Here is a 69,907-nt window from a genome sequence, read left to right on the forward strand (position 1 = left end):
CACTCAGGATTCCTTTGCTTCCTGGAAAGACCCAGAAATGGGGCAGATGAGACCATCTGCACCTCCATCTTCATGTGCAGTGCCTTGCCATCACAGGCAAACCTGGCCCAGAGTCCCACTCATCCGTGAATTCTGGTGTCTAAACTTGATGGGACGTTTTCCCCACCACTGCTCTAGAAATGGTGTTTTCTGTGCCTGGGGTTTCTACCTTTCAGGAAACTCCAAAGCCTCACATAGGCCCCCCTCTTTGAAAGACAGGCACTGTGCTAATTTCTACAGGCAGACCGAGCAGTGTCTACCTTTCCATACCCTGCTCCTCCAGTGCTGGATGGCACCTTCCTTCCCAGCAGGGACAGCCGAGTGGCACTGGGTCCTGCAGTTCCCTCTCTGCCACACAACCTGGCAGTAACCCTGGGGCAGTTGCTGTCTGCTTGACCGTGCCAGGCTGAGGATGGGGCAGGGACAAGTCCCACTCAGCTGTCCCTGTTTGCACGGCAGAAACCTCAAAGAGAGGGACAGGGTGACGCTGCACCGGAGCTCCGGCTGGCTCTACGGTGGTCTTTGCACTCCGGCGCAGGCGAACGCCAGGAGTGGCGAATCCCTGGGGAGTAGGCTTTTCCCTCAGTGAAACCTCCAGAGTCTTGGGCCACCCCAAGCTCTTTTTTCCCTGCCTCCAATGGGGATCTGCAGTCCCTGCCCAGCAGTGCTCGTTGTGGATTCTCAAGACAGAGGTGATGCTCCAATGCACCTGGCGCAGGTCAGCCTTGGCTCCAAGGAGGCTCCGATGCTCCGAGCTGTCGCGGATGCGGCGGCGAACCCGAGCGGTGCCATTGCTTCGCTGGGAGCCTGAGCGGTGCCCATCGCGCTGCCTCTCCGGACAGGCCGTGCTCTCACCGCCGCCGGGGCTGCGAGCAGCTGCTTTCCACGTGCCTCCGGCTCCGGACCCATCCCCGCAGCAGCGCTCTCCCAAAACGCGCTGACCCGCGCCCATTCTCAGCCCAGCTGCGGGACTCCCCGATCCGGGGATTCCCCGCTTGCCAAGGCGGTTCTCCCCTCCCTCCACGGCCGTCTTCCCTCTCCCAAGGATGCCCTCTCACTCCGGCTCTTCTCCCTCTGCCCTGGACTCTTCCCCTTCTCTCAGGGCTCTCCCCCCGTTCCCGGGATCCTCTCTCTCGGACTCTCCCTCTCTCCCGTGCTCTCGCTCTGCTCTCGGGCTCTTCCCCCTGCCAGGGTCTCTCTTCTGTCGAGCTCTACCCCGTCTCCCTGGGTCTCCCCCTCTATCCCGAGAGCTTCTCCTTCTCTCGGGATCTCCCGCTCTTTCCTCTTCCAGGATTCCTCCCCTCTGCCAGCATCTTTCCCCTCTGCTGGTCACTTCTCCCTCTGCCAAGGTCTCTCTCCCCTCTCCCGGGATGTCGCCCGTTCCTGGACCCCCTGGCTGCGGTGGTGCCGTGCTCGGAGCGCAGCGGGGCCGGGCCGGGGCCGCCGGGGCCGCGTCAGCTCCGAGCCGCGGGAGGAGCCGCGACACCGCCCCGGCAGCGGCCCCGCGCAGGCGGAGCGGCCCCGGCTGAGCCACGGGCTCTGCCTGGGCAGGGGCTGCGGGCTGTTGGAGCTCCTCCAGGCTCACTCCGGGCAAAAAGAGCTCCGACCAGTGCTCACTTCGGACCTTCAAGGCTGTCGGATGCCTTGCAGTGAAGCTGGAGAGCCCAGGATATTATGGTCATTTCTTGTCCTCAGCTCAGCTGGAAAATGGTTCCAAGCGTGAGTTCAAGGGATGTGTGTGCATCCAACGGTGTGTGTCTGCATCCGTGTCTGTGTCCGTGTCTGTGTCTGTGTCTGTGTCTCTGTCTGTGTCTGCATCCGTGTCTGTGTCTGTGTCCGTGTCTGTCTCTGCCTCTGTGTCCCTGGGTGCTGGAGCTTCATGTGTTCACCCTGTGTAAGAGATGAAGATTCTCTCATCTGTCTCACAACTGTCTCAGGGACAGAGACTGAGACCCTGAATGTCACAAGGCACTTGGTTTAGGGGTTTGGGCCTAGCTGAGGTGGATGTTTGCTAAGTGATTGTTTGCAGGTGGTTGCACGGTACACTGCCCTCGTTCCTGCTGGTGTACAAAGGCTTGCAAGATGTGGTTTGCTCTCTACCCTACCCCTGCCCCCTGCACAATGGAATTCATCACAATGATCATCAGTCTCCTCTGGTTTTGGCCCTATGCCCCTTGCTTTGTAATATCTATAAAATTACACCCCAAACTTACCTTCCTTTGAGATCTCCCCAATGGACAGAAGACCCTGTGTTGATGGACGGCTGAGTGGACCTCGACGTTGGTAGCTATAATCCCCTTACTCTCTTTTCCTTCTGCTTTGCTTTCTCCTCTTTCCCCTCTATCAGATATTAGTGCTGATAAGCACTCAATAAAGTGTGTTTCACTTTTTAAGTCCCAGGTTTCCTGATAATCTTTAGTACTCTAAAATCAAATCAAAGAACCACATCATGAATCCCACCTTGGGGATCGTGACACCCTGGCAGCAAATTCTTGGATATCATGAGTGTGATAAATGGAAATGATTCATGCCAACTAAATTGTTACTATTTAGAAAGTTATTGTTAGTAGCAATCAAGGGAATTAGTGTTACAAGGCAGATGTATCCCTTTACAGGTGTTACATGTTAAAATTAAGGTACAGGATGTAGTTTTGAGCTAAGTAATGTCCCAAGACAAAATTGACCTTGAGATGGACAAGGTTGGAATGCCTTTAGGCATGAAGCCTGAAATTATGAAACGTAAGACTAATTAGTGGAACATAATGCTTACTTCCATAACACAACGCTGAGTGTGCACACGCAACCTGTAAGGCCATCCAGAGGACAATGAGGATGAGTGTAAGCCTTCATCCAAAAGCCCCCCAAAAGAAGACTGAAGAACCCTAGCAACAAGTGAGGCATGCGCTGTGAAGAATAGTGATGGAAAATTAGAGAATCGGAAATAGGATGAGATTGGCGGGAAACATTAAGGGATATGTATAAGCATACAGTATATAAGTTTAGTTTGAATTGCTTTGTTTTGTACGTGAGGTAGGGCGGGAAGCCCTCTCCATACCCCGGTCGGTTTTGCTTATGCTTTAATCATACTTAAGTACTGGCAAGCTATATTCATATATGTGTCTATATATATATATATATATATATATATATATATATATGTGTGTGTGTGTGTGTGTGTGTGTGTGTGTGTGTATATATGTACACACACACACATATATATATGTCTATATATGTATGTGTATATATATATGTATGTGTGTGTATATGTACATCTATATATACATGAATATATTTATTAAATTGTATTCTTTTACTAAATGGTAGTCCTTTTATACCAAATTGCTATTCAAGTCACTAAATTATATTCTTTTATTAAATTGTATTCTTGTATTCAATCCCACTAAACTGTATCTTTTTTTTGTTCTTGTTGTTATGAAATTGCTGTTAACTCAGTAGACCTAAATTGACTAAATTTCAATTTCATTTGTAACAGTGAGTATGAGCCTGGATTTACCCAGGCTTTTAAGTGAAGAAACCTTGGGTCTATTTCTCTATGGAGTTCCTAGGAAGCAAAGCTACATTTTCAGTGGTGGTTCGATTGTATTTTGATTAGTCTCTGATGGACTTGTGGGTTTATTTGCTGCTGGAGTTGAAAGGAGTTGATCAATAGTTTACTCATGTAAGCATGAATTAACTATTAAGAGTCAGCAAATATTAATCACAAGCCTAAGAAGCAGGATGCACCTTAGCCTTGTCAACATAAACAGAATGCACCTTAAGAAGAGAAGAGAAGAGGAGCAGAACCTGTTGAAACTGGCACAGAAACTGCTGATGAAGGACTGTTCATGCTTCAGAAAGAAAGGTGAAAAGTGCAAAGTGAGGGAGACTGCCAGCTTTCATCGGAATGACCCCTGTGGAAGACTCGCAGCCTTCCTCAGAGCAATCACCACAGGACACTGCATGGGTGAGTCAGCTATGCTAGTGATATGAATGACTTTCAAGAAGTAACTTGCATAACCAGTCCTATCCCAAGGAATGTAATGAACATGCATGAAATTGAACGATAAACTGTGCTGTGTAAAGTGCTGAGTGTGTGTGTTAGGAGGAGCGACCCCCATGTACCCGGCGCCGAATAAAGCCAATCCCTACCTCACTGAGTCAGTGTCTGAGGTGACTCTTAGCTCAGCATTGGAGCAAATCAGAGCAGTTGCTGAATAGGAATCATTCTGAGTAGCGTGCTATAAAAAAATAATACTGAGAGGGTGAGCATCTTTTGTTCCCGAACAGCAGTTTGGGTTTCCAAAATGTTGTTTGGATAAATTAATTCTATGCTTTGCAGTTTAGTTTTGTTTTGTTTTGAGACTTTTCTTTCCCAATGGTTTATGAATAGCTAGCATAGAGTTTTGAATAGGAGACTGTCATTGTGCTGCTTTAAAATAGAAAAGATTCCATGAAATAATGGAAGCTGGAGTTTTTCTTGTAGTAGCATAAAAATGGATTTAGTGATGTAGTGTTGTAGTGCATCTAGAAATCTTGGTACCTCCCAAGGGTAAAACTCACCTTTGGTTTGTGTAATGTTAGTTCCTACCTGAAAACCTTCTTTCCCTCCCTCCCCTTCCCATTGGCTGTGACCTCCCTGCATCCCCTAATCGCCCCTGCCCCCTGGTATAAGAGATAAGACCCAGAGCATTTCGCTCTCTCTCTTGCCCCGGATGGACGACAGACAATAAACCCGGGATTATTCCAGCAAGTTTGAGCCTCCTGTGTCTAGATACTTTGAGTCCGTGTTGTATCCACTCCAGGACCCCCTCCGCCGCCTGTGCCCAGAGACGAGCAGGCTCCACAGGGGGTGGGACAGAGGGGTCCCATCGGGGAGCTGGATAGCAACAGAGTGGCGCCCGACCGTTGGGGCTGAACAAGCCCACGTTAAAGGCTTATCGGAGCCAGGGTGAGCCGTTCTTTGGAGACTTTAGATGCAGTTAAAAAAATACAGCAAAAAAAGTTTCCGAATAGGAGTCGAAAATCCTCCAGCACCAGAGGACCGATTCCAGGGCAACAAGTATCTTTCCACCGCCAGAAAACAACAGAAAAGGTAAGATTGAACTCCGACACTGGGCTGGGAGGGCTGGAGAGTGAAACAGACCCCGGGGGACTGTGTTCCGTGTAACTCCTTCCCAGCGGCAGCAGCCCCGAGCGTGTGGGGTTCCCCCAGCTGTGGGCAGAGATGGAGAGGGGGTGGGAGAGGGAATTCTCCCTGCTGCTTGTACAGTGTGAGTTTAATTGTAATCCTTTTGGTGCAACCTTGTTTTCTGTGGTAGGGAAAATAGATTGTGTGCAGAGCTGCTGTGACCTCCAAAATGGGATCCCGGCTATGCACACAAGAAAGGAGTCATACACAACAAATACAGAATTTTTTAAAAACCACAAATGTAAAAATTTTAAAACATAAGATAAAACAGTTTGTATCATATTTGACTCAGCAAAGTAAACAGATCGAATTGTTAAAATTAGATTCAGTAACTGCCTGGGATGAAATTGGAAATTTATTAACCTTAAAAATAGAAGGAGGAGACAAATCGGCCCTGAAATTCCTCCCAGTTTTTCTTTTAATTCGAAAAGAATTAGTTAACAGAGAAATAAAAACGGAAGACAAACAAGCACCTAACTTTCCTAACTTTTCCCCCAAAACCTCTGTTCCCCCAATAGAAAAGATACCTGAGACAAACAATACAAGTTCTAATCCGGTGTGTCTCTCTTAGTCACCTAGTCCTGCCTCACAAGCCATCAAGGCTCCCTCCCTATACCCTGTCAGTGTTACAGAAAATGTATCTTGCTTTGCCCACATGGCTGAGAGCCAAGATGGCGCCGGGGCCACGTGCTACCCGGCCAGACAACTTGAGGTGAGTAAAATTGCCATTAACTCTTGCCACTCTCAGTGGGGTGCAGTGTCAAGCTGTTTCCTGTGTGGAAAGGATAAGTTGGGGAAGGTTTGGCTGGGCCTCCAAGGCTCCGAGCTGAGATGAGAACCGAGGTGGGTTAGGCCTGGAAAGGCCCTTCCTTGCTGCAGTGCAGCTGCCCAGGGCCAGCTGCAGCAGTGGTGCTGCATCCCGTATTGGGATTTGCAGTGCAGGAGGGGAGGGAGAAGTGTGTGTGTGTATGTGTGTGTGTGGTATAAAGCAGTGGGAATTGCTCTCAGCTTCTGTCAGAGCTGTGATGTTGGCAAGGGCAGTCAGGCCTCCTGCAGCCCTTGGGCTCTGGGGCAGCTGCGGCCTTTGGAGCAGGCGCGGCAGGGCCCTGGCTCATATTGGATACAGCCAGGGATGTTCCGTGGGGAGGCTGAGGGCAAGGTGGGCCCTGCAGGGGAGCAGCTGAGGGAGGCCTGTGGTAGGGCTCTTGCTAGGGGATGTCCCTGGGCAAAAGCCAGTAATCCAGGCTATTGCTTCTCCGCTACCTCCCAGAATGCTGAAAGGCCTCTGCAGTTCTCTTTTCAAAACCATGCAGCACACCAGTCAGGTGCAGCTGGCCTGGGGTGCATCAATCGTATATGTTGTCTGTCTTGGTACTGAATTTCAAGTTGTTAAAGATTTCCTGCTTGTAAATATTAATCTCAGATGCTTTGAAGGATTCATTCCCATGAGGAAAGAGTTCTTGTCATCCAAAAAGAAGCCGGTCTTCAGGGCCAGAGGAGCAGAAGTACTGGTGTGGCAGTGTTGAAGTGATATCTATTATTCTCATTGCCACTTCATCTTGGATTTGTGTCATGAGTTTGATAGAACTGCATTTGTGTTGATTTGAGGGGGAAGGGAATGAAGAAGGCTTTACTCCCGTCAGTGGCTTCAAGCATTAATGAGCTTTGTCCTCCTTAAGAGGTGATATGGTTTGGGGTTTAGCTGTGGTTTCAGACCAGTCTGCAGTTTGTTCCTGTGCTTGTAATACAAGTGCCTCTTTTCAATGGTCAGTGATGTAACTGCTGCTCACTAGAAAAATGAAATTTTATCCTTATCTCTGCTTTGCCGTTAGACAGACAAAAATGAAGCTCAAAAGTCCAACTCTGCACCCAACTCAATAGAAATGCAGTCCCTGCCAAAATAGTAGTACAGATGAATTTTCAAAAAGAAATGTAAATGAAAAAGTTTTCCTACCCAGAAAGAAGATAAAATTAGGCAATGTTTCTCCTCTCCCTGAAGATGCTGTGTTTGTTAGTCCTTTGACATTGGAAATCAGTGCTGATATTTCCTAAATGTGATCCACTTGCTAATGAAGAGAACCTCTGCAATACAAAACAGTAGTTACTAGGTGTCATAGAAATGTGGCAGATTTTTAGAGTTACCTGACTTCATTCTCTTGAAGCACATCAGCTTGTATGTAGAATCATTGAGTCCCAGAGTGACTGACTGAGAGTTTGGGGGTCTGTATTTGACATTCACCACATGCTTGGTGTAACAGTACAAGTGTGCTTTCTGGAATAGAAACATATCAGAATATTCTCTTAGAGTACACTCCTAGAAAAATAGTCTGATTTTTCCATTAGAAAATACGTAGCCATAGTCTCCTTGGACCAACGCCAGCGCTACAAGGATGACTTCAATGCAGAGTATGAGGAATACCAAAATTTATATACTCGGATTGACAAGATCAGAGAGCACTTCACTCAGCTTCAGGAACAATGGAAGTCTGTGACCGCAGGCTCTGAAGCCCATCAGGTAGAGAAGGATAAAGCCATGAAGACTGTGCTTCATCAGAGCAGTCCTTTGGAGCTGCTCAGTGAGATGCAGGGAAACTGAGGAATTGGCATATATGCTCAGACACTGCTTGGGCTGGGTCAGATTTTTGGCAAGACCCTGCCCATAAAACCCTGTTTGAGCTGTCTGAGAACAATCCGTAGGGTGAGAGGTGTCCCAAGCAGAGTCTTAGAGCATGTGCTCCTTCTGGTGCCTGTTGAGAGGCTCAATTGCAGATCTTGGGTGATACTGGGAGTTGGGGATTTGTTGTTGCAAACCTCCCAGAAGAGTGGTGGCTCACAGAGAAGAAAATCTCGGAAGTCAAATGGAGTGCAATTGTAGTGCTTTAGTAAAGTTTGCATTTTATGGTGGTAGTGAAACATTCTTTGTGTGTTTTTTCTTGAAGATGCTGCTTCATCGAATCCTGGCAGATTATCAGCAGATACAACAGGTATGTTTGACACCAGATCTGCAGAGCGTGGTTACTGCTGAGTCTGGCTCAAGGCCTTTTTAAAGCAAAGCACATCTTGTAAACTCTGCAGAAGTCTTTGCCTGCCCTATTTTTTTTTATTTTTTTATTTCTCCTTCATAGGGTAGCCCCAGCTACTTTGAAATGAAGAACAGGTGCCTGTACCTCCACAACAAGCTGTCACATATTCATCAGAGCCTCATATCTGAATTTGACAAGCATTAAGTGGAGTCCTGGCACCAGGGAACTGCTTCAGCCAGAAATATCTATGAACTCTGGATTTTTTATTACAACTAGAAGATTAGGTTTTTAGGATTATTTTCATTAGTATTGAACAGTAGGTAGCATTGAGCAATAGATGACTTTCTAAAAATGTAGAACTGGTTCAAAGAAGTTGAGTAAGTTAATGGATTTCAAAGATGATATTATTGAACTTTAAGAATAAAGAAATTTCCCTTGTGACAACTCCTTCTCTCATTGTTGCTTGTATCATATTGAAGTGGCTTTTTTCTTCTGGCCAATTATTTTCTTCAAGACGTATGTTTGTCTAGTGAAATAAATTTATCAGGAAAAGGTTGAAGCCCAGTACCTCTACTATGAAGTTGCCCACATTTTAAGAAAATATTAGAGAAAATGGAAATTCTTTATGATACATATAGGGGTGTTTTCCAACCCTTCTCCTTAATGCACACTCTTTGCCTTAAGTGGTCCAAAGAGTAGGAGTTTGGACAACCCCCTCCCCCAGTCAGCTTGTTTGGGAGGGTTACAGAGGAATGTGTTATGGGCTGCTCTAAGCTGTCAGCTGAAGCAGCTGCTAGGACTGCCTGGAGATCATGGCCTCATCTTGTCAGTGAGCCAAGGAATATCCAGATCTTTTGCAAGTGTTCTATAAAACACATGGAGAAGTGTTGGAGGCAAGGCTCATCAACAGATTTTAAAGAGAAAGTGGCTTGAAATGTCTTTATGGAGACTCTGTCTGTTCTACAGTTTTTTCCAAAATAATCTGTCACAACCAGTCTTTCTAGGGAGACACAGATGTTGATTCCTGCACAGACCTAAAGGGATTTTGAAGTCTTGTCTTTTACCTAAGTCTCTTGCCATTAATTTCTTCAGCTGAAAGGGTAGAGGTGTGTCCAGCAATGCCATAACCTTCTTCTGGGGAAGGATATGAAATTGACTGAGGAAGGACAATATCTGGCAACAATTCAAAGGGGCTGTGAATGCCCCTTTCTTTCTTGGAGACTATTTTACCAATTCCTCGATTGTCTGCATGCCTACAATGTTTAGCCCCCTGTATGTGAGACATCTTGGGGTGTTTTGTGATTGAACACCTGATCCATTGTTGCCCTTCTGTTCTTTTTCAAGTGAAATTCAAGAACATGTCACCTCCTATAAATCCTGACGTCTCACTATATTGGGGACAGTGAGGTAGTAACGACATGGTGTCTCTTGTGATTTGAACAGGAGAGCAAGGTTTATTACTGCAGATCTTGTTTTATAGACAAGTATGCAAAGGTCCAGAAAAGTAAAATTCTTATTGGTCAGTAAACTAAGACATTACCATCATTGGTCAGTGGTCTACACCACCCCTTGACCTTCTCTTGCAGTAAAACAAGAAACTGAAAACACCTGCAAGGCTGTCTTCTATTTCTAATGATTATTTGGATTCCTCCTTATGATTTCCCAGGCTACTTTCTCATTCAAGCCTGAGAAAGTTATGTGACTTGCTTTTCTACAGACACTGGGTTCCCTGCTTGCCGCTTGCATTTAGCATCCACAGCCTGAGACTTGGGTCTTGCTTTGTCTGGGCCAGGGGCTGCTCCTACAACTCGTCAGTGCAGCAGCACAAGGAATGGGGAGCACGTGGGGAGCACGGGGTGAATTCTGCTGGGGTGCCTTCCCTTGGGCACTTGGGGACTGCTGCTGGTGGACGGAGCATGCAAGAGTGCTGCTGTTGAGAGTGTGGGCTGAGACAGAGGTTTTAGAGGCACATCCTTATTCTGGGTCACATTTCACTCTTGCTGTCAATTGCTTTTAGGATGTGTAATGTCCACATACTCCTTAGACCTGTGTGTTTCTGGCTGTCATTTCTGTCCACATCCCTATAAAACCAAAGGAGAAATAAAAAAACACTCTATGCCAAACAGGAAAAAAATAAAACCTCAACAGCTTTATATGGAAAAAGAGCTTCTGAATATTACAATTAGAAAGACACCAATTCAGTAAATTACAGTTGCTTTATATACCTGTTAAAAATGATTGTATGAGCTTGGGAGGTTTGGTGTAGCTTGGATTTAAGTCTGCAAGTTCATAGCTGGGGAACAAAGCAGGAATATCCCTGAAGAGCAGAAGGCTGCTGGAAACTGCTGGGAGTGGGGCAGGGCACAGTGTCCTTGGCAGAGGAATGTGTTGGGGGGTTGGCACCCTGCTGGCTTTCCCAGAAGCCTGTCACTACTCCTCTGTCCCATGCCTGCTCACAGTGGGGAGAAGCCCTGGTGCAAACCAGATCTGAGCATCCCAGCTTGCAGTGTTTGTGAAGCTGCACCTGTGCATGGGGTGGTCCCCACCTGCTGCAGGTGAGAAGATTTTGTTGTTGGAAAGAGCAGAACTCATCAGGTTAATGAATAAAAAGTCTTTAGAATGTCTTTTTATATGAACAAGTATCCTTGGTCTTCAGAAAGAAGGGACTGTCCTGGCTCAGGCTTGTCGAGCTAATATCTTAACTGAATGTGGCTGAACATATAAAAGAATGTAGGTAGTTGTTGATTGCGCATTTTGAGTCTATAGCCAGCCCCCAAATCTTTATCCTTTTGAGGAAAGAAGAGTGAGAATTGAATGTCTTCAGCTGGGAGTTCCCAGGGGAATCTCCAGGTAAGGTGGAAAATCTTTCAGGTTACAAACCTTAAAACACAGTCTTCACCCTGACAGCCACAAAAGTCAGAATCAGGGCTGGCTTTCCTCTGACCCAGTCTGCCTCCCTGACACAAAAAGAACTTGGCCAGCTGCCTGCACAAGATGAAGACTGATAGAGTGATATTCTTGTTGGGCTCAGCCATTGTGTTCAGCTGTCCTTGAAGGAGAGGCTGGGAGCAGAGCAGAAGTGAGAAAAGGGGTGGATGTCAGTACTGGAGGCTTGGGGGATTTTCCCCACCACTTGACCTCAACCTCCTCTTCCTTTCCAAATGTGACAGCCACATATACAGGCTTAGAATGGCTTCGAGATTTCATAAGATACATGCTTTCAAAATAGCCATTTTTGTCCTAATAACACTGAATGCAAAACACATGCAGTAAAAACATTCTGTGAGTACATCACATGACTGGAAAGTCAGACCTGGAGAGGAAGAATAACTTCAAACCTTTTAAAAATATAACTTTAAGCAGCATTCAGCCTTCCACCTCAAACCACTCTCTATACTTGGGTGAAGTGCTGCTGCCTTAGGTGTTGGACTTTTCTGTCTTCAGCCTGAGGCTCTGGAGCATACATGGATTGGCTGCTCTCTGTGTCTTCATACTGACACCACTTTTTGCAGTGACTTCTAAGAGACACTATGGCCTTACAAGGACAGCAAATCCTGTGTTACTTGCTCTCCAGCAGCAGAGTTTCCCCTAATACCACTGCAGTGAAATGGGCACAAACCATCCCTGGCAATCCTCGATGGTTACAACCATGCCACATGCAACCCATGCCACAACCCTGGAAACAAGACACCATCTCCAGCCAAGTCAGTGCCAATCCTCTGCATGAAATCATATGATTCACCCATCCATCCCTTCCCACAGGAAATTTCTTGCAGTTCTATGCTTGCCACAAGATGACAAAAACTTCACCAGACAAGCTTTTAGGAAAAAGATCAGCAGGCTCCCACAGGTTTACAGTGGTGTCAGGGAGGATGGGAGAAGAGTCTTAATGGTGTCCTTGTGCCTCTTGTTTTCAGAACCACTGGCAAAGTCTGACAGGACTGCAGGGAGGCTACATGGCCTTACCTATAAAAAGGTACCCCCACAGAGCCTGGGTGGAGAGCTCACAATACCCTGGACACCCTTGGCTGGATCAATGCTGGTCCCAGCCCTGGTGATCCTCTCCCATGGGATCTCTGCTTCCTTTTTCTCTTTCTTCCCTCTTTCTTCAATGCCTCATAAAGCAAAGCCTTCCTCCCAAATCCTCCCTGCATTGCCTGAACACACTCTGGCTTTTGGGACACATTGCAGCTTCCAGCACTGCTCAGTGCTGCTGTTGTGGCTCAGTGGGTGCTCAGTTGAGGAGCTGAGTGTGCAAGGTGAGGCTGGGGCTCTGAGCAACCTGGTCTAGTGGAAGCTGTTCCTGACCATGGCAGGAGTGTTGGGACAAGATGATCTTTAAGTGCCTTGCAACCCAAGCCATGGCTCTACCCAAGGCAGTATGGTTCTATGATTCTAAGAAGCTACAAAAAGTATCTCCAGTGTAAATCTCAAGTGTGCTGCTATATATCCATAAGTAATCACATGAGACTGATTAGAGAATTTTTTTTTTTAAATTTTAATCAAAATTTTACATATTCAATCAAAAAAATGCATCATTTAGTCAAGGTACAGTAGAAGAAAAACATACAAGTGTTTCAGAACATGCCTAGTAAAACAGTTATTCTGTTTTCTAACTTTCTATTTTCTTTTCTAACTTTTCTAACTTTTTTCTAACTTTTCATTTTCTATTTTATGGTTCTATCTTTAGTTTTTTTCTTCCTCTTAAAGGAAACACGCCATGGCTTCAGGACAATAACAATGGTTTTCTGACTATCATGTTGTCATGAGGTGACTTTACCTTTAAGGTGGTTGTGAGAGCTAAGGAAGTTGAAGTTGCTGGGGACTGAAAGGAGTGTCTTCTCCTGACCAATTATTGGTCATTACTGGGAATTGGCAGCAATTTTAACCATTGAAAAGGGAGATCAACTTGTGAACCCTACCTTAAGATGTAAAGTCAGGGCACTTTGGTACTTTTTGTTTTCCTGGCTGTGAAAGGTAACAGAGCTCCGGCCTCCCGTTCCCTGCCCAGGCCATGTGGCCGGGCGGGGACGGTGCCGGGCCCAGCGGCTCCCGGCCGGGAGATGGGGCCTGTGGAAGGCTTTCCCCGGTCTCTGGCCAGGCCGGGCCGATCTCTGGCTCGGCTGCAGGTTTTACTGTGACTAAATTTACTAGAGACTGCCGAGTGAAGAAAGAAAGAGGCTCTGAACCTGCAGCGAGCTAAAGCGGCGACTACACTTTCCGGAACAGCCATGAAGAATCTTCCATCGCAGACAGCTCCAGCTCCTGCACCGGCAGAGGTCACAGAACCATCTACAAAGCTTGGGCAAGATTTTAACTCTTTCATTACCTAGATGAGACTTGCAGATTAATTTTTTTTATCCAGAGAAGGAAAAAGAGAGTGGTCAACATGAAAAGAGACTTTATAAACTGCCAGTGACAAGAAAGAAAAGAAGCTTCAGGAAAGGTAGAGAATTAAGAAGATGCTTTAATTAAGATGAAATATTTTTCTGTTAAAGCTATGGAGATGGACAATAAGGTCCTGAAAGAACTCCTTTAATTCATGACAGTATATCGGGAGGAATAGAGTGTTCAAAGTGAAAATTTCGAGTAAAAAGTAGAGTGATTGTGATATAGTGAAGTGCTGGAAACAGTGAAGCGAAAATTTGAAGCCTTGGGGGGCAATGAGAAAAACTGTTTTCTGGTGAAGCTCACAGAAACAGATGAAGAAGACTTTTGCTTTTGAATACCTCATCCTTAAAATGCCATCCCTAGACTCAGGGGTGAAGTGCTGCTGCCTTAGGTGTTTGACTTCTCTGTCTTCAGCCTGAAGCTTCTGGAGCAGACCTGGATTGGCTGCTCTCTGTGTCTTCATACTGACACCACTTTTTGCAGTGACTTCTAAGAGACACTATGGCCTTACAAGGACAGCAAATCCTGTGTTACTTGCTCTCCAGCAGAGAGTGATGCTGGATACACACCTCAGAGTGATGTGAAATGGGAGAAGTGAGCTCTGATACTACCTGCTCTGGGCAGCTGACAACAGGGCAATGGAGAACTATAATAAAAAATAGTTTTCTTGTGAGAAACTCCATAAATTAACGGAAAGAAACTTCTGTTTCTCTACAAAGACTGGTGAAAAGACTGTAGCAGGAATTAAGACTGTTTTAACCACCAAAGTTCCAAAGTTTTTGTCTCTGTTGTCATGTGAACAAGGGAATAGTAGATAGGGGATAAAAAAAGTTTTTCTGGAAATTTATTCTGGTGTTCTTATTATTGGAGTTTGTTAATAAACTTTCTTTATTCCTTTTAAGTTTTATGCCTGTTTTGCTCTTGTTCTAATCCATATCTCACAGTAAAAAAATAAGTATTTTTTTTTAGTTACTGGTTTAAAACCATGACACTACCTGCCCCTCCCACCGAGTACCGTGCTTCACCTCCTTCTTCTGCTCAGTGGGTTTCTGGGAATCCAGGAGTTGGTATGTATTATTTGCTACTGCAACTAATGGAATAAATTTTCTTTGCAACCCCCACTGTGTCTTGGCTTCTTTTCTACATTTGTCTCCTTCTGAAGCTATGACAATGACTACCAGAGAGCTTCAGGACCACCCTATTTCCATTTCAATATATTCTGAGACAGGATTTAAATATGTCAAATAATCTGGGGAAATGTTTAGCCTGTGAGTTTCAGCAAAGTACCGAAGATGTCTTAGTTCCATGGATACAAGCTAGTAGGTGAGATTGCTACATGTGCACAATTTAGGGAAGGGATTCTCCACACACTCTGCACTGAAATAGAGTACTGTCTCCTTTCGAACCTTGAGCTGGCTGAGGGGAATGGGCCCTCTTTGGTCACTTTCATTTTGGCCATTTCTCTTGAGCAGGTAAGAAAGATCAAAACAAAATCTTTTCCAGCTCTTTCCCTCTAGTTTACCTTTCGGGGGGCCAAAGCTCTGTGTTGCAGGTGGCCCAAGTGTGTGCAGAGCAATGCAGCCTCCACAAAATCCATCAGTTTCCTCACAGGTCATCATCATTTCTTCCCAGGTGTGTCCAGATCTGGCAGGAGAAAGAGCCCACAGCACAGTGGGCACCGTTCCCTGCCCAGCCAGAGCTCTCTGGCACTGAGCAGCAGCAGCAGCGCCAGCACTTTTCAACCTGCTCCTGCCTTGGCTTCACCTGGGGGACAGAAGCCTCTGAAAATCAGCACTGCCACTCATGTTCCCAGCTTGGAGCAGCTGCTGCTCCTCATGTTTCTCACCCTTTGCCATTCAGCTTTCCTACCCTTTTCTTCCCTCCTGTAGTGGCCTGGGATCTGGCCAGTGGTGTGGCCGTTCTTCCCTGGAGGGAGGAGACCCCTTAGGCTGCAGATGGTTGCCCTCTCCTTGGAGAGAGACCCTGGCTGGCCGCCTTTACAGGTGTGCTGAGGTCAAAAAGCCACCCCCAGCATGCCTCCAGTTTTACGTACATTCTGTGTTTCTCACTGGTTATTCCCTTTGACCCACCCTTTTCCACAGCGGATAGAAATTAAGTTCTCTCTGACCCTAGCAGCTTTTGAACTGGGATTTCTTGGAGGAGAAAGCTGAATTCAAACCTCCTGAGAGATCAGAGCTACAAAGCTCTGTCTCTTTTCTTCTGTATTTGCCTTAAGAGCTGTTTTCACTCCAGCAGCCCTTTTGAGGGCTAAAGAGCTGAAAGCCCAGAAGCAGCTGCTGAGGTGCCTGAGCCCTGAAGTTCTCACCACCCCACCGTCACACACAGCTGACTTCTCCTTCCCATTTATCTCCTTTCCTCACTCACATTTCTCACACTTATGACCTCCCATTTTCTGCCTTTTTCCCCTCACATTTCTTCACCCACTGCTTCCTGTCAGTGACTCTTTCTCTTCAGGAGTTGATGGGTTTCTCTTGTTTTTTTCCTGCAATTCCCTACTCAAAATATCGGGTGCTAGAGCAGCAGCCCAAGAAGCCTCTGCCTGTGCATCTGCTGAACACAAAAGCTCTGCTCAGCCTAAAGAATCTCATAAAGAAGAACCTAAGCCACAATGGATTTCCTGCTGCAGTTTGATGGGTTATTTTCATTCCTACATAGTCTTCATAGTGTTCTAAATAAATAGGTACCCTGAGGGATAGATATCACAGGTGAGCACCCATTGCACAGTCTGCTTTCAGTTAAATCCCATCTCCATCTTCATCACCTCACACTCACTATGAGTCCTGCATGGAAGACCCAGGCTCTGATGCCTCATTGTGCTTTTGGTACTATTTCTTTAAGCAAATGAGATATTCTATTTTAAAACATTCAAACCCTGGAGTTTCTTTCTATTTTCACCTGAGACTACTGCCTGCCAAGGTCACAAACTGCCTGGTACGTGTTTGTGCGCACAGACCACAGATGCTACCCTGTGTCCGTGCCCCGGGTGTCTGTCAATGTCCATTGAAACAGATGGCTGGAAGGGGGGCTCTGACTGCCCTGCGATGTTCTGGGGCTGGGCTGGTAGAGGCTGCAGAACGCTCTGAGAGGCACGGCCTCATCTCTGGCCGCCATCTTGTGCGTGGCACAGCCTCATCTCTGGCCGCCATCTTGTGCGTGGCACAGCCTCAGCTCTGGCCACCATCTTGTGTGTGGCTGCCTCAGCCCCAGCCGCCATCTTGTGCATTGTGGCAGCTCTGAGGGCTGTGCGAGGGACGCTCTTCCGCAGAGCTGTTTTGTGTCCTTTCCTTTCTAGGGATGGCATTTGGAAATTCTGCTTCTGTCCTGGGTTACCCTGTTTCGGCCTTCTCAATACACAACTCGCTCTCTTACTCTTATTATGATTAGAAGATCCTAAGAAGAAAATGAAAATCATACTGGGATTATGATGCATTAAAAGTAGTCAAGAAAACAGTACTCCATAGTGCAGGGCCTGTAGAGCAAGGATTTGTTTATTCAACACCATGAGTGAGGGGAATAGCTCTGCCATTTGTCCATTCAAAAAGCACAGTGCAAACTTTTAAACATTTTTAACTTATTGGGCACATTCTACTTTCCTGACCTTCATATTTTCTAATTCCTTGATTATGGAAGCCCTTGTAGCAGGGCTCTGCACAAGGTGGTCGTCAGCCTCCTGGTGGTCGTTGTGGATGAAGGCCAGAAGTGTTCCTCAGGCTTGAACGTTTTTGTCTCTGTTTCTGCACATGCTCTATGAGATTGTCTGCTCAAATACCCAGGGGTTAGCTTTTTGCAGGGGTTGGCTTGTTGTGCTAAAGTTGCTGATTTCTAAGAAGTGCTTGATTCCCATACCCTGTTACAAAGTAACTACTTTTCTCAGAGCTACAGCTTTTCCCCCTAGCTCAAGCACTATCTCTTTGCCTCAGTATCCAAAAGAAGAAAGGGAGGAGGGGGAAAAGTGGGCAGGGTGATAGTGCAACATTATCTTGTTGCCCAGGGATCAATTCCTAGGTCAACTAAGCAGTATTCTCGTCCATCTAGTAAGTGTGGGGGTACCATAGGGACAATGCCATTGCATGGATTTGGAGTGTTGGGGTGTTGGCACCAAAGTCCTGCTCTTGAGGGAAGTGCAGGGACACAGGGGCTGTCAGAGGACAATGAGACACGGGAGACATGAGGCCATAATGTGCCGAGCAAGATCCTGCCCAGGATGGCAGCAAAGGCATTTCCTCCCCATGGTCTTGGCATTGCAGGAAATCCCAAAAGGGGCTGAGGAGTCCCATGGGTAACGAGGAGGGATGACCAACATCACTGTGGCTGCCAGCATTCCCCAATCACTGGCCATTCCATGGACACTGGGGACTCTGAGGATGTGTGGATATGCTGGTTTTACATTAATTAATACTCAGTGAGGAGGGAAGAAGCCAGCTAGAAAAATGATTTTTCTGAGAGAAGCTGCTAAGAGCTTCCTCTGTGCCTAGTAAAAAACCAATAGCTGTCTAGTTCTGAGAAGTGACAACCTATTAAATCATTTAGAAGCTGGCTCTGCCTCTGTGAATACTACATTTTAAAATACAGGCAAGCCCTCTCTTGTTTCCAGCCTTGAAAGGTAACTGGGCTCTGGCTGGGCCTGCCCCGCTCCACCGCAGCCTTCGAGGCCTGGAGGGGCCGGGCCAGGCCCCAACAGGAGCCAGGTGGGGGACGGGAGGCTGCAGGGCCCCGGCCAGAGCTAAGTCAATTCACAGCTACTAACATCTTACTAACACCAAGCCCTGGCCTCAGCCCTGGCCCTGTCTGCTCGTGCCGAGCCAGAGTCCGCTGGGCCCTGGGAGTAGCTGCTGGCCAAGCCATGCCTCTTCCAGCATGACCCCCCACAAGCGGCTGCCATCAGTGGGAAGGGGAAGTCATCAGTCTGCAGCTGAAATGAAAAACAGCAGGAGACAAAGACCAGCCACACAGCAAGAACAGCCATGACCATTGTGATCAGGTCCCTGAGGTCTTAGCACAACCACAACACAGCCTCAAATCCATCACCGTAACTATTGCAACCACTACCCAGCAAAAATCATCGTAACCATCTGCAGGCCTGGGTGAGATATTAACTCTTTCACTGTACAGAGAAGACCTTGAGACCTTAATCCTCTCTCAAGAGAGAGAAAAATATAAAAGGCACGTAAAAGATAACATAAAAGTCTATAAATAAAGATCAAGTTCCAAATCAAAGAAGCATGAGGAGATGCCCTAATATGCCATTGCCATCTGCTGCAAGTATTTCCACCGAGGCCCTCTTCTAGAAATGTCCCTGCAGCACATCAGCATCAGCACTAGGTTTGGTTGCATCAGTGGGGCAATTCAAGCCTTACCCCACGCAAACAATCTCCATTCTCAGGCAACATTTTGCTGTGGGTTATTGTTCCAGCTCTTTTGGCTGTGTAGATGGCCCTAATAACAGGAAACAGTTATCTCAGAACTGGTGTTATTTTTTCCAGCAATGAAGGAAAGAAACTCAAACCAAACAAAGTTTCTGAAATAGTGGTTTTGAGAGAAGAAGTGCACCCCCATTTTTCTCACTTCTTGCCTGTAACCTGGAGAGGATGGTTTAAAGGCACAGAGTCCCTGCTGCTTCTTGTGCCGTGCTGCTGAAACACTTAATGACCATATTCTTTCATAAGCCAAGCCACTTTCTCCATATCACCAAGCTGGAGCCTGGTGATGGGGAAAGCCTGCCAAAACCTCCAGTTTGTTTCTGGCACTTTCTGGGATGGGTCCAGTGTTTATGCATTGACTTGAGTATCCAACGAGCAGAGGCTTAGCAAAGGGATGACACTTCTCTTTCTTCTGATTTCACCAGGAATATTTTCCTTTTACTGCATAAGGAAACCTGAAATTTTCAGACTGCAGAGAGACAAAGCTGCAGGCGGTTCTTGTGTGCCAAAAAGGCATTTTTATCTCAATACATTTGTGGAGGCATCTTAATGCATCTGGGTTGAATAAGGGATCCCAAATGTTTGTTTCCTTCCCTGAAGAGCACCTGGGGGATTTCCTTTCTTGTCTTCCAATTACCATTATTTTCAACAACAGGACAAAAAGCTTGATGAGTTTTGTTTTATGGCAGCTGTGCTTGAGGGACCGACAAGCACTGCAGAGATGCCTTTTATGTAATAATTCTTGAAAAGAATAGAGTTAGTTAGAATAGTAAAATCCCTCTTCCAAGAAGCCTGTCAAGCTGGTGTGAATCCTCAGAGAAGGAAACATGTATTTGCATGTCTTTATTTTCCCACTAACTAGGTCACTCAAAGAAATCAGCTGCCAAAGCCAGACCTGCAGGATGTTGGAAAAGCTGGAGCTGCTTTGGGGCTTGTGTTTTTTGATGATACAGGGAAGTCATCTCTGCCTCTCTGCCAGGGCAAAATCTGCCACTGCAGAGTGGAGCTGAAACAATGGGCTCAGGGAGAGCAGTTGCAGATGGGAAAGGAGCAGGTGGAGCCTCTTGTTTCCTTTTTGCTCCAGGTTCAACTCCTGATAGCCAAAGGAGGGACCCCACAGCTGCGGCAGCCCAAACTCCTCTCAGCTTTGCTGCGTGACTTCCTGAGCTGCTGCCTGCAGACAGACAAGGCACAGCGCTGGTCTGCTGAGGAGCTCCTGCAGGTAAAATGCCAAGGGGCTGCAGGTGAAACAGTGTCTGAGGGATGGTGGCTCCTTCTCCGCTGAATTCCAAGGCATCAGATGTGCCCCCCTCCTCCTCCCTTCCAATCTTGGTGCTGTTCAAGTGAGAATGGTGAGGAATCCTAGACTGGGCAGGGCTGGCAGGGACCTGTAAAGCTCATGTGGTCCAAGTGCCCTGCAGGGAGCAGGGACATCCTTAAAGAGAACAGAATACTCAGACCTGAGCTATTTCCAGGGGTGGTGCACCTACCAGCTCTTGGGCCAACCTATGCCACTGCTGCCCCATGCTCCTTAGACCTCCTCTGACTCAATGCCCTTGTCATTTAAAAAATATTCCCCTGCCTTTGAAGCTCTTAGCTTGGAAAATCATGCTTTCTTCTTGTTTCCTTTTCCTTACTGCAGTATCAATTTGTAACATCGGTCAAGCCTGGCTCCAGCCTGGTGCCACTCATCCTTTCAGTGAAACAGTGGAAGGAGAGAAGGATAATTAATGTTCTAATCAATTTAGAACAGTTTTCTCCATGGCCATCTTAGAATGGAATTGTAGAGTAGGAATTTAGAGAAGGATTGTAGAGTAGGATGGTAGAGTAGTAACGTAGAGTTGGATTTTAGAGTAGTGTGGTCAGCTGGGCAGCAACAAGAAGAACAGGAGCAACAACAAGAAGAGAGGCAGCTGCACTGCACAAGTGCCTGGCACAAAAACTGATTTTGAACAATCCTTTGCAAAGACTTCTTGACAGGAAACTAAGCACAGGGAGATTACATTCAGAGGAAACAGAGACCAGAAGAGAACAGGTAGCACGGCAAGTATGTTTGTCATCTATAAACATTAAAGAGAGCTGGACCTAACAGAGCCTTTCTTTTCTTGGGAATAAACACTTCAATGTTTCATTCAACAAAAGGTTTCATACTTCTTAAGATTAAATGCATCTTGACACCTAGAATCAATTCCTACAAAGATGCCAATTTGGTAAGAGGAAGAGCATTGCCAAATGTTCCCATCATCTCCAGCATGCTGCAATTTGCCAAAAGAATGAATGCCTTTCCATCTGTAAAGCAGAGCAGCTGATGCTGTATCCCATTCCAAGGGGGCTTTTGGCATCAGCACCCTCACCCTGTATGAGCAGGCTGAGCTCCAAGACGCCCTTGCCCGTGGCCCATGGGAAGAACCCCAGTGCTTCCCTTCACCCTGACAGCGCGGATCAGTGGCTGCCATTGGACTCGGCCTCTCAGCACCACACACGTTCCCCCCACCTTCCCAAGTGGGCACAGCGGGCAAGGGCAGCGAGGACAGCAGTGCTGCTCAGGCGCCGCTGTGACACGCACAGCTGCCCAGAGGAGATGCTGTCCCTCTCGGGAGTCCAGGCCGTGCCGTGCAGAAGCCGGCCCAGACAAGGGGCTGCTGCCTCGGGCCAGCTCGGCTCTGCAGCAGCCGGCCGGGCGGCAGCGCCACTCTCCCAGCTAAGGAAGGCTCCAGCCCCTGCAGTCACAGCAGCCCTCAGGGCCAGGGCACACAGCAAGGCTGCCAAAGGCCAAGCATGAGCACTGACAAGCCATGGCCACAAGCCACAGCCAGCCTGAGCCCCTGACAAGCTGCTGCCCCCATTCAGGACACAACGGGATTGGCTTTGGCATCAGACACACCGAGGTGTGGATCAATGCCCTTTTTTGTCTCAACAGGTGAAAGTACACACAGAATCAACTGGGATCTTTTCTCAGCCCCAACAGGTCTTTATGGGAGGGCACAACACTGGCAGCTCTTATGGGCAAGAAGCAGATTAAATGGGTTGTGCTGCAGAATCACAGAGGGCTTGATGTGTTTTCCTAGAGACTGATCTGAGCAGGGGTTGGGCCAATGGGTAGAACTCAAGCAACTGCTCCAGCAACAATTCCTGCTTCTTTCTTCAGTAGAAAGGGAAGCCAGGTAAACTTTAACCAGTCCAGGCTGCCCACAGGGACAGCAGGAACATGCAGAGTGCTCTCTCCCTGCCTCGAAGCAGAGCACTTCCTGTGGAGAGACCTAAATGTCCCTGTGACACCAAATTGAGGAGGAACATTTGGTACAGCTAAGTCTGGCACGTGCACACAATTCACTGTCCCTCAGACAAGAAATAAACTAGATGTACTCAGTAGCTCCGGGAAATCCTCCTGTGGCTGAGCAGCATCTGTGTCAGTGCTGGAGATGAAGAAATTGCACAGGCTCCACTTCTCAGGGAGGGGAACCAAGGCTCCTTGGTAGCTCTGAGAGTAGAAACGAGTTGGTGTCAGAAAAGTGAATGGCAGAGATTACCCCGAGTACCCTTTTCAAATTCAAGCCCATAAGAAGTTGCTCTTAGCTACATGCCAAGCTCATAAACTGGATTATTTTGGACACCTGCTTCTGAAACCAAATGGTCAAAACCAGAAGTTGTTTTAATTGAGTTCTTAGACACCTTCATATTCCATTTTCATGGATTTTCTGAAGGATGACTGCAAGAATGACCATTCCACTTCCTCCCAAGGATCCCTTTCCCCTTCCAAAGACTGCAGACACATTTGCAGCTCCTTGTTCAAATGTTGTACATTTTCCCAATGAGTCCACTTTTCCTCCACCATCTTTGAGACATGCTCAACCTTCAGCGTCTCTGCTTGGGAAAGTTGCTGTGCCTCACGCCAACCTTGGGGCTCTTCATCACTAGTCATTTGCTGGAAGCCTTTGCGGGCTGCCAGGTGAGATGTCAACACTCCAACCTCAAGTCAAACAGAACAAAGCAGTCAGAGACTACAGCTTGTCCCTTTCTGCCAAGGCTCATTGACTGTGAGGAAAGGGAACGAGCAGGAGAGGAGCAGATTCCCCAAGGGATACAGACAGCTTGTGGCTTGTGTTCAACATCTATCTGGGTGACTGTGTTCACTTGCAAAAACACCTGAAGAAACAAGGAGAGCAGGAAGAGGCCAGCAGGAATGCACTCAGATGAGTGCTGGCAAAAGGGGAAAGCGACATGTGCCACTGTCCAGAGCAGTAGCTGGGATTCAGCACACCAGCAAGTTTCCTTCAAAGCAGCTGGGATAGACACTACAGCAGGATGGCACTGAGAGGCATCACCCCAGCTCCCTGCTGCTCTGCAGAGGAAAGGCAAGAGGGGCTGAAACCACCAGACTGCAGTGACTGCAGTGGCTATCGCTGTTTCACTCACTTGTTTTAGTAGAGAATCCTTCTTCTGAATCAGGTGATTAATTTTCTCTATGACAATTTTCATTTCTTCCTCCAGCCTCTTCTCCTTTGCGTTGATCCTAGCCTCTGTTTCCTGCAGCTCTGCCTGGAGATTTTCCTTGATGTCCTCTAAAAAACACGAGAGAGACAGCTTGATGAGTGGAGTGACTTCTACTCTATCACTCACCTCATTCTGCTGATCTCTCTGCTCATGGAGCCTCATCTCCTCTTCGGTGCTCCTCATGTCTTCCTGGTGCCTCCTCTTCACTGCTACAATGGCACTCTGAGCTTCAGGCAACTCTGCCTGTGGCTCTGCCTTGATATTCTGAACACACAAATGGAGAACAAGTGACTGGGAGCTGCCATCAGGCTCAGCTTTTCCCTCTTTCAGCCTCAAAATCACACTCATTCAGTCACTTCTTTCTGCCTACTTAACCACCTCTGCTTCCACTGTAACCCTCCTGTCCCAGTGCTGATCTCTGCAGATTACAAGGCTCTGTGCTTTCAGTGCTTCTAGGACTCCTGGCCTCCTCAGTCCCAAGAGCTGTGTTTTATGCCCCTCTTCCTGCCCTGCACTCTGTCACCTGCTGAGTCAGGCTTACCTGGCCATTCTCCAGTGCCTCTTCCACCTGCTGCCCAAGCTGCTCTTCCTGCTCTCGGGATGGCAACAGCTCTCCCTCAGTCTGGCATGGCATCTCTGACAAATCAATCTGCTCCTGCTCTTTCTCCAGAACAACCTGCACAGAAAGCAAGAGAACATGGCCTTCAACTCCCCACACAACATTTGTGGGCCAAGACTCAAACACTGATGGGCTCACACGTTCCCAAAGCACTGTGCTGCTGCTCTCCTGGCTTGTTCTCTGCCCATGGGGAGACCCAGATTCCATAGTGACACTGGCAGTACAATCAGGGTCCAGCTGGGTCTGAATCCCCAACAGACTCTTGGGCAGCTGACAGGAAATGTGTGCCATTTCTCAAGGGTCTGCTGAGGGCCTCCCTCCCCTTCTGCTCTGTCCTCTTTGTCTTTCCATAGTCACTCACACTCAGCCCTGTCCCACAGCTCCATCCTTGCTCTGCAGGTGGCTTCCTGTGTGATTTCATCCCTTGTGAGAGACACTTGTGGACTTCATGTTCTCTTCAGGTCTGCACCACCATTCCTGCCTTTCTGACATCTACACTCTTGTTAGAAATCCTGCTCGGTCAGGAGATAAGGATGTGTGCAATTTGATCTTCTGATGGAGGTCAGGGAGCCCCTATGGCCAGCTGAGTATATGGAAGAGGACCAAGGTGTTTATCCTCCCTCTTTTGTCAGCTGAGAATTCTGAGCAGCACTAACAGAGATCCTCCAAAGGCCCCATCAACAAAGGAATTGACACACCCCGAGGGATGCCAATGAAGGAAACCATGTGTCATGTAATCCATGTATGACCAAAGTCTCCAAACTCCACCTAGAGCTTGAGATTGTTCCACTCCCTTAGGACATGCAGCAATTTGTTGCATAAAAAGAAGGTTTCACAGCAGATAAGAGTGGAGGAGGAAAAGAGCTGTGAGGGAAAAAAACAACCCTCTCTGCAGGGGGAATCATCTCTGCCTACTGCAGAACAGTCAATGGAACCTGTCTCTCCTCCTCTCCTCAAAGGGATGCCTTTAGGTAGCCTTTATACCACCAACTGCTTTGGAGCAGAGATGGGAAAATTCAAATGGAATATTTGATATCTGTCAAATAGATGATAGATAGATGGATAGATGGATAGATGGATAAATAGATGGATAGATAGATAGATAGATAGATGGATAGATAGATAGATAGATAGATAGATAGATAGATAGATGATAGATAGATAGATAGATAGATAGATAGATAGATAGATAGATAGATAGACAGCTAGATCTCACCATTATAAACTCTCTTACTATATTTTCTATCCCTACACACATCAACATTTGGTAAGCAGTGCCCCCATCAGCAGCAGTGCTGAACTTGCTCTCCTGTTGCTTCAATAAATCACACTCTTGGGGAATCTGGTTTGTGTCGGTGCTCTGCTGTCAGACCCAGAGCACTGCTCTGGGAACTGCAGTCTTTGTGCATCTGTGCTCAGACAAATTCTTCTCTTGGACTCACCCACACTGATGGTGCTGAAGTGGCTGCAATCAGAAATGAAGCCCAGTCCCTCCCAGCATCTCTGATCTCTCAGCACCAGCTGGAATGCAAGGCCATTGATTTCCTGCCCAATTCCCAAACACAACACCTATGGATCAACCATTGGCTGCCAAAAGGCATGGGCATTGTTCACCTGAAAGTGATGTGCAAGCCCTGCTGTCTGGCCTGGCACCAGAACAGCTCCTTCTGCCCCAACATCCCCACTCCAAACTATGTGTTCTCCTGCAAAAATACTGCATTTTCCAGAACTGCCATCTTCCAAATTCAAATTCTAACAGAGTCTCTTCCAGTGCTGCAAGTGGGCAGGAAGGGTTGAGCCAAAGCACCTTTAATGGCTGCAGAAGGAGAAATTACACAGAGTCCTTTTTACAGTCAAACCAATAAACAAATAAACAAAGCAAAGAATGAACTTGTCACCCACTCCAGGGTCTAATCCTCTTGGCTGCAGGGAGGGGATGTTTGGCAGGAAAGTGGCCCAAGTGGTGAGCACTGTCATGTAGGGATTGATGGAAGTCTGCTTGAAGCAGACTTGAAGCACCACGATGCTGCCCAGCACAGGGGGATGCTCAGTGCCCTGCTCCTGCTGCCCCACTCTTGCTGACACGTGGCCAGCATGCCCCAGGTCTTCTTGGCCACCTGGGCCCAAGCTGGCTCACGTTCAGCTGCTGTTGAGCGACACCCCTGGGTGCTCTGGGCCCAGGCAGCTACTCAGGCACCACGTTACACATTTGACTTTAAAGACACCATCCAGAATTTGGAGATGCCTTTCCTGTTCTTAGCAACACAAGACAGCACTCAAGGACTTGCGGCTTTATCCCAGCCTCCAGGCTCCAGGGGAGTTTTCAAAGCTGCAGACTTCAGAAAGAAAAGTCTCAACAGATATACAGAGTCTCTGGTTTTTGCCTCAGAAGAAGGATTCAGAACTGTGCAGTTTGTGTCTTTTGCCACACAAGAGAAGAGTGGCCCCACATGGATTCATGGACCACAAAATCATCTCTTTGCAGCTTATCAAAAGCCAGAAGAGACGTGGGCTCAGAGCACCTGTCAGCTCTGCTACTGACTGCTCTGCCTGAAGAGGCAAAACAACAACCTGGCAACAAAGGCACCAAAATCCCTGATTTCAGTCAGAAATTCCACATCCCCAGTGTGTCTCTGAAATACTCCCAGGTAAGGACACCCAAGAAGGCCATGGAGACAAACCACCCCAAAGCGCTTGTGTGGTCAGATCCACATCTTTTGTGCCTGCAGCTACTTGGCCAGTCTGTAGGGCACAGGACTCTCCAGACCATAGTGTCCTCTCCAGAATGTGACATGGCTGAGCAGAGTGTCTTTGAAATGCTCCCTCCTCTGGGCACAGGGAGCCTTCATGCTTCAGGCTGGCCCCTCTCAGAATCCCAGCAATTGGGGGCCTACACATGACAGATCAAAAGTCATTTTTCAGCTGCCATTGCCTGGGGTGACTTGCTAGGTGCTGGCACGACTCCAGCACTCAGCAGCCTCAGCTACCAACAGCAAGTGCTGGCTGCTCAGGAACTTGCAGCTGTGCCTTGCACTGAAGACAACACCAGCCAGAAGTGGCACTTACAGTCTCTGAATGTTCAGGCTGGGGTGCGACCAGTGCTGGAGGCTCGTGGTCATTTTGCTCCTCTTTGGCCTCTTCTCCAGGAGCAGAGGGAGCCAGAGAAGAGTCTGCTGTTGGTTCTGGGCTCTGTGCACAGATAGTAGTGTTAGGGACAGGCAGCTACCTATCATTTATAACCTTACTTCTATTCTGCTCTATTTCTACAACCAGCTCGACTAAGGACAAATCATCCACTTTGATAGCAATGGGATTCTAAGTCACTCCAACTAAATGAAAATGGCTTAATTCAACTGGACAGCAAATTGTCTGAATTAGATCTCCCACCCTGGCTACTATCAAGAAGCAGTGTTCTCTCTGCAAAACTGGTCTTCTGGTTCTTTTAAAGCACTGCAGTGGAAGATGAGGAAATAGGCAGCAATGCCTTTGCTATCACTGCTGCAGACATGGAAATGGATTTCCTTTCAGCCTACTCAGCTGGCCACCTACACTCTGCTGCCACAGGCCAAGCTCCCAGCTTGCTCCACAATTCTCCAACAGCAGGAATATCAAAGGTTCCTTTCTCACTCACCTCAGGATCGGCACCTCGGAACAAACGCCTCAGGTGACCTGCAGTGAGCAAGGGAAAATGAACGCAATGGGGTGAGAAAACTGCCTGGGCTGCTGAATCCCATAGAATAAGTGAACCCAAACAGAGGGTATTTTCCTCTGACAGCATCCTTCAGGGGACACAATTCTTTCACACATCCAACAAGGAACTGGGCAATATTCTTGCTTGTGCCTACACTTTGGCCTCTTTTGCCAGTAAGTGAACACAAAGTTGATCAAGGAAATGCAGAGTTTTCTTTCACACTCAATGCTCGTGTCCTATCCGACAGATAAAGTAGCTTTTGCTCCTTTCCCTTTCAGGCACTTTTTTAAAAGATAAGTTGCATGCAGTAATTCTCATTAACTTGCTGAAAACATTGGCCCAGAAAATCTTCCCCCAAATCCCCCTGAGCTGTGGCAGTTCTATTGTGCAGCACAGCAACAGCAGCTCCAGTGTTCAGGAGCACACACTCGCTGCTTTGGAGTTTGCACTTCATTGCAAAGGGTATTGCTATTCTAGCACTCAGAAAAGGGTGAACTTAGTCAAATCTTTTCATGACAAAACTGAGAACAAAAGAAGCTTTCCCTCAATTATGGGGAGAACCACAAAGTCTTAAGTAGGCCTTCTGAGACGGTCTCTGCATTTTCAAAGCTATCCTGCTTGAGCCAGCAAACTGAGGAAAGGACAGACTCTGCTGCCACAGACTCTCCTGTGCAGGGAATGGAACCCTTGCAAATGCTGCCTGCAGACCCCTGGCTACAGGCATCCCGTTTTTGCTGAACTTGTTGACAGGAGCTTTAGCAAAGCAGTGGCATCCTAATGGTCCTTCTGTTTCAAAATCAACCCAGTGACTAAGAAAAAGCAGGAAGACCTACAAAAGCCAGGTTAGGTTACAGCCCGGGAAAACCTCTACTTACATGCCAGGTTTGTCAGGTAATAGCCGGAATAAACAAAGCCGTAAACAGTGCAAACTGCAGCAGCGAGTGCCTCCATCACTGGAGCACTGCTGTGCCAGTTTGCAGACTGCATTTTTGGCAGCCATTCTCCCTGGTAAAAGGAACGATGTTGCAATGACAGTCGCCAATGATGGTGAAGCACTATAACTTTTCTAGTCAAAATTCCAAAAGGATTGATGTGATCTTTGATGATGACTTTGACTGACATTCAATAAATTCCTCATGTGGGGGGCAAATAATGTTAGTGGACCAGGAGAGCATGGTCCACCAACAGGCCATCTTGGAATTCCAGGCCATGCTCGATTCCCATTCTCCTGAAGTGTTTCCTGTCAGACCCCCTGTTTTTAATCTGTTTCATGGAGATTGTCCCGTAACATTTGGATAACCTTCAAACAACGTTTTTCCTCCTTGCTCTTGTAACCAACTAATCCAAGGATCTCCAAACCAAACTACTCCTGTACCATTAACTGCTTACCATGGTGGGGCCATACTGTTGCAACTAGGCAGAACAGTAACATTGACATCCAAGGTTGGGAAAACACTGGCTAACAAATCCAGTTCTTGAAATGGAATAGGATATGATCAGTTCAAATTTGCAGTTACTCTTTTCTGCCAGGCTGCACTGCACACAGACAGCCAAGTATACTGTCCCTTTGGACTGAGACAGTCATCACTTTTGCTGCTTCTTAAATTTACAATTTTTGGGTCCCACCAACCAGAAAAATCTGTTTTGTTCTCCTGAAGGGGAATGCCAATTAAGCAAGTTCAAAAAGGGTCATTGGCCTGCTGTAAACTGAGACAAAAATCCTGCATACCAGACACATTAGCCCAGGTTACCCAAACATTTCTTTGTGCTTTGTCCAAAAACACCCCTCACCATACAATGAAAAACCCCAAAAAATCAACATTAACATCGCCATGGGCGTGCACGTCACCATCGTCTTTCTGCCATGTCCCATTCAGGACTACAAACTTGCCAACTTTGGGCAACTCCACCACCCAGACCACACTTGGTGTTCACTACCTTATTGCCTTGCCTAATACGTAAAAATGCGAAGCGTTTAAGAAGCTCAAAGCTAATGTCTGCTAATACTCTCTGTCCAGAATCTTCAATCTGTTTGAATGAGTTTAGAAACTGTTGTTGTTCACGCAGTACTCTGACTGCACCCCTTGGAGCATTCCCTCCAGGCAACTGATCTAATGATGGACCACCAAAGTCACTCAACCATCGTGCTCTAGAGTAGGTAATAACCCGTGTGATACACGGCTGACACTTATACACCTCCTCTCTTTCACGTGCCCGAGTGACTCTCCAACTCTCTTGTTTACACCAAGAACAACACACCAATAGCCAGGGTCGATAGTCAAGCCCTTGTTCTCCACAAACACATTCAAGAGTTTCTAATTGTCTCTTGTCAACAATTGTTTTCAAACAGCCACATAAAATGCAGTAAGATCTGGCAAAAAACCAACTGCATCCTTATTGTCAGGGTGCAGGGCACTCAGCAATGGTGTCAATGCCAAGTTCATTCCATGCTGATGTCTCTTCCATGCTTCAAGACAAAGAGCTGATGTCATTATTCTTCTGTAAGCATGGTTTAAGCCATTTTGCAGGAATCCATGTAGCTGAATCTTTCCCTGTGGAAATACAAGCATAAGCCCTTCCCCAAGTTAATAACTGCATTGGGCCCTCCCATAACCCAGTCAGAGGAGGAAAATATTTAACTTGAATATTTTTAAAAGTAAAATCAGGTTGGCTTGTTTGCATGTGTACTATTGCAGGAGGATGGTCTTGTCTTCCAACTACACTCAACCAATTTATAACAAATAATGGTTTTGCCAATATTTCATGGGGCACTCTATTTTCCCCTGTTTTTCCAAAGCAGTAAAGTGACTTTTAAGAATGTGATGAAAGCATTCAACAATTGCTTGGCCACATGAGTTATATGGGACTCCATGGAGAAGTTGAATACCCCAATGTTGTAAAAAATTAGCACTAGAAGTGGCTCAATATATGGGACCATTGTCAGTTTTGATCCTCTTGGGGCATCCCATCACAGCAAAAGTTGGAGTCCTTCTCCAAAGTGGTTGAGCTGCAGCAGTTGAGGCAGATGAATGGGCAGAAGCCCACACAAATGCTGAAGAAGTATCCACTGACATATGCACATAATGTAATGGTTCAAAAGGTGAAAATTCAGTAACATCAGTTTGCCAAACTCTTGGGGCTGGAGTCCCCGAGGATTAGCTCCTCCATCTTGCAGTGGTGTCAGAATAGTGCTGTCAGGACATGCTGCAAGCACCGCTCGAGCCAGTGTTTTTCGAATTCCAAATTGTTTACAGAGAGCAGCAGCAGATTGATGAAAGATACTATGTGATCAGGATGCCTCTTGAATAGTGTGACCTTTGGAGAGGATGACTGAAGAAGAGCCTTCCCCACTTACAAACCATACCAAAGTAGCCATTAACGTCACTTTCCACCTCTAAGGAAAAAGTGGCAATACAGAAGGAAATGTTGAGCTTTCTCACAGGGTCAGAAGGAAGGGAATCATCCAAAAGAGATGAGGCTTCAGAAACTTTATGGATTTACAATCCTACACTAAAATCCAACTCTGCATTACTACTCTACAGTCCTACTTTCTAATCTTACTCTGCATTCCTACTCTACAATATTACTCTAAGCTAGCCATGGAGAAAACAGTTCTATATTGATTAAAACATTATTGTTCTCTCCTTTCACTGCTTCACTGATATGATGAGTGGCACAAGGCTGTATCTAGGATTGTCCGATGTTACAAATTGATGTAGTAGAAAGGAAAAGGAAACAAGAAGAAAGCATGATTTTCCAAGCTAAGAGCTTCAAAGGCAGGGGAATATTTTTTAAATGAAAAGGGCATTGAGTAGGTCTAAGGAGCATGGGACAGCAGTGGCATAGGTTGGCCCAAGAGCTGGTAGGTGCACCACCCCTGGAAATAGCTCAGGTCTGAGTATTCTGTTCTCTTTAAGGATGTCCCTGCTCCCTGCAGGGCACTTGGACCACATGAGCTTTACAGGTCCCTGCCAGCCCTGCCCAGTCTAGGATTCCTCACCATTCTCACTTGAACAGCACCAAGATTGGAAGGGAGGAGGAGGGGGGCACATCTGATGCCTTGGAATTCAGCGGAGAAGGAGCCACCATCCCTCAGACACTGTTTCACCTGCAGCCCCTTGGCATTTTACCTGCAGGAGCTCCTCAGCAGACCAGCGCTGTGCCTTGTCTGTCTGCAGGCAGCAGCTCAGGAAGTCACGCAGCAAAGCTGAGAGGAGTTTGGGCTGCCGCAGCTGTGGGGTCCCTCCTTTGGCTATCAGGAGTTGAACCTGAAGCAAAAAGGAAACAAGAGGCTCCACCTGCTCCTTTCCCATCTGCAACTGCTCTCCCAGAGCCCATTGTTTCAGCTCCACTCTGCAGTGGCAGATTTTGCCCTGGCAGAGAGGCAGAGATGACTTCCCTGTATCATCAAAAAACCCAAGCCTCAAAGCAGCTCCAGCTTTTCCAACATCCTGCAGGTCTGGCTTTTGCAGCTGATTTCATGGACTGATCTAGTTAGTGGGAAAATAAAGAAATGCAAATACATGTTTTCTTCTCTGAGGATTCACACCAGCTTGACAGGCTTCTTGGAAGAGGGATTTTGCTATTCTAACTAACTCTACTCTTTCCAAGGATTATTACATAAAAGGCATCTCTGCAGTGCTTGTCGGTCCCTCAAGCACAGCTGCCATAAAACAAAACTCATCAAGCTTTTTGTCCTGTTGTTGAAAATAATGGTAATTGGAAGAAAAGAAAGGAAATCCCCCAGGTGCTCTTCAGGGAAGGAAACAAACATTTGGGATCCCCTATACAACACAGATACATTAAGATGGCTCCTCAAATATATTGAGATGAAAATGCCTTTTTGGGCACACAGGAGCCGCCTGCAGCTTTGTCTCTCCGCAGTCTGAAAATTTCAGGTTTCCTTATGCAGTAAAAGGAAAATATTCCTGGTGAAATCAGAAGAAAGAGAAGTGTCATCCCTTTGCTAAGCCTCTGCTCGTTGGATACTCAAGTCAATGCTGGGCCCATCCCAGAAAGTGGCAGGAAACAAACCGGAGGTTTTGGCAGGCTTTCCCCATCACCAGGCTCCAGCTTGGTGATATGGAGAACGTGGCTTGGCTTATGAAAGAATATGGTCATTAAGTGTTTCAGCAGCACGGCACAAGAAGCAGCAGGGACTCTGTGCCTTTAAACCATCCTCTCCAGGTTGCAGGCAAGTTTCCCTGTGAGAAGAATGGGGGTGCACTTCTTCTCTCAAAACCACTATTTCAGAAACTTTGTTTGGTTTGAGTTTCTTTCCTTCATTGCTGGAAAAAATAACACCAGTTCTGAGATGATTGTTTCCTGTTATTAGGGCCATCTACACAGCCAAAAGAGCTGGAATGATAGCCCAAAGCAAAATGTTGCCTGAGAATGGAGATTGTTTGCGTGGGGTAAGGCTTGATCTGCCCCACTGATGCAACCAAACCTAGTGCTGATGCTGATGTGCTGCAGGGACATTTCTAGAAGAGGGCCTCGGTGGAAATACTTGCAGCAGATGGCAATGGCATATTAGGGCATCTCCTCATGCTCCTTTGATTTAGGACTTCATCTTTTTTTATTGACTTTTATGTTATCTTTTACATGTCTTTATATTTTTCTCTCTCTTGAGAGAGGATTAAGGTCTCTAGGTCTTCTCTTTGCAGTGAAAGAGTTAATATCTCACCCAGGCCTGCAGATGGTTACGATGATTTTTGCTGGGTAGTGGTTGCAATAGTTACGGTGATGGATTTGAGGCTGTGTTGTGGTTGTGCTAAGATCTCAGGGACCTGATCACAATGGTCATGGCTGTTCTTGCTGTGTGGCTGGTCTTTGGCCCCTGCTGTTTTTCATTTCAGCTGCAGACTGATGGCTTCCCCTTCCCACTGATGGCAGCCGCATGTGGGGGGTCGTGCTGGAGGGGGCCTGGCTTGGCCAGCAGCTACTCCCAGGGCCCAGCGGACTCTGGCTCGGCACGAGCAGACAGGGCCAGGGCTGAGGCCAGGGCTTGGTGTTAGTAAGATGTTAGTAGCTGTGAATTGGCTTAGCTCTGACCGGGGCCCTGCAGCCTCCCATCCCCCACCTGGCTCCTGTTGGGGCCTGGCCCGGCCCCTCCAGGCCTCGCAGGCTGCGGTGGAGCGGGGTAGGCCCAGCCAGAGCCCAGTTACCTTTCAAGGCTGGAAACAAGAGAGAGCCCCCTTGGGCTTGCCTGTATTTTAAAATGTAGAATGCACAGAGGCAGAGCCAGCTTCTAAATGATTTAATAGGTTGTCACTTCTCAGAACTAGACAGCTATTGGTTTTTTACTAGGCACAGAGGAAGCTCTTAGCAGCATCTCTCAGAAAAATCATTTTTCTTGCTGGCTTCTTCCCTCCTCACTGAGTAATAATTAATGTAAAACCAGCATATCCACACATCCTCAGAGTCCCCAGTGTCCATGGAATGGCCAGTGATTGGGGAATGCTGGCAGCCACAGTGATGTCAGTCATCCCTCCTCGTTACCCATGGGACTCCTCAGACCCTTTTGGGATTTCCTGCAGTGCCAAGCCATGGGGAGGAAATGCCTTTGCTGCCATCCTGGGCAGGATCTTGCTCGGCACATTATGGCCTCATGTCCCCCGTGTCTCATTGTCCTCTGACAGCCCCTGTGTCCCTGCACTTCCCTCAAGAGCAGGACTTTGGTGCCAACACCCCAACACTCCAAATCCATGCAATGGCATTGTCCCTGTGGTACCCCCACACTTACTAGATGGACGAGACTACTGCTTAGTTGACCTAGGAATTGATCCCTGGGCAACAAGATAATGTTGCACTATCACCCTACCAACTTTTCCCCCTCCTCCTTTTCCTCTTTTGGATACTGAGGCAAAGAGATAATGCTTGAGCTAGGGGAAAATGCTGTAGCTCTGAGGAAAGTAGTTACTTTGTAACAGGGTATGGGAATCAAGCACTTCTCAGAAATCAGCAAATTTAGCACAAGGCAACTTAGCATTAAGCTAACGCCTGGCTATCTGAGCAGACAATCTTAAAGAACACGTGCAGAAACAGAGATAAAAAAGTTCAAGCCTGAGGAACACTTCTGGCCTTCATCCACAACGACCACCAGGAGGCTGACGACCACCTTGTGCAGAGCCCTGCTACAAGGGCTTCCATAATCAAGGAATTAGAAAATATGAAGGTCAGGAAAGTAGAATGTGCCCAATAAGTTAAAAATGTGTAAAAGTTTGTACTGTGCTTTTTGAATGGACAAGTGGCAGAGCTATTCCCCTCACTTGTGGTGTTGCATGAACAAATCCTTGTTCTATAGGCCCTGCACTATGGAGTACTGTTTTCTTGACTACATTTCGTGCATCATAATCCTGGTATGACTTTCATTTTCTTCTTAGGATCTTTTAATCATAGTAAGAGTAACAGAGAGAGTTGTGTAATGAGAAGGCTGAAACATGGTAACCCAGGACAGAAGCAGAATTTCCAAATGCCATCCCTGGAATGGAAAGGACACAAAACAGCGCTGGGGAAGAGTGTCCCTCACACAGCCCTCAGAGCTGCCACAATGCACAAGATGGCGGCTGGGGCTGAGGCTGTGCCATGCACAAGATGGCGGTCAGAGCTGAGGCTGTGCCATGCACAAGATGGCGGCCAGAGATGACGCTGTGCCATGCACAAGATGGCGGCCAGAGATGAGGCCGTGCCATGCACAAGATGGTGGCCAGAGATGAGGCCGTGCCTCTCAGAGCGTTCTGCAGCCTCTACCAGCCCAGCCCCAGCCCCAGAACAGTGCAGGGCAGTCAGAGCCCCCCTTCCAGCCATCTGTTTCAATGGACATTGACAGACACCCGGGGCACGGACACAGGGTAGCATCTGTGGTCTGTGCACACAAACACATACCAGACAGTTTGTAACCTTGTGTCCTAGTTTAGGGCAAATCAGGAAGGAAAACTCTAAATGGGGATCTCCACAGGGAAATGCCCCTCCCCACTAACGGGTCTGGGAAAAGAGAAAAAAAAATTCTGTGGAGAGAAGTGGAAAAAGCTGTTTATTTAACAGAAATTGAGTAATATTAAATAATAAAACTTCTTGTTGTTCGATGGGATGGTAAGTCTAGGAAGAAAGTCTTTTTCATGTGGTGCAGCTCGGCTCTCTCAGGTTCTTATCAGTCTCTCCAGCGCTGGAAAGTGCCGAGGCCCAGGCCCTGGTGGGCCACAGGCGTGAGTTCCTGGGGTTTGGCTGGGTGTTCAGTCCAGAGCAGGCTTGCACAGATCCAAGAAAACTGCAAAAAAAACAAAGGTCCAGGGAACTCCTCTGCCTCAGCTAGCTAAAACTAACTAAAAGCCAGAGAAAACTCTGTTCTGCTGTCTGTCCGTGCTGCAGACAACACAGTCCAGGAGCGGGGTGTGTGGGAGTGATGTTTTCCTTAACACACTGCGCACTTCTTCTTCTCCCTCTCTTACTCTCAAAGCCAGTCTTAAAAGTGCAGAACTTAATATATAACATAAACCAGATGATTGGGGATACCAGTATCATAAAGTCACCCCAGGACATTCCACCCCTTATCCTCATATCGTCAACTTATTATCAAAATTAATATATATATATATTTTAACCTTACAACACATACATTATATACAGGCAAGGGCATTTATTTATAATCTTCACCCAACCATCAGATCTCTTTGTGGTACACATTGTGTTGTTCTATCTTTCCACATTATTCACTATGTACAACTCGGTCTTTGAGCAAAAACAACTCTACGAATGGGTTTGTCTGTACTCGAGGTAGAATTGATCTAAACTGTCTTTCTTAACAAACTTCTGAGATGTACTGCTGGGATCTTGTCTCCGTCTACTTTATGCAGGGGCTCGGATTGGGCTGGGCTTGCTCGATTGGTGGAATCTCGGGTGTTAACTATCTAGGTGGCCTTTGCTAGATGCTGCTCTCAATTTTTGAAAGATCCCCCACCCAACGCTTTCAAGGTAGTCTTTAACAGTCTATTGTACTTCTCCACTTTTCCCGCAGCAGGTGCATGGTAAGGGATATGGTACACTCACTCAATGCCATGTTCTTTAGCCCAGCTGTTTATAAGGTTATTCTTGAAATGAGTCTCATTGTCTGATTCAATCTTCTCAGGGGTACCATGCCTCCAGAGGACTTGCTTTTCAAGTCTTAGGATGGTGTTACGGGCTGTAGCATGAGGTACAGGGTAGGTTTCCAACCATCCAGTTGTGATGGTTGTGAGCACGTAGCGCTTGCCTTGGTGGGTTTGGGGCAGTGTGATGTAGTCAATCTGCCAGGCTTCCCCATATCTATATTTGGACTAACGCCCACCATACCATAGCGGCTTCAACCGCTTGGCCTGCTTGATCGTGGCACACGTCTCACAGTCATGGATAACTTGGGAAATACTGTCTATGGTTAGGTCTACCCCTCGGTCTTGTGCTCACTTATAGGTGGCATCTCTACCCTGATGGCCTGAGGCATCATGGGCTTATCGAGCTAGGAACAACTCTCTCTTGTGTTGTCAATCTAAGTCTATTTTTGACACCTCTATCTTTGCAGCCTGATCCACCTGCTCATTGTTTCGGTGCTCTTTATTAGCCCTACTCTTGGGGACATGGGCATCTACATGACGGACTCTCACAGTTTCTCTACCCTGGTGGCGATGTCTTTCTACTCATCAGCAGCCCAGACTGGCTTTCTTCTGCGTTGCCAGTCGGTCTTTTTCCACTTTTCCAGCCATCTCCACAGAGCATTGGCTACCATCCATGAATTAGTGTAGAGGTAGAGCTTTGGCCACTTCTCTCTTTCAGCAATGTCCAGGGCCAGTTGAACAGCTTTGAGTTCAGCAAGTTGGCTTGATCCACCTTCTCTTTCAGTGGCTTCTGCGACCTGTCATGTGGGGCTCCATACGGCTGCTTTCTACTTCCGGTTCATCCCTACGACGCGACAGGAACCATCAGTAAACAGAGCGTAGCGCGTTTCTTCTGCTGGCAGCTGGTTGTACGGTGGAGCTTTTTCAGCCCGTGTCACTTGTTCCTTCTCCTCTTCATCAGTGAGACCAAAGTTTTCACCTTCTGGCCAGTTTGTAATTATCTCTAAAATCCCAGGGCGATTTGGGTTTCTAATATGGGCGCGCTGCGTGATGAGGGCGATCCACTTGCTCCATGTAGCATCGGTGGCGTGGTGGGTAGCAGGAACCTTTCCTTTAAACATCCACTCCAGCACTGGCAGTCGGGGTGCCAGGAGGAGTTGTGCTTCTGTGCTAATCACTTTTGAGGCGGCTTGAACTCCTTCATAGGCGGCTAAAATTTCCTTCTCTGTGGGAGTGTAGTTGGCTTCGGACTCTCTGTAACTTCGGCTCCAGAATCCCAGTGGTCGGCCTCGAGTCTCCTCAGGCACTTTCTGCCAAAGGCTCCAGGACAGACCGTGGCTCCCGGCTGCAGAGTAGAGCACGTTCTTCACATCTGGTTCTGTTCTGTCTGGGCCAAGGGTTACTGCATGAGCGATCTCCTGTTTGATCTGAGTAAAGGCTTGTTGTTGTTCAGGGCCCCACTGGAAAGTGTTCTTTTTGCGGGTGACTAGGTAAAAAGGGCTCACAATCTGGCTGTACTCAGGAATGTGCATCCTCTAAAAACTTACGGCACCTAGGAAAGCTTGCGTTTCTTTCTTGCTAGTGGGTGGAGACATTGCTGTGATCTTATTGACGACCTCAGTGGGAATCTGACGCCGTCCATCTTGCCACTTTACCCCCAGGAACTGAATTTTACGAGCTGGTCTCTTAATTTTGCTCTTCTTGATGGCAAAACCGGCTTTCAGGAGAACCTGGATGATTTTCTCTCCTTTCTCAAAGACTTCTTCAGCCGTCTTTCTTCAAACAATGATGTTATCAATGTACTGCAGATGTTCTGGAGCCTCACCCTTTTCCAGGGCAGCCTGGATCAGTCCATGGCAGATGGTGGGGCTGTGCTTCCACCCCTGGGGCAGTCGGTTCCAGGTGTACTGCATTCTCTTCTACGTGAAGGCAAACTGAGGCCTGCATTCTGCTGCCAGGGGAATGGAGAAAAATGCATTGGCAATGTCAATAGTGGCGTACCACTTCGCTGCCTTGGACTCCAGCTCATACTGGAGCTCCAACATATCCAGCACAGCAGCGCTCAGAGGTGGAGTCACTTCATTCAATGCACAGTTAATCTCCATTCTCCTTCAGATTTACGCACAAGCCAGATGGGGCTGTTGAAAGGTGAGTGAGTTTTGCTGACTACTCCTTGGCTCTCCAGTTCTCGGATCATCTTGTGGATGGGGATCACAGCATCTCGATTTGTCCTATACTGCCGGCGGTGCACTGTCGCGGTGGCAATTGGTACTCGCTGTTTTTCCACTTTCAGGAGTCTTACTACAGATGGGTTCTCTGACAGTTCAGGCAAAGTGTTCAATTGCTTGATGCTCTCTCTCTCTATAGCTGCTATCTCAAATGCCCACCTAAGCCTCTTTGGGTCTTTAAAATACTCGCTTCGGAGGTAGTCTATGCCTAAAATGCATGGGGCCTCTGGGCCAGTCACAATGGGGTGCTTCTTCTACTCATTTCCAGTCAGGCTCACATCAGCTTCCACTAAAGTAAAGTCCTGTGATCCCCCTGTCACACCAGCAATAGAAACAGATTCTGCCCCTACATATCTTGATGGGATTAGGGTACACTGTGCACCAGTGTCAACCAAGGCCTCATATTTTCGTGGTTCTGATGTGCCAGGCTAACGAATCTACACAGTCCAAAAGACACGGTTTTCCCTAGCCTCTACCTGGCTAGAGGCAGGGCCCCTCTAAGCTTGGTTATCATCATACTTGTCAGTTTGACTACAGGCTACTGGAGCGGCTTTCTTTTTGGTGGAGTATTCCCCCTGAGTCTTGCTGTCTTTCAGTTCATGCACCCTTTTTGCCAGAGCAGCAGTAGATTTTCCATCCCATCTTTTCATGTTTTTTCTACAGTCACGTAGGGAAAACCACAGCTCAGCTCGTAGCTTTTTTTCCTCTATCTGGGGAACTTTTGCGTTGAGTACCAGGGCTCTTGGTCTGTACTGCTGAGACTGGAAGAAGGTCTTCCCTGAGTTTCTTGAAATTCTCCTCCATTTTGTCGTGGAAGTTTTGCATACGTGTTTCCATAGCTGCAATTTTTGTCTGTATGGGGCCATTGCACGGTATTTGCATATGCTCGAAGCTTCTTCGCCATATCCAGCACAGTCTCTTCCCGGTCATCCTGCTTCATTGTTGCTAAAGCAGAAGCGTATTCTTGTGGCCCAAGTCGAACAAGTTTTCGCCACATCACAGATGTGCATGGCACCAGGTCTGGATTTCTAGTACTTAAGTCACTCACAAAGACAATTTCTACTATTGCCATTTCTCTCAAGCGCTGAATCTCTTGTTCTATGGTTTTCTAACGAGTTTGCTGTATATAGAGATCGTCTGCACACAGATATCTTTGTGCTACACTTCTTAGGACCCCTTCCCAGAGTCTATAAGGGTCAGTCCCCCTCATCATCTCCTGGTCAATAACCGGATCGTGTGACAGGGATCTCAGATGCCTCGCTTCAGTGCCATCTAGAACTGTAGCCTCACCTGCAACATCCCACAGACGGACTAACCAACTAATTATAGATTCATCAGGTCATCAAGTGCAATCTTTTCTCAGGCCACGAAGGTCCTTCAGGGAGAAAGGTTCACCAGTGCCTTCTGATTTTGTGTCAGTTGCTGGTCTTGAGGGTCTTTCCCCCGCATCACCATTATCATCATCTACTGGCCGATCGGTTTTGGTTTTGAATTTCATGCCTCTTGTGGCAGGAGCAACAGACACTGGCTTAGGCTCACTGTCTGGTTTGGCTGCTGGCTTAGGCTCACTGTCTGGTTTAGCCTGAGTCACTGGGGTAGCTGCTGATTTATCTGCCTGCCCTACAGTATCTAGCAGCGTGTGATAAGCATATGCTAGGGCCCAGCTTATTGCAATGAGATTTTTTTTTTTTAGAATCATCACAGAAATTCTCTTCTAGATATTTCCCTACTTCATCTGGGTTCTGAATTTGTTCACGTGAAAATTCCCAGGCTGGGGGATCAGAAAATTCCTTCAGAGTTCGGCCAATTCTCTCCCATTCTCTACACTACTCAGGATTTCCCACACCTGAGTCTACTTCTGGGGCAGGGGTCTCGTTGCCTCTTCTGGATATCTCAGCCCTCATCCTAGAGAAGCTGCAGACTATATGGAGGAAGCTTAACAGCTGAACCAGCTGTACTACCAGGAAAGTGGTATCCTTAACACTCAGGGGAAACTGGATATTCTCAAAGAGGGGCATAACAGATTCAAAGGAGAAGAAGGAAAGAAAAGGCTGAAGAGCTTCATCCCCTGGTCTTCCTCTAACAAACTGGGTGCAATTACCAATAAACTCCCAAAATGTGATACTAGGACTGGGAGGCAGGGTCAGGCGAAGAAACCATAAGCTAAACATACCTGACAGAAACTTCAGTAGTTCTATAAACTTCCTATAAATCATTATCACCGAGCCCAGCACAATAACCATTCTAATCCGTGCCCCTCTACTGTGAAAGAGGGCAAAGACAGGTATTAAAACCTCAAAAACTTTTAGGGACCAGGTTCACACGAAGGCTTCCACCCCAAGAGACATTATGTATCCAAACAATATGACTACTGACTGCTTTATCCCAATACAGAATAAATACAACTAACAATCAGTCCAGGTTTTTCCACTTTCTCTCGCCCCACATTGGGCGCCAAAAACCTGTATTTGTCCTAGTTTAGGGCAAATCAGGAAGGAAAACTCTAAATGGGGATCTCCACAGGGAAATGCCCCTCCCCACTAACAGGTCCGGGAAAAGAGAAAAAAAAATTCTGTGGAGAGAAGTGGAAAAAGCTGTTTATTTAACAGAAATTGAGTAATATTAAATAATAAAACCTCTTCCTGTTCGATGGGATGGTAAGTCTAGGAAGAAAAGTCTTTTTCATGTGGTGCAGCTCGGCTCTCTCAGGTTCTTATCAGTCTCTCCAGCGCTGGAAAGTGCCGAGGCCCAGGCCCTGGTGGGCCACAGGCGTGAGCTCCCGGGGTTTGGCTGGGTGTTCAGTCCATAGCAGGCTTGCACACATCCAAGAAAACTGGAAAAAAAAACAAAGGTCCAGGGAGCTCCTCTGCCTCAGCTAGCTAAAACTAACTAAAAGCCAGAGAAAACTCTGTTCTGCTGTCTGTCCGTGCTGCAGACAACACAGTCCAGGAGCGGGGTGTGTGGGAGTGATGTTTTCCTTAACACACTGCGCACTTCTTCTTCTCCCTCTCTTACTCTCAAAGCCAGGCTTAAAGGTGCAGAACTTAATATATAACATAAACCAGATGATTGGGGATACCAGTATCATAAAGTCACCCCAGGACACCTTGGCTGGCAGTAGTCTCACGTGAAAATAGAAAGAAACTCCAGGGTTTGAATGTTTTAAAATAGAAAATTTCATTTGCTAAAAAAAAGTACCAAAAGCACAATGAGGCATCAGAGCCTGGGTCTTCCATGCAGGACTCATAGTGAGTGTGAGGTGATGAAAATGGAGATGGAATTTAACTGAAAGCAGACTGTGCAATGGGTGCTCACCTGTGATATCTATCCCTCAGGGTACCTGTTTATTTAGAACACTATGAAGACTATGTAGGAATGAAAATAACCCATCAAACTGCAGCAGGAAATCCATTGTGGCTTAGATTCTTCTTAACTGAGATGCTTTAGGTTGAGCAGAGATTTTGTGTTCAGCAGATGCACAGGCAGAGGCTTCTTGGGCTGCTGCTCTAGCACCCGATATTTTGAGTAGGGAATTGCAGGAAAAAAACAAGAGAAACCCATCAACTCCTGAAGAGAAAGAGTCACTGACAGGAAGCAGTGGGTGAAGAAATGTGAGGGGAAAAAGGCAGAAAATGGGAGGTCATAAGTGTGAGAAATGTGAGTGAGGAAAGGAGATAAATGGGAAGGAGAAGTCAGCTGTGTGTGACGGTGGGGTGGTGAGAACTTCAGGGCTCAGGCACCTCAGCAGCTGCTTCTGGGCTTTCAGCTCTTTAGCCCTCAAAAGGGCTGCTGGAGTGAAAACAGCTCTTAAGGCAAATACAGAAGAAAAGAGACAGATCTTCGTAGCTCTGATCTCTTAGGAGGTTTTAATTCAACTTTCTCCTCCAAGAAATCCCAGTTCAAAAGCTGCTAGGGTCAGAGAGAACTTAATTTCTATCCGCTGTGGAAAAGGGTGGGTCAAAGGGAATAACCAGTGAGAAACACAGAATGTACATAAAACTGGAGGCATGCTGGGGGTGGCTTTTTGACCTCAGCACACCTGTAAAGGTGGCCAGCCAGGGTCTCTCCCCCAAGGAGAGGGCAACCATCTGCAGCCTAAGGGGTCTCCTCCCTCCAGGGAAGAATGGCCACACCGCTGGCCAGATCCCTGGCCACTACAGGAGGGAAGAAAAGGGTAGGAAAGACGAGTGGCAAAGGGTGAGAAACATGAGGAGCAAATGGTGAGAAATGTGAGTGATAAGAGGAGAAGAAGGTGAGGGGAGAAGAGGGCAGGAAATATGATGGGAAAATTCTAAGCAACATGAGTACAAAATGGTGAGAAACAAAGGGAGAGAAGGGAGAGGATGTGAGGGGAAGAGCATGAGAAGTTTTATTTGTAAAAAGAGTAAAAGAGGCAGGAAATGTGAGAGGAACATTGTGGAAACCTGAGGCAGAAGAACAACAAAAAAAAAAAAATAGAGAAACCCGAGGGTGGGAAAAGTCAGAAAACATGAGTGAAAGAGGGGAACAAAATATGAGAAAAAAAGTATAAGTACCATGAAGAGAAAAGAATTATAAATGTGAAGAAAAAAGTGTGAGACACATGAGAGGAAAAGAGTGAGAAGCATGAGGAGAAAAGTGAGAAACATAAGGAGAAATTTTGAGAAAGCAACCTGGGATAAGGAAACAAGAGGGGAGAAAAGGGTGGGAAAGGTGAGAAGAAAAGTGTGAGGAAGATGAGGTAAAAAGGCTGGGAAACAAGAGTGAGAAATGGTCAAGAGAGTTGTGACAATCATGATTGGGAAGGGAGAAAAGATAGGAAATGAGAAGGTAGAAAAAGGCAGGAGAAAAGGCACTGTTGACAAAAGAGGTGTTATAATTCTTAACCCATTCCCCCATACCTTTTCCCATTTATTGCACAAGCCCAGAGCTTCTCTGTGTGTCCGTCTCTGCCTCTGCCTTTATTCCCATTTGGAAGCAGTCAGACTGGCAGGATCTGCCCACCAGCAGCAGCAGCTGCTCCAGGCTGGGAACATCAGTGGCAGTGCTGATTTCCTGAGGCTTCTGTCCCCCAGGTGAAGCCAAGGCAGGAGCAGGTTGAAAAGTGCTGGCGCTGCTGCTGCTGCTGCTGCTCAGTGCCAGAGAGCTCTGGCTGGGCAGGGCATGGTGCCCACTGTGCTGTGGGCTCTTTCTCCTGCCAGATCTGGAACAAGTGATGATGACCTGTGAGGAAACTGATGGATTTTGAGGAGGCTCTGCAGGCATTGCTCTGCACACACTTGGGCCACCTGCAGCACAGAACTTTGGCCCCCCGCAAGGTAAACCAGAGAGAAACAGCTGGAAAAGATTTTGTTTTGATCTTTCTTACCTGCTCAAGAGAAATGGCCAAAATGAAAGTGACCAAGCAGGGCCCAATCCCCACAGCCAGCTCAGGGTTCAAAAGGAAATATTACTCTATTTCAGTGCAGGGTGTGTGGAGAATCCCTTCCCTAAATTGTGCACATGTAGCAATCTCACCTACTAGCTTGTATCCATGGAACTAAGACATCTTCGGTACTTTGCTGAAACTCACAGGCTAAACATTTCCCCAGATTACTTGACATATTTAAATCCTGTCTCAGAATATATTGAAATGGAAATAGGGTGGTCCTGAAGCTCTCTGGTAGTCATTGTCATAGCTTCAGAAGGAGACCCATGTAGAAAAGAAGCCAAGACACAGTGGGGGTTGCAAAGAAAATTTATTCCATTAGTTGCAGAAGCAAAGAATACATACCAACACCTGGATTCCCAGAAACCCACTGAGCAGAAGAAGGAGGTGAAGCATGGTGCTCGGCAGGAGAGGCAGGTAGGCAGTGCAATTTCAGGACATCCCCAGCATCAAATCTGTCTGCATTTTGTCCTTCTCACTCCTCCAGCCCAGAAGCAGGCCTTATATCTCCTGCTCAGGAGTGGAATTTTCCCAGTGACAGCATCAGCTCCCACATGGCCGGCACGTGAGATGAGACCACGATGGCTCAGAATACCGACTCCATGCCAACAATGCCTCCATTATGAACAGTTCCTCTCTCAAAAGTTAACTGCCCACCCATTGACCAATCCATTGTTTCTATTGCAAGGGTCAAGTTCCCACCCCATAACTGATACCGTTTTCTTCATTGTCTTGTTGACCTGCTCAAACATGGATCAAATATGGCAGGGCCTCTGTCACGATCCTCTAACACAAGCGGGAGTTGTGAGAGGTTCGTATGATCTCCGAGTGCAAAAAGGACACCAAGGAATTTCAGGTTAAATCATAACAGCAACAATGTACCTTTATTTTAGTGCCAGCAACATGGGTTATGCAATAGATGAGAGGGAGAGAATAAGAAAGAGAGAGAGAGAGAGAGAGAGGGAGAGAGGGAGAGCGAGAGCGAAGGGAGGGACAAAGAAGCAAAGTAAAGAGAAAAAAAGGAGGGGGTTATAGCTACCAATGGACAAGATGGGGGTGCTGGTGTCTTCTGTGGGGACATCTCTCTCTCAAAAAGTAACTTAGAAAAGTCACTTTTATAGTCTGTTTCAAAGTGAGGGGCAGTTGGCCAAAAGGTGGGGAGATTTATAGGCTATTGTGGTGTGACCCGTTGCTCTGAGAAGCCGGTGTAAGGCACAGAGCAGGCCGCTCTTCACAAGTCCCTGCTCACCAGCACCACATCACTCTTGTGCTGTGACCTGTTGCTCTGGAAAGCTGGTGTCAGGACAAGCACACCTCCAAACAATCACTTAGCAAACATCCACCTCAACCAGGCCAGAAGCTCTGCACAAAGTCCCTTGTGGTCTTCAGGGTCTCGGTCTCTGTTCTTGCCATGGTTGTGAGGCAGATGAGGGAAACCTGGCACCGCCTCTTACAGCCAGCTCTCACCTCCCAGTCCCTGACAGATCTGCACCAGAGGAGACCTTGCAGAGCACCACCACTGATCTTTCTCCTTTCTCACTTGAGCAAGACTCTCATCCAGCCAAAGAGATTGCACTTAGGGATTGTAGTGGTTTATATTTGCTAATTTCAGCTTCTTGGCAAACACCAAGAATAATAAATTAATTTGTGTAGTGGTTTAGATTTGCTAATTTTGTTTCCCGGCCAACACACCAAATAAATGTTGTGGTTTTAAAGCAGTAACTAAAAGAATTACTAGAAAACTTACTTATTTCTTGCTAGGAGATATGGATTAGAACAAGAGCAAAACAGGCTGCAAACTTAAAAGGAATGAAGAAAGTTTATTAACAAAAACTGTAAGAATAAGAAAACCAGAATAAAACCTCCAGAAAACCCTTTTCTCCCCCACTACCCAACCATTCCCTTGTTCACCTGACAATATAGAGACAAAAAAACAACTTTGGTGCTTGCAACAGTCCCAATTCTTGCTATAGTCTTTTCATCCGTCCTTATAGAGAAACAGAAGTCTTCTTCTGCTAATCTATGGAGTTTTTCACAAGAGAACTAATTTTCTTCATAGCTTTCTATTTCTCTGATGCCAGCTGCGCAAAAATCTGCCATCAATTGTCTCTTCCCATTTCACATCACTCTGAGGTGCGTTATGGGTCAAATGATTCTAGGGATGTCATTTTTAGGGATGAGTTATTCAAAGGCAAAAGTTCTATTCATCTGTCTCTCTGAGCCTCTCTGGAAACAGAAGGTTTTTCTTTGCCTCTACAAAGCCACAAATCTTCAACTATTACTTCTCCCCCTCTGTTCCAGCACATCACGTATCACAACTACTCCACCTTTTGTTTAAAATCCACACTTTGAAACACTCTATTCCTCCCAATATACTCTGTCATGAATTAAAGGAATTTTATTTTCAGAACACTATTGTCCATCTCTATAGCTTAAACAGAAAAATATTTCAGCTTATTAAAGCATCTCCTGATTCTCTCTTCCCCATCTAAAACTTAATTCTTTTCTTCACTGATTTTGATAGTTTTATTGTGCCTTCTTCATGTTGATTATCCCTCTCTCTCTCTCTCTTCCCCTCTCTCTGGGAAAAAAGGATTAATCTGTAAGTCTCATCCAGGTAGTAAAAGAGTTCAAGTCTTGGAAAGCTGCAGATGTTCATGGAGTCAGGTTTCAGTTCAGTAGCACAAACTGCAAACCAAGTCAGGCCGGCTGCCTCTGCTCTTCTCCTTCCCCCCACCCTCCGCGGCCTTGTCCGGCCTGGTTGGGGAGGAAGAGGCTGAGCTGGAGCCGGAGCTGGAGCATTGTTACCTGTTCAAAAGATGGAAACCAAAGAGAACAAGAAATTCCCAGTCTTAAGCCTTACGATAGGTATTCACAAGTTGATCTCACTTTTCAGTGGTCAGAATCACTGGGAGTTCTCAGAAATGACTAGTAATTGGTCAGGAGAAAAAAGTCCCATCAGCCTCCAGCAGCTTCAACTTCCCCCCAGCTCCCAAAGCAAACCTTAAAGGTGCAGAACTCAAGATATATAAAGTCACACCAGGACAATTATTTTTCTTGTAATAATTCTATTTTATAATTATTAAATAATGTGGTGGGTTTAGCACTGGCTAAAATCACCAGTGCACTTACTCATTTGTTTTTGCTGGGAGATATGGATTAGGAGAAGGGCAAAACAGGCTCAAAACATAAAAGGTATAAAGAAACTTTATTAACAGGACTACAAGAAGGAGAAGCATCAGAATAAGACTTCCAGGACTCCTTTCCTCCCCCTGACTAACTTCTTTCCTTTCCAAGCTGACAGCATAGACTCAAAACATGGGATGTTAAATCAGTACCAACAATACAATACTCCTCTGTCAGTTCGTGAAGGGAGAGAAGATTTCTCTTGCCATGCCACCGAGACTTCTCTACAAGAAACAGTTTCTCATGGCTTTTCATTTCCACAGATAGCATCTGCCCAGGTTAAGTTCTGCAGTTGTGAAATCCTTCCCATTTTCACAGCCATGGGTTATTATTTTAAGGATGAGTTGTTCAAAGGCAAATGTTCCCTTCATCTGTCTCTGTCATCACCTCTGGGAACAGAGCTTTTCTTCTTCTCTCCCTGGGGACAAAAGGTCTTCCTCACTCTCATCTCTCTCACTCTCTGTTCAGACTTCTCATGGGATCACAGCTACTGCAACATCTGCTTGGCTTCTTATCAATGCATGCCTCTGTTCACATGCACAGTTTGAATGCTTCATTCCCCCATCCTCTCTCATGAATTGAAGGAGATATTTCTGTGTATCATTTTCTATATCCATAGCCCTACCAAAAGAAATTTTCAGCCCAACAATGAGACATCTCCTCATTCACCTTCTTTGATTCTTACTTTAATGACCCCAGCGTCTTCATGTTGTCTTCTACGTGTCCCCACTTTGTCCTTTTCTCTTGAGGGGAGAATGGTGGTCTGCAGTTCTCATCTGTGCACTGATAGGGTTAAATGAAAGGTTTAAATCTTGCCAGGTCTGCAGATGGTCGTGGGCAGTGGCAGCAGCACTTATGATGATGATTTCAGGCTGCCCTGGGCCCCTCTCTCTGCCCGGCAGCTGCTGGGAGGGGAGGCTTGGCCTGGAGCCATTGGTGTGTGCTGGGGAGAGGGTTTAGTGTCAGCGAGATGTCAGCAGCTGTGGCCCAGCCTTGCCTGGGGCTGGGATTCTGCAGCCTCCATCCCCCGTCCAGGAGCCACTGGGGTCCGGCCCAGCCTCTCCCAGGAGCACAGGCCGTGGACGAGCAGGGCCGGCCTCACCAGAGCTCCGTCACCTTCTGGGTCCAGAAGCCAAGAGAGAGGTTTCCCTAGCTTTATTTTTAAAAATGTAAATCTCACAGAGGCAGACCTAATTTCTAAATGGTTCAAAATGTTGTCACTTCTCAGCACTAGCCAGCTATTGACCTTTCCCAAGCACAGAAGGAGCTCCCAGCAGCTTCTCTCCAAAAAATCACTTCCATAGGTGGTTTCTTCCTTCTCCAAATATCAATCAATGTGAAACCACCACAGGGATACAAATCCAAATGGCAGGAACCCAAATGCTCTGGAGTCACAGCTGAAGGCCTGCATCTGCACAGGATGTTTCGGCTGCCCCACCCCTCCATTGCTTGTACCTGCAAATGCCATTGCCCTTTCTGCCTCAATTAGACATACCACACAGCTGGGCAAAACCCAGCCAGTGAGCCAAATTCCAAAGGCAATGCACTTTGGAGAGGATGACTGAAGAAGAGCCTTCCCCACTTTCAAAGCACACCAAAGAAGACATGAATATCACTTTGCACCTTGAAGAGACAACTGATAAGTCAGAAGGAAATGCTGAGTTTATTCACAGGGTAAAAAAGAAAGCAATCTTCCAGATGAGTTAAAATTTCAGAAATTTTATTGATTTATAGTCCTACTCTATAACCCTACTCTACAATTCTAGTCCACAATCCTACTCTAGAACCCTACTCTATAATCCTAGTTCAGAATCCTACTCTATAACCCTACTCTACAATTCTAGTCCACAATCCTACTCTAGAACCCTACTCTATAATCCTAGTTCAGAATCCTACTCTATAACCCTACTCTACAATCCTAGTCTACAAGCTGACTCTACGCTGGTCCTGATGTTTTCTCCTCCTTCCTCCTCTTCACTGAAATGATCAGCGGCACCAGGCTGGACACAGGCTCAGTTAATGTTACAAGTGGATGCTGCCCAAAAGGGAAAAAAAAGAAATCAACAAAACTCAGTTAACCATGAATTTCCAAGCTCAATGCTTCACAGCCTCAATCAGGATTCCTCTGGTTCCCAGACAGACCCAGAAAGGGAACCAATGGGGGCATCTGCACCTCCATCTTCACGTGCAGGACCTTGCCATCACAGGCAAACCTGGCCCAGAATCCCACTCATCCATTGATTCTTCTTTCTACATTTTGATGGGACTTTTGCCCTAGCAGGGCTCTAGAAATGGTGCTTTCTCTGCCAGGCTGAGAGAGCTGGAGTTATTCAGCCTGGAGAAGAACAGGCCCCAGGGAGACTTTCTAGACACTTTCCAAAACTTCAGAGTGGCTTCTGAGGGTGTGCAGGACATCTTTTTGAATAGGTCCAATGACAACAGGACATGGGCTAATATGTTTAAAGAAAAAGGGGATGGGATCAGAAGAAGTCTAAGGAAGAACTTGTTTCCTTGGACAAACAAACAACACTAGCACAGGTTGTCCTAAGAGCTTGTAGGTGCCCTGTCCCTGGAACCATTCCAGGCAGGTGGGAGAGGGCTCTGGACATCCTGATCCCTTTAAAGATGTCCCTGCTCATTGCAGGGCACTTGGACCACATGAGCTTTACAGGTCCCTGCCAGTCCTGCTAGAATTCCTCGCCATTTCCATTTGAACAGAAGGAAGATTGGAGGTGAGGAGGAGGGGGGCACATCTGATGCCTTGGATTTCAGCGGAGGAGGAGCCCATCCCTCAGACACTGTTTCACCTGCAGCCCCTTGGCATTTTACCTGCAGGAGCTCCTCAGCAGACCAGCGCTGTGCCTCGTCTGTCTGCAGGCAGCAGTTCAGGAAGTCATGCAGCAAAAGCGAGAATAGGTTGGGCTGCTGCAGCTTTGGTGTCCCTCTTATGTTTATCAGGAGTTGAGGCTGGAGAAAAAGGAAACACAAGGCTCCACCTGCTTCTTTCCCATCTGCAACTGCTCTCCCAGAGCCCATTGTTTCAGCTCCACTCTGCAGTGGCATTTTTTGCCCTGGCAGAGAGGCAGAGATGACTTTCCTATACCAATAAAAAACTTAAACACCGAGGCAGCCCCAGCTTTTCCAACATCCAGCAGATCTTGCCTTGGCAGCTGATTTTCACTGACTACTTCTCTGGTTAATGAGAACTCCATCACCAAATGCAGCTTTTGCTTCTCTGAGGATTCACACCAGCTTGTGTGAATAGCTTGACAGGCCATTTGGGAGGGGGAATTTGCTCTAGCTATACTATTTCCAAGGATTATTGCACAAAAGGGATCACTGCCATGCTGGTTGGTCCCTCAAGCACAGCTTCCATGAAACAAAAATCATCAAGTTTTTGTTTTACTTCTTGAAAGAAATGCAGAAAGCATTTAAAACAGACAGAAATGACAGTGGGGAGAGGCCTAGGAGTCTGCATGAAAACGCCCACCAGTGCTGGTAGCAATGAAATAGATGCTGACCAAGGAGACTTTGATCCTCTTCAAGCCAGAGGAAAACTTCCTTCACTTTTCCCACAGCAGCAGAGGTCAAAAAGAAGGTTTTATCCTGTCCCTCTGCAGCTGAGCTCAGCTAGTGGGCATGGTGGGGAGTCCTCACTGTCACTAGCGCTGTGCAACCCAGGGATGGCCCTGCTCCTGTGCTAAAGGAACAGCACCGGCGTCAACCGCACCCCTTGGATCCCAGCCCCAGGCACCTGACTGCAGGCTCATCCTCCTGTTCAAGTACCAAGAAACAGCCAGGGCTTTGGCACACAATTCTAACTGCAGCTGGAGAAAAACACATTCTGAACTTATCCAGGCCACCCAGACACATGACAGAACAATGTACAGATGACTTGAAAGCCTGAAAGTTTGGAGGTCCCACAGGATTTGGAAAAGATACTAGAATTTGGACAAAAATGGATGTGCTTTGTTTAATAAAGGAAAAAGCAAGCAGAACTACTTTGATTTTTGTATTTTCTGTTTACTTTTCCTTTTTGTTCTATTATTTTCTTTTTCTTTTTCTTTTCCTTTTCCTGATTTTATTTTTATTCTTAATTTTAAGTTTAATTTTATATATTCCTTTTCCTTTTCCTTCTTTCTCTTTCCTTTTCCCTTCCCTTTTCCCTTCCTCTTCCTCCCCCTTTTCCTTATCCTATTCCTTTTTCTTTTTTTCTCATCCCTTTTCTCTTCTTTTTTTCTTTTTCTTTTCCATTTCCTTTTCTTTATTTTCATTTTTTCTTTTTCTAGAAAATTGAAACCGGGAAGGTCCCAACTCCATCTCAAAGGATATTTATCACACTGCTGAACTCTCCACTGAAAAATTCTTCTACTTAAGAGACAAGCTTCAAGAATTTTCAAATAGCAAAAGAGAAATGTCACAGAGGCCAGCAGGGCTGCAGGCCAAAATGGCACGTTTCTGAACTGGGTACCTGCCACTTGCCTGCTGATGCAACCAAACCTACAGCGGATGCTGATGTGCTGCAGGGACATTTTTAGAAGGGGACCTTGGTGGAAGTAGTGCCAGCAGATGGCAATGGCATTTTCTCCAGTGGCACACAGAACATGGGACAGGTGAGAAAGTCAGCAGGATCAGTGAGTATTTGCACCTTACCGAGACAGGAGTTTCATTCCAGTAAGGAACTTCTCGTTCCACCATTTCGATGCCCACGATTACAAAAGACCATATGTCCATTTTGGGGCCGTACGGGTGACCTGTCACGACTTCAGGCGCCATCAACCCAGAAGTGCCGGCCACGGAGCTCTGTCTCCTCTGCTCAGGGATGAGCTGAGCAGAGAGGCCAAAGTCAGCTGTGGAGAAAACAACACACCATGAAAGGCAGCTCCAATTAGGAAACCAAGCAAAAGCATTGCCCACTCCCAGTCTCAGAATGCACTTTGTCATCTGCTGGAAATCCATTCCTGCTCAATTTCCTCAGGGCTTTAACCAAGGAAATATGGAATTGGCTGCTTCAAAAAATCCCCACCTTTTTTACACTTCCTCCAGCAATGGCCTTTCTTTTTCCGAAGCTTTAGATTGTAGCTCCTTCCCTTTGGATGGGACACAGCAATGCCACTCTTGACTGCTTGTGGTACCTTGTCATACCTCTGTGCACATCACAACTGTGCCTTCAGCTCACAGCAGGGGCCCCTGCACTGCCAGCAGCACCATTTTTGGGGAGCTGGCAGTCACTGAAAGCAGCCCCACACCCCACATCCCTGGGAGGCTGAACCTCACCAAGAATACACTGACCCAGCTTGACAGAGCCGTCCATTCTGAGAAGGATGTTGCAGCTCTTCACATCTCGATGGATCACATGGTTGGAGTGAAGAAAACCCAGTCCTTGCAGGCACTGCGAGAGAAAGCAGAAACAGGGGGGCAAAAATGAGTGATGTGATTTCATCACACAAGCAAGGAAACAGCTGTAAAAATTCCCTTTGCAGGGGAATGGGGAGTAATGGCAGAACACAGTGCCACTGAGAGGAAGAGCCTGCTGCTGCAACAGCAGCAGAGCAGGACCTTTGTCAGGAAAGGCATGGCAGCTTTTGCAACAGCAGCAGCAACTGCTGTTGTAGACTGTCCCCTGCAAACCAGGCAGAGTGACTGCAGCTGCAGTGGGTGTGCTCAGAAGCAAACAGCATTTGGGCTGCACTACTATCCTTTTCTGCTGAGACCTAAAAGAAATTAGTCCCTCTTTTTTTCTTTGCTGTTTGTTTCAAATCCTGCCACCAGCATCTTTGCTTTAGAGGTAAGGAATGTAGTGCAGATAAGCACAAAGTAAGCATTTAGAGAGGCAAGGTGGAGAACAGCAAATCCAAATAGAAGCGACAGAACTAGACTACAGCTGCAGGAGATAAGAGTACAAGGAGTGAGTAGAGTGAGTGCAGGGACACTGGCAGGCAGTTCACTTGAAAGGCTCTTGCTTGCCCATAGCATACCAGCAACACAGAAACCAAGCTTGGCCCATGAAATCACTCCCATTCTGAGCCCCAGTTTCCCAGACAATCTTGCTCAAGCCCTTGGAAGCACAGGTGGGATCCCTGACCTCACGGCTGACAACTGCAATCTCTCCTTCTGACATTTGAGTCTCATTGATGATATCTCTCAGAGTGCCTCCGTCCATGTACTCCATCACCAGCCAAAGGTGCTTCCCCACAAAGTAACTGAAAGAAGGAAACAAGGGTGTGGAGATGAACATGCATGGCTACGTTGCTGTTTGCAAAAGACAACAGTTGATTCTTGTTTCTGGGTGTCTTTGTTACAAGGACAGAATAAAAGGAATAGACATTGCCTCTAGGCTGTGCAGGGTTTGCAGTCTGTGCAGTCTCAAGGAGAATGGCACATGTACAAAAAAGGAGATGTCTTAGATGGCCAGCAAGTGAAAAATGCAGTTTAGTAACAGCCCAGATAAAAAACTGTCACACATGGTATCTCTTTTAATAAGCACCGAGTCTTCCTGGCATTCACAGCAATGGAAAAAGGGCAGCGATGCAAGGGAAATCCTCTCTCTAGGGTGGTTTATCAGCACTTCAAAGGTGCTCCTAAAAACTTGAAAAAGTTAAGCCCCAATCCAATGTGGAGGAAATGAATTTACAGAGTGTTTTGTTCTTAAGATAGGGCTGATCCAGATTTTTTGACAATTTTCAAACTGCATTTGCCAGGGTAGAATAATGCAGACAAAATGCAAAAATCTCTTCCATCCACTGGAGATAGGGTGAGAAATCATAATTAACCAGTAATTAAGAGTTCTTTTTTCCTGCCAGTATCCAAAGTGGGTTTTAATTTTGCATGCATGAAGTATGTAAATAAATATTGGTGGGATAAAACAAGAACCCCTCACCTCTCTAAATAGGTCACCATGTTGGGGTTCCTATTCATTTTCATGACCATGAGTTCATAAGCAATTGCTTCCTTCCTGATCCGTCCTTGAACATTGATTTTCTTTATGGCCACCTAAAATGATATTGAAAATGAGTAACTTTGGAAGATGGCATGGAGCTTCTCACATGGAGTGAGTGATTCTGGAACGGCACAGCCAAGCTGTGCCAAAGCACCTTGTGATTAGACATTGGAGTAATTAGGAAGTGACAATCCAACAGCCCATTGCTCTGCTCCCTTGGGGACAGTTACATGACACCTGACCACTGACACTTTGCCTTGTCCACTTGGTAACAAAGGTGTATCAACTCTCACCCACAAAGCTCTGACCACACTCTCTGCTGCTCTGCCTGGACTTCCAGAGAAGTAATCTGTGCCTTGGTACTCTGTGGATACAGGCAGGCCTTTGGGCTTTTAGGGACACCTTGCAGATCTCTCCCTACGTACAGCTCCCAAGTGGCTAATGAGCTACCAGTAACATTCAGATGTATTTGCTGTCAGCCAGAAATGAGGATTCAGGACTCTGAAGCTGTAGCCCCAAAGAGCAGTGAGATGCTCTAAGTGACATGCTAAACCTTGGTTTTAGCAATTGAGAGCAAGTGGGCACGTCCTTCTCTGCAAGGAACCACTGCCCTCCTTGCCTTCCTACTGGCAGCTGAGAAGGACAAAGACTGTCCCAAGTGCAATTTGCAGGCTGGCACCAGTCTGTGCTTCCTGTGTCTTTGCTGCACAGCTCTACCCAAAGCTCCAGGCACAGATGTCACCCGTAGGGAAAGGCCTTGAGAGCAGCAGAGTCTCCAGGGGCTGTTGACATTTACCTCTCCTCCTGTGGTAATGTCAAGTGCTCTAGAAACCTCTCCAAAAGCCCTAGAAACAAAACAGCAGCAAAGAAAGGAGAAGCCATTTAGATCTTGGAGTGAAAGCCACTCCAGACAGGAGATCTCTGCTGTAAATACCTAAAAGCTGCAGATTGCAGGAGGGGTCTGCCAGAAGGCAGATGATACATTTTCCCCTCCAGTGCATGAGCACTGGGCCTGTTCCTGAAGCGCTGGGCTTTCCTGCCTCAGCTCAAAAAGACAGCTTATTCCTTCATCTCGGCTATCAGTTTCCAAACTGGGCAGTTCTAATCCTGAGCACGGAGTATTTCCTTTAGAAAACTCTTGGAAAAAATGCTCCCTGAGAAGTGTCATCTGACAGCTATCATAAGGGGGCAGGTTGCTCTTTCAGGTAAGCAGGGTTCTTCTTCTGTCATTCGTGTGGCAAAATTCTATGATCTTGAGACATATGCAAATGCTAAGGAAATTACCACAGAGCTGTCCCACACTTGACAGACAAGGAGATCTACCAGGTTCTGTTCCTTGCTGCAGGCAAGACCTTGGTTGGCAGCATGGAGATGTCTTTGGCAATGCCCTCTGAGCACACTTACAAATTCTGGCCAGTACTGAGAGATGGGGCAGACTAACCCTGGTGTCTAAACACGTTTGCAGCTTGTCTGACTTCCCACTTGATGGATATTCCACCAGCGAAACACCTGGCCCAAGGCTGTGTAGAAGTATCTGTGGACTCACCCGCTGCCGAGATTTTCCAGTTCAGTGTATTTTCGTATGGGATTTTCCACATTCACCATTCTCCCTGAGGGAAACAAAATGCAGGATTCTCACTTTCAAGCAGAAATTCCAATTTCCAGGAGATAAGAAAGCCCCACTGTCTGGGACTCTGAACCCTTTGTGGTCAGCTGGGCAGCAACCACAACAACAAGAGCAAGAGCAACAAGGCAGGCAGTTCTGCAGTCCAAATGGCCAGCAGAGAGACTGGTTCTGTCCAGTCCTTTGAAGACTTCTCTTGTCAGGAAATAAAGCCCAGGGAGATGCATTGCCAGGAGAGGAGGGCATCATCTCCAACTTGTAGCCATTTGCCAACAGAATGAATGGCTTTCCATCTGTAAAGCAGAGCAGCTGATGCTGTGACCCATTCCAAGGGGGCTTTCAGCATCAGGACACTCACCCTGTATGAGCAGGCTGAGCTCCAAGACGCCCTTGCCCATGGCCCATGGGAAGAACCCCAGTGCTTCCCTTCACCCTGACAGCGCGGATCAGTGGCTGCCATTGGACTCGGCCTCTCAGCACCGCACACGTTCCCCCCACCTTCCCAAGTGGGCACAGCGGGCAAGGGCAGCGAGGACAGCAGTGCTGCTCAGGCGCCGCTGTGACATGCACAGCTGCCCAGAGGAGATGCTGTCCCTCTCGGGAGTCCAGGCCGTGCCGTGCAGAAGCCGGCCCAGACAAGGGGCTGCTGCCTCGGGCCAGCTCGGCTCTGCAGCGGCCGGCTGGGCAGCAGCGCCACTCTCCCAGCTAAGGAAGGCTCCAGCCCCTTCAGTCACAGCAGCCCTCAGGGCCAGGGCACACAGCAAGGCTGCCAAAGGCCAAGCATGAGCACTGACAAGCCATGGCCACAAGCCACAGCCAGCCTGAGCCCCTGACAAGCTGCTGCCCCCATTCAGGACACAACGGGATTGGCTTTGGCATCAGACACACCGAGGTGTGGATCAATGCCCTTTTTTGTCTCAACAGGTGAAAGTACACACAGAATCAACTGGGATCTTTTCTCAGCCCCAACAGGTCTTTATGGGAGGGCACAACACTGGCAGCTCTTATGGGCAAGAAGCAGATTAAATGGGTTGTGCTGCAGAATCACAGAGGGCTTGATGTGTTTTCCTAGAGACTGATCTGAGCAGGGGTTGGGCCAATGGGTAGAACTCAAGCAACTGCTCCAGCAACAATTCCTGCTTCTTTCTTCAGTAGAAAGGGAAGCCAGGTAAACTTTAACCAGTCCAGGCTGCCCTCAGGGACAGCAGGAACATGCAGAGTGCTCTCTCCCTGCCTCGAAGCAGAGCACTTCCTGTGGAGAGACCTAAATGTCCCTGTGACACCAAACTGAGGAGGAACATTTGGTACAGCTAAGTCTGGCACGTGCACACAATTCACTGTCCCTCAGACAAGAAATAAACTAGATGTACTCAGTAGCTCCAGGAAATCCTCCTGTGGCTGAGCAGCATCTGTGTCAGTGCTGGAGATGAAGAAATTGCACAGGCTCCACTTCTCAGGGAGGGGAACCAAGGCTCCTTGGTAGCTCTAAGAGTAGAAATGAGTTGGTGTCAGAAAAGTGAATGGCAGAGATTACCCCGAGTACCCTTTTCAAATTCAAGCCCGTAAGAAGTTGCTCTTAGCCACATGCCAAGCTCATAAACTGGATTTTTTTGGACACCTGCTTCTGAAACCAAATGGTCAAAACCAGAGGTTGTTTTATTTGAGTTCATAGACACCTTCATATCCTATTTTCATGGATTTTCTGAAGGATGACTGCAACAATGACCATTCCATTTCCTCCCAAGGATCCCTTTCCCCCTCCAAAGACTGCAGACACATTTGCAGATCCTTGTCCAAATGTTGTACCTCCTCAAAATGAGTCCACTTTTCCTCCATCTTTGACACACTCCCAACCTTCAGCATCTCTGCTTGGGACAGTTGCTGTGCCTCATGTCGACCTTGGGGCTCCTCATCACCAGTCATTTGCTGGAAGCCTTCCCAGGCTGCCAGGTGAGATGTCAACATTTCCACCTCAAGTCAAACAGAACAAAGCAGTCAGAGACTACAGCTTGTCCCTTTCTGCCAAGGCTCATTGACTGGGAGGAAAGGGAGAGAGCTGGAGAGGAGCAGATTCCCCAAGGGATGCAGACAGCTTGTGGCTTGTGTTCAACATCTATCTGGGTGACTGTGTTCACTTGCAAAAACACCTGAAGAAACAAGGAGAGCAGGAAGAGGCCAGCGGGAATGCACTCAGATGAGTGCTGGCAAAAGGGGAAAGCGACTTGTGCCACTGTCCAGAGCAGTAGCTGGGATTCAGCACACCAGGAAGTTTCCTTCAAAGCAGCTGGGATAGACACTACAGCAGGATGGCACTGAGAGGCATCACCCCAGCTCCCTGCTGCTCTGCAGAGGAAAGGCAAGAGGGGCTGAAACCACCAGACTGCAGTGACTGCAGTGGCTATCGCTGTTTCACTCACTTGTTTATGTAGAAAATTCTTCTCCTGAATCAGGTGATTGATTTCCTCTTCCACCATCTTCATTTCTTCCTCCAGCCTCTTCTCCCTTTCCTTGATCCTAGCCCGAATATCCTGCATCTCTGCCTGGAGATTTTCCTTGCTGTCCTCTAAAACACATGAGAGAGACAGCTTGATGAGTGGAGTGGCTGCCACTCTATCACTCACCTTGTTTTGTAGATCTCTTCTCTGATGATAGAGTGTCATCTCCTCTTGAATGTTCCTCATGTCTTCCTGGTGCCTCCTCTTCACCGCCACGATGGCACTCTGAGCTTCAGGCAGCTCTGCTTGTGGCTCTGCCTTGATATTCTGAACACACAAATGGAGAACAAGTGACTGGGAGCTGCCATCAGGCTCAGCTTTTCCCTCTTTCAGCCTCAAAATCACACTCATTCAGTCACTTCTTTCTGCCTACTTAACCACCTCTGCTTCCACTGTAACCCTCCTGTCCCAGAGCTGATCTCTGCAGATTACAAGGCTCTGTGCTTTCAGTGCTTCTAGGACTCCTGGCCTCCTCAGTCCCAAGAGCTGTGTTTTATGCCCCTCTTCCTGCCCTGCACTCTGTCACCTGCTGAGCCAGGCTTACCTGGCCATTCTCCAGTGCCTCTTCCACCTGCTGCCCAAGCTGCTCTTCCTGCTCTCGGGCCGGAAACAGCTCTCCCTCAGTCTGGCATGGCATCTCTGACAAATCAATCTGCTCCTGCTCTTTCTCCAGAACAACCTGCACAGAAAGCAAGAGAACATGGCCTTCAACTCCCCACACAACATTTGTGGGCCAAGACTCAAACACTGATGGGCTCACACGTTCCCAAAGCACTGTGCTGCTGCTCTCCTGGCTTGTTCTCTGCCCATGGGGAGACCCAGATTCCATAGTGACACTGGCAGTACAATCAGGGTCCAGCTGGGTCTGAATCCCCAACAGACTCTTGCGCAGCTGACAGGAAATGTGTGCCATTTCTCAAGGGTCTGCTGAGGGCCTCCCTCCCCTTCTGCTCTGTCCTCTTTGTCTTTCCATAGTCACTCACACTCAGCCCTGTCCCACAGCTCCATCCTGGCTCTGCAGGTGGCTTCCTGTGTGATTTCATCCCTTGTGAGAGACACTTGTGGACTTCATGTTCTCTTCAGGCCTGCACAACCATTCCTGCCTTTCTGACATCTACACTCTTGTTAGAAATCCTGCTCTGTCAGGAGATAAGGATGTGTGCAATTTGATCCTGATGGAGGTCAGGGAGCCCCTATGGCCACCTGAGTATATGGAAGAGGACCAAGGTGTTTATCCTCCCTCTTTTGTCAGCTGAGAATTCTGAGCGGCACTAACAGAGATCCTCCAAAGGCCCCATCAACAAATGAATTGACACACCCCGAGGGATGCCAATGAAGGAAACCATGTGTCATGTAATCCATGTATGACCAAAGTCTCCAAACTCCACCTAGAGCTTGAGATTGTTCCACTCCCTTAGGACATGCAGCAATTTGTTGCATAAAAAGAAGGTTTCACAGCAGAAGAGAGTGGAGGAGGAAAAGAGCTGTGAGGGAAAAAAACAACCCTCTCTGTAGGGGGAATCATCTTTGCCTGCTCTGGATCAGTCAATGGAACCTGTCTCTCCTCCTGTCCTCAAAGGGATGCCTTTAGGTGACCTTTATACCACCAACTGCTTTGCAGCAGAGATGGGAAAATTCAAATGGAATATTTGCTATCTATCAAATAGATGATAGATAGGGAGATAGATAGATAGATAGATAGATAGATAGATAGATAGATAGATAGACAGCTAGATCTCACTATTATAAACTCTTTTACTATATTTTCTATCCCTACACACATCAACACTCGGTAGCCAGTGCCCCCATCAGCAGCAGTGTTGAACTTGCTCTCCTGTTGCTTCTATAAATCACACTCTTGGGGAATCTGGATTGTGTCGGTGCTTTGCTGTCAGACGCAGAGCACTGCTCTGGGAACTGCAGTCTTTGTGCATCTGTGCTCAGACAAGTTCTTCTCTTGGACTCAAGCACACTGATGGTGCTGAAGTGGCTGCAATCAGAAATGAAGCCCAGCCCCTCCCAGCATCTCTGATCTCTCAGCACCAGCTGGAATGCAAGGCCATTGATTTCCTGCCCAATTCCCAAACACAACACCTATTGATCAACCATGGGCTGCCAAAAGGCATGGGCACTGTCCACCTGAAAGTGATGTGCAAGCCCTGCTGTCTGGCCTGGCACCAGAACAGCTCCTTCTGCCCCAACATCCCCACTCCAAACTATGTGTTCTCCTGCAAAAATACTGCATTTTCCAGAACTGCCATCTTCCAAATTCAAATTCTAACAGAGTTTCTTCCAGTGCTGCAAGTGGGCAGGAAGGGCTGAGCCAAAGCACCTTTAATGGCTGCAGAAGGAGAAATTACACAGAGTCCTTTTTACAATCAAACCAATAGACAAATAAACAAAGCAAAAGATGAAATTGTCACCCACTCCAGGGTCTAATCTTCTTGGCTGCAGGGAGGGGATGTTTGGCAGGAAAGTGACCCAAGTGGTGAGCACTGTCATGTAGGGATTGATGGAAGTCTGCTTGAAGCAGACTTGAAGCACCACGGTGCTGCCCAGCACAGGGGGACGCTCAGTGCCCTGCTCCTGCTGCCCCACTCTTGCTGACACGTGGCCAGCATGCCCCAGGCCTTCTTGGCCACCTGGGCCCAAGCTGGCTCACGTTCAGCTGCTGTTGAGCGACACCCCTGGGTGCTTTGTCCCAGGCAGCTGCTCAGGCACCACGTTACACATTTGACTTTAAAGACACCATCCAGAATTTGGAGATGCCTTTCCTGTTCTTAGCAACACAAGACAGCACTCAAGGACTTGCGGCTTTATCCCAGCCTCCAGGCTCCAGGGGAGTTTTCAAAGCTGCAGACTTCAGAAAGAAAAGTCTCAACAGACATATGGAGTCTCTGGTTTTGCCTCAGAAGAAGGATTCAGGACAGTGCAATTTGTGTCTTCTGCCACAAGAGAAGAGTGGCCCCACATGGATTCATGGACCACAAAATCATCTCTTTGCAGCTTATCAAAAGCCAGAAGAGACGTGGGCTCAGAGCACCTGTCAGCTCTGCTACTGACTGCTCTGCCTGAAGAGGCAGAACAACAACCCAGCAACAAAGGCACCAAAATCCCTGATTTCAGTCAGAAATTCCACATCCCCAGTGTGTCTCTGAAATACTCCCAGGTAAGCACACCCAAGAAGGCCATGGAGACAAACCAGCCCAAAGCACTTGTGTGGTCAGAGCCACATCTTTTGTGCCTGCAGCTACTTGGCCAGTCTGTAGGGCACAGGACTCTCCAGACCATAGTGTCCTCTCCAGAATGTGACATGGCTGAGCAGAGTATCTTTGAAATGCTCCCTCCTCTGGGCACAGGGAGCCTTCATGCTTCAGGCTGGCCCCTCTCAGAATCCCAGCAATTGGGGGCCTAAACATGACAGATCAAAAGTCATTTTTCAGCTGCCATTGCCTGGGGTGACTTGCTAAGTGCTGGCACGACTCCTGCACTCGGCAGCCTCAGCTACCAACAGCAAGTGCTGGCTGCTCAGGAACTTGCAGCTGTGCCTTGCACTAAAGACAACACCAGCCAGAAGTGGCACTTACAGTCTCCGAATGTTCAGGCTGGGGTGTGACCACTGCTAGAGGCTCGTGGTCATTTTGCTCCTCTTTGGCCTCTTCTCCAGGAGCAGAGGGAGCCAGAGAAGAGTCTGCTGTTGGTTCTGGGCTCTGTGCACAGATACTAGTGTTAGGGACAGGCAGCTACCTATCATTTATAACCTTACTTCTATTCTGCTCTATTTCTACAACCAGCTCGACTAAAGACAAATCATCCACTTTGATAGCAATGGGATTCTAAGTCACTCCAACTAAATGAAAATGGCTTAATTCAACTGGACTGCAAATTGTCTGAATTAGATCTCCCACCCTGGCTACTATCAAGAAGCAGTGCTCTCTCTGCAAAACTGGTCTTCTGGTTCTTTTAACGCACTGAAGTGGAAAATGAGGAAATAGGCAGCAATGCCTTTGCTATCACTGCTGCAGACATGAAAATGGATTTCCTTTCAGCCTACTCAGCTGGCCACCTACACTCTGCTGCCACAGGCCAAGATCCCAGCTTGCTCCACAATTCCCAAGCAGCAGGAACATCAAAGGTTCCTTTCTCACTCACCTCAGATTCGGCACCTCTGAACACACGCCTCAGGTGACCTGCAGTGAGCAAGGGAAAATGAACGCAATGGGGTGAGAAAACTGCCTGGGCTGCTGAATCCCATAGAATAAGTGAACCCAAATACCAAGAGGGTATTTTCCTCTAACAGCATCCCTCAGGGGACACCATTCTTTCACACATCCAACAAGGAACTGGGCAATATTCTTGCTTGTGCCTACACTTTGGCCTCTTTTGCCATTAAGTGAACACAAAGTTTATCAAGAACATGCAAAGTGTTCTTTAACACTCAATGCTCGAGTCTTGTCCAACAGATAAAGTAGCTTTTGCTCTTTTCCCTTTCAGATACTTTTTTAAAAGATAAGTTGCATGCAGTAATTCTCATTAACTTGCTGAAAACATTGGCCCAGAAAATCTTCCCCCAAATCCCCCTGAGCTGTGGCAGTTCTACTGTGCAGCACAGCAACAGCAGCTCCAGCGTTCAGAAGCACACACTCGCTGCTTTGGAGTTTGCACTTCATTGCAAAAGGTATTGCTATTCTAGCACTCAGAAAAGGGTGAACTTAGTCAAATCCTTTCATGACAAAACTGAGAACAAAAGAAGCTTTCCCTCATTTGTGGGGAGAACCACAAAGTCTTAAGAAGGCCTTCTGAGAAGGTCTCTGCATTTTCAAAGCTATCCTGCTTGAGCCAGCAAACTGAGGAAAGGACAGACTCTGCTGCCACAGACTCTCCTGTGCAGGGAATGGAACCCTTGCAAATGCTGCCTGCAGACCCCTGGCTACAGGCATCCCGTTTTTGCTAAACTTGTTGACAGGAGCTTTAGCAAAGCAGTGGCATCCTAATGGTCCTTCTGTTTCAAAATCAATCCAGGCACTAAGAAAAAGCAGGAAGACCTACAAAAGCCAAGTTAGGTTACACCCAGGGAAAACCTCTACTTACATGCCAGGTTTGTCAGGTAATAGCCGGAATAAATAAAGCCGTAAACAGTGCAAACTGCAGCAGCGAGTGGCTCCATCATTGGAGCACTGCTGTGGCAGTTTGCAGACACTGCTCCAACTCAAGAAGAACAAGGCTCTTGTCAGTGTGCAGCTGCCCACTGACAAACGCCTCAAGCAGGAGGATGCTCCTGCACTGAGCAAGCCCAAGAGCTGCTCTGACACTGAGGCCTTCCGTGCTCCAAGGCAACCTTCTGATGTCTCCATGACAATGTGGCAACCATGCCCTGACATCACAAAGCAAGTGTTCTGCATTGGAATTTATGCAAATTTATGCAAAGCAACCCAACCTCCCCTACAGCAAACACCAAATAGCCTGGGAAGTTCTCCTCTGTCACAAAGCTGCACAAAGTCCCCTGGTGAAACAAACCCTGTTGTTCAAGGGATCCAAGAGTAAAAGCAAGAGTGGCCCAAGCACCTACAGCCTGTTCCCCAACTGAGCACTCACATGGGACCAAAGACAAGGCAACCAGACCAAGAGAATGGCCCAAAGCATTGCACAGAACCAGGAAAGAAAGCACTGTTGCCATAACAGCTGAAATAATTCTTAACAAATCTCTCCACATATTTCCATATTTATTGGACATGCCCAGGGCTCCTGTGTACATATATCTCTGCCTTTATTCCCATTTGGAAGCAGTTGAACTGGCAGGATCTGCTCACCACCAGCAGCAGCTGCTGCTCCAAGCTGGGAACATGAGTGGCAGTGCTGATTTCCAGAGCCTTCTGTCCCCCAGTGAAGCCAAGGCAGGAGCAGGTTGAAAAGTGCTGGCGCTGCTGCTGCTGCTGCTGCTGCTGCTCAGTGCCAGAGAGCTCTGGCTGGGCAGGGCACGGTGCCCACTGTGCTGTAGGCTCTTTCTCCTGCCAGATCAGGACACACCTGGGAACAAGTGATAATGACTTCTGGGAAAAACAAAGGGTTTTTGGGAGCTAATTACTCTGCACACACTCGGGGCACCTGCAGTACAGAGCTTTGACCTTCAAAAAACATAAACCAGAGAGAAACAGCTGGAAAATGTTTCATTTTTACCATTTTCATTTTCTGACAGATTTAAATCACAACTCAGAATTTATTGACATGAGAGTAGGGGTATCCTGAGGCTCTCTGCTAGTCATTGTCATAGGTTCAGTGCCAGGGTCTTCATTTCTTCATGCAGGAACAGGAATAACACAGCACCAATAGGAGGATCAGATCATTTGTTTATTCTCTAAGCTTGGTTACTTTTATACTGTATATAGATCTATTCATACAAGTATCTCCTGTAGAACTGGCTGCACACATCCTTGTAAGCATTTGTATTGGATAATTACATTTGTGTATATGGGACCACAACTTGTGTGTTCAACTTCTCTATCTCTCATCTCCTTTGGCCCTTCCTTTGTGTTCTTTTGCTGACCACAACTGTTTCTTCCCTGTCTGATAACCTTGCCCACGTTCTTAACTCTTTCTCTTTATGGTCAAATTTGTTCTAATGCAGCTCAGGGTCCTACATCTCCCCTTCTTTTCTTTAAAATTGGAGGAATTAAATGGTGCAACATTTGTTGAAGGCATTGTAACAAACAAGGAAGAAGCAGCAGAAAGCTTAGAAATACAATCAGTAACATTACTGCCCTCTTGACCAAGGTCTGCCACCAACCCCTTAAACCCAAACTAGGAAGAAAAAGGATCATGTCATTCTCTGATATGCTTCATGTTTTCATGTAGTCCTGCCATTTGTTTATCAATATTTTGGGAGTGCTCAGATAAGTTAAAACAACACATTCCTTCAAAATCTTCACATCCATGTCCATGTGCTAATAACAAAAAATCTATAGCTGCGCAATTCTGCATGGGTGTCATGCCGAATACTATCAACATCAGTCAGCAACTCACTCAACACTTTCTTAGTCAAATGCAACTGTTTGTCTCCCCAACAGGCAAGATGAGCTTTATTTTTCACATTCCTGGCAGCCATTCCCTCTGGTAAATGGAAAGATGTTGCAATGACAGTCACCAATGATGGTAATTGCACATTGGCATTACAAGTCTCATCAAAATTCAAATGGATCGATGTGATCTTTGATGATGACTTTGACTGGCATTCAATAAATTCCTCATGTGGGGGGCAAATAATTTTAGTGGACCAAGAGAGCATGGTCCACCAACAGGTCATCTTGGAATACCAGGCTGTAGAGGAATGGCTGGAGAGCAAAGGTCATATTCCCATGCAGCAGTTAGCTGGGAAAGAGTTAGACAATGGAGTACAGTTGGTGTGAGATGTTGCAAAAGTCAGGAAGGCCTTAGTGATAACTGTTAACTGAGAACAGGATGCTGTGATCAGAAGAATGTGAATTCAGCATAGCTGAGCGATCACAGGAATGTAGAATTAGGTGGAGTTGACCTTAAATGAAATATCCAATAATGAGCTTGCTTTTGCACTATGTATGAGCCAAATTATTGATGCTATATAAGTGGTTATAGAGTTACCAATAAATGAGATTTGCTGATCATTCATATTGAGTGCTGCATTTTCTCCCGCCAAACTCTTCAAATGGCGCCCGAACAACAGGGACCTGAGACCCTTGGAACCTTTGGAATCTTTGGGACTTTAAAAAGTAGTCGGAGTCGGCCAAGTGAGTGGTGACAGGGGACGGGTCCTCCGTAGCAAGGACGGCGAAAAGCAACAGCTGTGCTGCATTCCAGGCAACCTCGGAGGAGGGTTCTGATCACACAGTAGGGTTGCCGTGCCCAGGCGACCTTAGAGGAGAGTCCTGCCGTAATGTGCTGCCGAAACCTTGTAGGGCTGCAACAGCGCTGACAGTAAGATGGAAAGGCAAGCAGGATATGATTTATTTACCTGCTTTTTAAAAAACGACTGGTTAAAAACTTTGATTTGCGCAAGGAGCTTCCTGAACTTCTTGCTTATGTGTATGCTCAGGGTTGTTTTCAGAATCCCCATACAGTCCATGAATTGAGTGGCGAAAGTTTGGAGAAAAATTGTGGGAAGCTACTTTAGATGATGATAAAACTGCTAAAAAATCGGGAAAGCTGTGGCGGACAGTTCATAATGTTCTTTTGCAGTATCAGGCTGAACAGGCAGCTGCCACAAAGGCATCTGCAGCTATGTCAAAAAATAAATTATTAGAGGGAATTAATGAATGTCCATTGCCACCCGCCACGAACAGAGTAATCTTAACCCCCCTCACGCAGTCACTGACCTCTGCTTCAGCTGCTAATTCTTTTGTGTCATCTCAAATTCCTTCACCTACTAACCTTGATTCTGGAACAGAGCCTTCGGCACCGTTACCATCCTCTCCTATGGGAAATAAATCTGTCCCTGGGGTAGGACGTGAGTTAGGTGAGACTGTTGCACGGGAAAGAAGGGAGACATGGGCTACGTTGGCATGGAATGTTTTGCAAGAAGGAGATCAGGAAATGACAGATGCTGTATTGGAAGTAGTATGTCCCGTAACCTTTGCACCGATGCAAGGGGGAGGAATACAAGCTCAAATTACAGCTTTAGATTGGAAGTGGTTATCACAGTTGCGATCTGCAGTCAGTCAGTTTGGAGTGACCAGTGAACCGGTTAGACAGATGATTGATTATTTGTGAGGTACACAGATTTTGTTGCCTGCAGATTGTAGGAGCATTATGAAGTTGATTCTTACTAAGCATCAGCAGTTGTTGTTTAATGCGCACTGGCAAGCTTATTGTCAAGAAAGTGTAAATGTGCAAAGGCAGGCAGGTGATCCACTGCATGGGTTAACTTTGGAAGAACTTCTGGGATTAGGAGCATATAGTCAAGTGGAGGCACAAGCTGTTTTGGGACCAGATAAATTGAAAGAAGGAATGTGATTGGCACGAGCTGCGTTTGATCGGATTAAGGAGCCAGGAGGAATTCCATCTTATATGGGTATTAAACAGGGGCAAGATGAGTCATTTGGAGCATTTATTGATAAAGCGGCTACAGCTATAGAACGGGCAGGTGTTCCTGAATATATGAGGGGAGTATTATTAAAACAATGTGCCTTACAAAATTGTAATCCAATTGTAATCCAACCAAGTCAATTTTAAATTCCCTAAGTGCTAATTGGACTATTGAGGAGGCATTAGAGAGAATGTCTAATATACCAGTGGGTTCACAGGCAATGTTAGTCCAAGCAATTAAAGAACTCGGGCAAGGGTTAGAAAAGCAGGCTGCATCTACTCAGAGTCAGGTTTTAGAAGCTTTAGAAAAGCAGGCTCTGCATCTACTCAGAGTCAGGTTTTAGCAGCTCTTGCACCCTTACAAGTGGCTACAACTAACAATGGCAGGATTCCAGTTTCTCGATTCAAATGTTTTCGCTGTGGCAACCTTGGACATATTCAAAAGGAATGTACTGTATCGTCTATTTGGTGCAATCAGTGTCGGTCCAATACCCACGCTGATAATGTCTACCACCGGAGATCAGGAAACGGGAAAGCCAGCGTGAGAAGCCGCCGTCCCAGGACACAAATAGCAGCTGCTGGAACATCAGTGCAACTTCCCTCCAGCCTGCCACAGCAGGGAGCCTCGGTCTGGACCTGGCAGCCTCAGTGACTGTGGATTTATCGACATCACAGCCCTACAAGATTCCCATGGGAATTATTGGACCACTGATAATAAATGGAAAAGCTATGGGTGCAATAGTGTTGGGGTGTTCATCTGCTAGTCTTATGGGACTATTTATTTTACCTGAAGTAATTGATGTGGACTATTTTGGTGAAATATATATCGTGGCATATACACTGGCACCACCAACTAGAATTGATAAAGGACAGCAAATTGCACAATTGGTGCCGCTGCCACAATATACCCATCAGTTGACACCACTGAAAAATCAATCACGGGGTACGGGTGGATTTGGTTCTACAGGAGGAATTACATTGCTTACTCTGGACTTAAACACTCGAGCCAAGCGAACAGTTGTTCTCAATTATAACAGAGAATCCCACCACTTAGAAGGACTATTAGATAGTGGGGCGGACTCAAGTATTGTTGCTCCACAATATTGGCCCCAGGAATGGCCTTTGTTGCCTAGTATGGTTCCTGTTACAGGGGTGGGAGGCTTAACTCTGGCAAAAAGGTCTCCACAAATCCAGATTCAATTAGATGGGAAGGTCATCAATTCTGTTTTGTGAAATGGAAATGCTAGGGCAGACCAATTGGTTTCATTGACACAAAATAGTTCCATTACCAGACAAAGTTCAATGTCTAATTGGACGAGATATTCTGTCACAACTTGGTGTTATTTTGACCAATGAACACCCTTTAGAATAGAGGCCATTGTTTGGACTTTCCCACTCCCACTTAAATGGATAATTCAGGAACCAGTATGGGTTGAACAGTGGCCTTTAAAAAGGGAAAGTCTGCAACTAGCTCATCAATTAGTGCTGGAACAATATCAACAAGGATATTTAAAACTGTCAGCAAGTCCTTGGAATACTCCTATTTTTGTTATAAAAAAGAAATCTGGGAAATATCAATTGCTGCACGACTTACGTGCAGTAAATGAACAAATGGAGCCAATGGGGGCACTACAACCTGGTTTGCCCAATCCTGCAATGTTACCAAAAGATTGGCCCTTGTTAATAACTGATTTAAAGGACTGCTTTTCACTATCTCATTGCATGAACAGGATACTTGCAGATTTGCTTTTACTTTGCCATCATTAAATTGAGCAGAACCAGACACTATATGGATGATATTCTTTTTGTTCAGTCACAACCTTTTGCAGATAAACAAGTTAAGGACATTCAAACACAACTACTTCAGAATGGACTGGTTGTTGCACCTGAGAAAATACAGCAGTCATCCCCATGGAAATATCTCGGGTGGACTTTAACTGAGCAGTATGTTGCCCCTCAGAAACTGTCATTGAACATGTCACTTCATACTGCTCATGA

The 69,907-nt window shown here is 46.9% G+C and overlaps 3 protein-coding genes across 4 annotated transcripts; 1 reads left to right on the forward strand and 2 right to left on the reverse strand.

The window, feature by feature from the left end:
• Window positions 1–5,238: 5,238 nt before the first annotated feature.
• On the forward strand, window positions 5,239–8,694 carry LOC147648035 (RNA polymerase II elongation factor ELL2-like). Its single transcript, XM_086867858.1, has 4 exons — window positions 5,239–5,939; window positions 7,571–7,742; window positions 8,167–8,211; window positions 8,353–8,694. Exons 1-4 carry the CDS (start codon window positions 5,863–5,865, stop codon window positions 8,452–8,454), a joined length of 396 nt encoding a protein of 131 aa, XP_086723984.1. The 5' UTR covers window positions 5,239–5,862; the 3' UTR covers window positions 8,455–8,694.
• Window positions 8,695–17,134: 8,440 nt separating this feature from the next.
• On the reverse strand, window positions 17,135–35,437 carry LOC147648036 (uncharacterized). Its single transcript, XM_086867824.1, has 4 exons — window positions 32,017–35,437; window positions 24,118–24,252; window positions 23,499–23,840; window positions 17,135–23,052 (listed from the first exon to the last, which is right to left on the reverse strand). The coding sequence occupies exons 1-4, from the start codon at window positions 32,197–32,199 to the stop codon at window positions 22,747–22,749; spliced, it is 966 nt and encodes a 321-aa protein (XP_086723950.1). The 5' UTR covers window positions 32,200–35,437; the 3' UTR covers window positions 17,135–22,746.
• Window positions 35,438–49,499: 14,062 nt separating this feature from the next.
• LOC111945852 (serine/threonine-protein kinase PAK 3-like) lies at window positions 49,500–64,207 on the reverse strand. Of its 2 annotated transcripts, XM_086867779.1 has the most exons (15): window positions 63,947–64,207; window positions 63,008–63,045; window positions 62,443–62,565; window positions 59,400–59,534; window positions 58,778–59,122; window positions 58,167–58,331; window positions 57,731–57,845; window positions 56,283–56,346; window positions 55,533–55,581; window positions 54,677–54,789; window positions 53,882–53,999; window positions 53,089–53,188; window positions 52,450–52,646; window positions 50,626–50,763; window positions 49,500–49,831 (listed from the first exon to the last, which is right to left on the reverse strand). In XM_086867779.1, exons 1-15 carry the CDS (start codon window positions 64,023–64,025, stop codon window positions 49,733–49,735), a joined length of 1,878 nt encoding a protein of 625 aa, XP_086723905.1. In that variant the 5' UTR covers window positions 64,026–64,207; the 3' UTR covers window positions 49,500–49,732. The 2 variants fall into 2 exon arrangements, with proteins under 2 accessions (XP_086723905.1, XP_086723906.1); XM_086867780.1 differs by lacking the exons at window positions 49,500–49,831; window positions 50,626–50,763 and having other exon boundaries at window positions 52,275–52,646.
• Between the last annotated feature and the right edge of the window lie 5,700 nt (window positions 64,208–69,907).

This window comes from Cyanistes caeruleus, chromosome Z (genome assembly GCF_971803275.1).
Source record: "Cyanistes caeruleus chromosome Z, bCyaCae1.hap1.1, whole genome shotgun sequence".
NCBI classification, from domain to species: domain Eukaryota; kingdom Metazoa; phylum Chordata; class Aves; order Passeriformes; family Paridae; genus Cyanistes; species Cyanistes caeruleus.

Coding starts and splice junctions, on each gene's coding strand:
- LOC111945852 (XM_086867779.1), bottom strand. CDS start 64,025: ATGATGGAGCCACTCGCTGCTGCAGTTTGCACTGTTTACGGCTTTATT. Junction 63,046..63,946: donor TTACCTGACAAACCTGGCAT/GTAAGTAGAGGT, acceptor TGCTCACTGCAG/GTCACCTGAGGCGTGTGTTC. Junction 56,347..57,730: donor GGATTTCCTGGAGCTACTGA/GTACATCTAGTT, acceptor TGTTTCCCTCAG/GGAGAATGGTGAATGTGGAA.
- LOC147648036 (XM_086867824.1), bottom strand. CDS start 32,199: ATGGGAAAGGAGCAGGTGGAGCCTCTTGTTTCCTTTTTGCTTCAGGTT. Junction 23,841..24,117: donor AGGCACTGGAGAATGGCCAG/GTAAGCCTGACT, acceptor TTGTGTGTTCAG/AATATCAAGGCAGAGCCACA. Junction 23,053..23,498: donor AGGATTCTCTACTAAAACAA/GTGAGTGAAACA, acceptor GTTTGACTTGAG/GTTGGAGTGTTGACATCTCA.
- LOC147648035 (XM_086867858.1), top strand. CDS start 5,863: ATGTATCTTGCTTTGCCCACATGGCTGAGAGCCAAGATGGCGCCGGGG. Junction 5,940..7,570: donor ACCCGGCCAGACAACTTGAG/GTGAGTAAAATT, acceptor TTTTTCCATTAG/AAAATACGTAGCCATAGTCT. Junction 7,743..8,166: donor CAGGCTCTGAAGCCCATCAG/GTAGAGAAGGAT, acceptor TTTTTCTTGAAG/ATGCTGCTTCATCGAATCCT.